A 71,577-nucleotide genomic window follows, 5' to 3' on the forward strand; every position below is an offset into this window, starting at 1 on the left:
AGATGTCACATCTGCCTTTGACAAGACCATCTATCCTGAGCCCAGATGCTAAATGGGGGAATCCAACAAAGATGACTTTTCATCAATTTCAGGTGGTACGAACTATAGTGCTACTAGCTGATAAGTGTTGTGTAGCTGGTGAAACAGACAAACACTAGATGGAGCACAAAGACAAAAATAAGATCACAGTATGATACACAAACCTGAGTGTCCAAGAGGTACTTACTGAAAGCTGCAATGGCCAGGACGATGGTGATACAGATGGACACCCAGGACACATATAGAGCCTTCTTCCGATAACTCTGGGCCTCGTGGGGCTTTAGTCGCATGCTGCTCTCCAGAAGACCTGCCAAGAACAGCCATGACTAGAATATCAGAATATCAGATACAGTGCAGCACAGTACTGTACTGCACAGTAAAGTACAGTAAAGTACAGTACAGTACAGTATGGTACAGTACAGTAAAGCCCAGTACGGCACAGTATAGCACAGTATGTTACGGTAAGGTGTAGTTCAGTTAGACACAGGATTAACCATTAATTTTATTGCAATGCTATTGCATTCAATTTAGCGGTGTGACTCTGCTCCTGCAATACTACAGATTATCAACAGTTTTATTGATTATACAGATTAATACTTATTGCATTAACATTGAACCCTTCATGGGCATAAATTAATTTTAAGATTAACATAGAATCCACAGAAATATAGAACCCACAGAAACAAACATTTACATATCGTCACCTTCCTAAACTAATGGCCTACGTAATTTTTTTAGGAAAATCATATTTTTGCTTAAGTCAGCTCCTCATGACACTGGCCACCTCTGGTAAAATCGCCTATCTCCTAATTGAAAAGGATCATGCTGTTCCCTCCCCTTTTAGTATAGTGGCCTATCTTCCTAGTGTGACGTAGGCCAAAATAGGCATTTTTTGGGGGGTTAAGTCACATGGTTTTGTGACTTAGGTAAATGATTTTGACTTTGGGTGAAATGATTAAGAAATATCATATGGTTTTGTTTTGGATCAGTTTTTAATTTTTTCTGAAAAACTCAAAAAAATTACTTAGGCCATTAGTTTAGGAAGGTGACGATATTGAACCCTTCAAAGGCATAAGTTAAGATACACAGATATAGCATCATTCAATCCACAGAATCATACATTTAACTTAGATGGCAGAGGAGGAGGCTGGGGAGGTGGAGGGAGTTTGATAACAGACAGCTGCAGGAACTGTGACCAATGCTGAACATGAAGAGTGAACAGTGTTCTGCTTAAAAAGACCGCCTAAATGAACTATTAGATTGAGGGCGTATGTGTTAGCTTGTTAGTTAATGAGAATGAAGGGAGACGAGTGAGTTGAATGTGGAGAGACCGTCTGACTGTCATGGGTGTATGTATGTATTAAGTTGTTAGCGGATGAGAATGGGGAGAGAAGAGTGAGGCTGAGTGTGTACACCTCCTGCCTTCCGTGCCACTCGATTACTGTACAGTACAGTATGCCAAGTATAGCACAGTATAGTATAGCAAAATACAGTATCATATAGTATATAGAATACAGTATAATATAGTACAGTATAGTAGAGCACTATTATAGTATATTATAATTCAGTACACTAATAATATACTAGCACTATATATATATATATATATATATATATATATATATATATATATATATATATATATATATATATATATATATGTATATATATATGTATATATATATATATATGTATATATATATGTATATATATATATATATATCCATAAATAAAAAAGAATTAAGAAGTACTGAAAATAGCAGATCTAAGCTCACAAGTCGTATTTTGAGCTGGTAAAATAGTGATCGTGGTCTGTAATCTACAGGCCTTCTCTGGTGGTCTTAATTGATATGCATGACAGCATAAGTCACTCCTGTCTTAGGCTATCTGTTAAATGGCCATAATTCTTAATATCTGTCCAGTGTCCATAATAATAACAATGCATTTTATTTATAATGAGTGTGCCAATATAAACTCACAGTTGACAAAACTGTTGGTCATCCTAACTTCTACCCAGTCAAACTTATTAGATTCTCGTTCCAGTGGTTCTCAACCTGTGGGTCGGGACCCCCAGGGAGTCCCCACATGATTTTTTTAGGGGAGGGCCAGATGACAGTGAAGTGACAATTTGATTACAAAAAAAAAAAAAAAGAATGAAAAGAAAAAAAATCCATTACTGCATCAAAAGTAATCAACAAACTATAGTACAACTGGTCAAACATTGGCTAAATTGTCAAATAATATAAGAAAGAGGCAACATTTGTGAAAATATTCGATCTACAAGCTCACAATGCCTGGCAATGTGACTCACATTGCCAGGCATTGTGAGCTTGTAGATCGGCTATTTTCACAATATTTATCTGTGGAACTGAGTCAAACTAAATGTAATGCCTCAACTCCTATACATTCCAAGTGCTTGTCAGGGTGGTGGGGGGTCCCCGGACCCCAGGTCAAATATGATTATTTTTTTGGGGGAGTCACGCACGGCCTGAAAAGTTTGAGAACCACTGGATTATCAAGTTAGCTTACATTTTCCCATTATTATACAGCCTGTTGATGAGTTAGTTAGTTAGTTCTATGATCTGTCTCCTTGCGTAACGCGCCATGGCATGCAGTGGCGCGCTGGACTCTCCGGCGGTCAGAGCCCAAGCCTTACCTTGGTCTTCTATGCTGTCCGTTATCTTCATCTCCTGGTCCATCTTCAGACCTTCTCCCTGACTCTCCGCTGCTGCTGCCGGGGGCTGATGCTGCTGTTGATGGGGGTCCGCTTGCTCTGTGCACTGTACGTCCACAACTGCAGGGTCCACGACAGAGGAAGGGTCCGGTATGGTGGTGGTGGCAGCAGGGTCTGTGGAAGTGGAATCCGTCATTTTCCCGGTGAGTTACGATAGACCCTCAAAGAAATGTCACACCCGAGTGAGAAGTGCGAGCTGTCACACGCGAATTGGGGCCGAATTGGGGAGGGAGGATAGGGGGGGATAGGGATAGGTCTGCCTCACTGAAGAGAGGAGGAAGATGAGGAGGAAGAGGTGAGCGCGGTCAAGAGAAGCAGTGGCGAGACATGATGGGTCGTGGCGTGCTAGATACTCCTCACAGACTCGTGATATTGCAACAGCTCAGCTCTAATTAGTGATCATCTGGTTGGAGTCTGTTCACCACGAGACCTGTGTGTGTGTTTGTGTGTGTGTGTGTATGTATGTTTGTGTGTGTGCGCGCGCTTCCCTCCTGGAATCTGTGGCGCTGCGCTCCACTGCAGCCAGGGGTCGCTCCACTGCAGCTAGGGGTCCCAGGTGGATGCATGGATCCACGCTCCATGATAGGCTGCACACTCAAGTGGTGGAAAAAGTACTTTTTTTAAAAGTAAAAGTATCAATACTGCAATGTAGAAATACTCTGTTACAACTAAAAGTCCGGAATTCTAAATTTACTTTAGTGAAATTTAAAAAGTATTGGTATCAAAATGTAGGCCTACTTAAGGTACCAAAAGTAGAAAGCGCAGAATGTCCCATTTCACAACTTTTCAAATGTATAAAACTATTTAGAAAATAGCAGATCTACAAGCTCACAATGTATTGCACCACGACGCATTGTGAGCTTGTAAATTGGCTATTTTCAAATGGCCGAAATGTATATAGGGAGTGTTAAATGTATGTTTTGTAATAATCTAAATATGCAAACTACAAAGTAACTAGTAACTAAAGTTTTCAAATAATTGTAATGGACTAAAAAGTACAATATTTGCCTCTGAGATGTAGTGGAGTAGAAGTAAAAGTACTGAAAACTGGAAATACTCCAGTAAAGTAAAAAAAATACCTCACAATTGTACTTAAGTAAATGTACTTAGTTACTTTACACCACTGTCTGCCCTCCTAGCTGCGCTCCACTGTAGTCTATCTGGCTGGCATCAGTATTGGCTCGGCATAGCCTATCAGTGGGACATTTTATTAAAATGTAGGTTTGTGTCTTCTCCTCCGCGTCATCAGTGCCCATACCCTAGGTGGGGTTGGCGAAAGGGCCTACTCTGTGTGGAATTTGCATGTTCTCCCCGTGTCTCTCAGGGTAGTTAATACCCTCACAAAAACATGTAGTAATCCTGGTCGCTATACCGCCTGATGGAGGAGAAGGGAACCGGTTGGAATAACGTGTTCCTCCCACGCGCTACTGTACGTCCAACCAGGGAAACTCCCCCCTGTGAGGTGACAAGAAGGTCAGTTGGCTCTCATGCATTGAAGGAGGCATGAGCTCGGCCCTGGCCTCCCTAGGCTGGTGAGGGGAGTGTAGCGCCCAGGATCACTTAGAAAATTGGCACCGGGTGAAAGATGAGGGTTACAAAATCGTGGGATAAATATATATATATTTTTTAATGTAGGTTTCATGTTTGTTTGTTTTTTTGGGCTATGTAAACGTTTAGGACCAACATAAGAACTCCCTGAAGCAGCACTATAACTTTCTCTTCTACCCTGGAAATTGTGCCATTGAGCTACTAGACTAGAGCCTGCCTGCTTGCTCAGGGGATGTATTGAATCTTGACCATCAGGTCAAGATTCGTGTCAGATCCTGTGTCTAGGTGAGACATGACCTTTGACACGATCTAAATGTCTCAATAGAAGAGCAGGGAGACCAAATAAACCACCCCAATTGAATAAGTTGTATTACTCTACCATGCAGATTGGACAAAAATACATTTTTATTAATTTAAAAAAAGTTACATAGTGCTGCTTTAAGGCTTCCCACCACCATATGTCCCCATATACACACTCTCGCTCTTCCTATGATACATTTGCTTCAAGCCCACACTCACTTTCCAAGCTAACTGCTAGGAGAGTGGTTTTGTGGGGCAGGCTGCCCTGGCCAGCTGGCCTGCTGTCACTAACATTGGGAACCTGGCCACCTGTGTCATCTAACTAAAGGAAGTGTATCTTGCTTGTGAAGCCGATGTAGGCTGTATTAGTTTAGGTGTGTGTGTGTGTGTGTGTGTGTGTGTGTGTGTGTGTGTGTGTGTGTGTGTGTGTGTGTGTGTGTGTGTGTGTGTGTGTGTGTGTGTGTGTGTGTGTGTGTGTGTGTGTGTGTGTGTGTGTGGCATTGATGCTTTGCTTGTCTCTCGGGTTATAGATCGTTCGGCTTGATTTTGAACTACAAAGTTAGAAAAACAGTCTCTAAAAACATTACCGATGGGTTCTTTGCAAGATGGAAGCAGGCTGAGATCATCATCAAAATTTCATTGCCAGTCAGGAAACCCACACTATTTCAAATCAGGGCAAATAATAAATAAGTTAAGTATACTACTATATATGGCCACCATTATGATCACTAACCTTATGCACACATTTATTTTTCTGTAGGCATAATTGTGCTTACTGATATATTATAACTATGGCTTTATCTCGCAATTGAATCTTTGATGTGGGTGCAATGCATTTCACACGTAGGGTCAGTAAAGGCTTGCGCTCCCATTGCGGTCTTTACTGCCACTCAGTGGAAGAAAGTGAAACTACAAGCCAAAAGCCGCAATGTATTAGTTCAGGGCAGCGTTGCCATGTCTGCCACAAATGAATATGTTAGGCCTGTTTGTCCACGGACCCCCCTCTGAAAATATAGATACCAGATTTGTGTTATTAAAAATCAGGCCTATATCTCAATTCAGTTTAGTTCAAAGGGGCATGGGACAAACGTACACAATCACATCATGTGACATTGCCAAACCAAGTCAAAACAATATAGGCCTACTAGAATAAATAAATGTGTAAACAGATCTGTGTAGCATTGCAAACCAATATGAAATAGAAATAAAACATTAATCTGCTTATAACACTGTATAATTATTGTTACTAGAAACACTCATTATTATTAGGCTATTTTGTTGTTGTTGTTATACCTTTATTTGACCAGGCAGATAAAAGAGCAAATTCTACATCTGTCACCTGGCAAAAGGCAAGGCCTCTTCAGGGAGAGGGGGAGGGGCTTTGATTGATTGAATACTTTATTAACAATTTGCAAATAGTAGTGGTAGGTTACAATGGTGCTAAAAGGATAACACAAAAAGCCCTGAGGGCTTGTTTCCATTGTGGTCCAAAAAAAGCTGTGGAGATGCCGGGGATTGAACCCAGGGCCTCATACAAATTCATTGAGTCTGCCTGCTTGCTCAAGGGATGAATTGAATCTTGAACGTCAGGTCAAAATTCATGTCCTGCAGGTGAGACATGACCTTTGACACGATCTAAATGTCTCAAAAGACGAGCAGGAAGACAACATGTAACCATCCCTATTGCATACGTTCTATTTTATTAACATACTCTACCATACAGATAGGACCAAATTAAATGTATTCATTAAAAAACGTTACATAGTGCAGCTTTAAATACATTCAGTGGACTTAATACAAAACATACATTTACTAGCATCTGTTCTGTTTATATGTACTGTGCAGTATGATTGACAGTCTTTATGGTGGTTGTATTCCATTGGACATCCTTCTCCTGTCTCAGCAGCTCACAAATATTGCTGTTGTTTTTGCACATTGCTGTATCCTACTTCACTCAGCAGATGAGTTTTTTGTTATTATTCATGTTTTCAAATGCTCTTTTGGGTGTTTTGTAATCTGTGGGAAGTATGGGTCTGTCTCTGATGTCTAGGTACAGTTGACAGGTAGTGTAAGGTTAATTCCACCTCATATGTGCAGTGGGTGTACTAAGTCTGTCCTCTATTGGGAGCCAGGTTTATCTGGGCCGGCCTTTATGTGTTGTTCACTGAGTCTGTACATGGATTTCCTTAGTTTTGGATCAGTCATAATGCTCAGGTATTCTGCCACTGTGTGTTCTCTGTTTAGGGCCAAGTAGTATTCGCTCTGTCTGACAATGTGTAAGACAGTTTTACCCAGTGGGGTTTCTGTTTGTGAGCAGAGTCCCAGAACCCTCTGGCTGAGGCGGTACGTCTTTATACCTATCTGCAGGTGAGGCTTTTCTTTTGTTATGGAGTGTGTCTGGGGCACTTTCTTTTAGCCCCCCCCTCCCCCATGAACAAAAGGACAGAGTGAGAAATAGGAGGTGTGGCTTGAGAGCGTGTGAAGAGGGTCATTGGCGTAGGTTTCACGGTCGGTTCCTGAGAGTTGGCAGCTCCTTATGCAAGAATGTTTGACTTGAGTCATTTACAAAGTTCCTCCATGATTAATCACGTCATGCATAATTAGTTTGCTGTAGGCTCCATGCCAACCTTGATCACTTGCAATACACTTCCCCCCACATTCACTTGAAAGATGCATAATGCTTACTGGCCATGTGCTTTGTTTGTAGCCTACTATTGTTTTTGTTTTGAAAATCCTTTTTCACAGCACATGTAAAATGCTTAGCTAGTTGTGACCAATCACCGATGTTGAAGGTTTTCATAAGGTTGTTTTAATAATGTTAAATGAGAATTAACCACTATTTATAGTGTAACACTATACATTGGCTATTTTGGTTAAGGTTCCCCTCAGAATATGGATGCTGGGGTTCAAGTGGTTATGTTTTTCATTTTACACACTGACACTTAAAATACTGTAAACCAAGGCGCTCGGCTGGCACAGTGGTAAAGTGCCTGCCCACCACCACGGAGGTTGTGGGTTTGAATCCACCGTGGTGCATCCAGCTTTGTTAAGCTCCGTGTCCGGGGGATGGAACTGGAAGCCGGGTGGGGAGGGTGATATCACTGCATGTAATCCTATGGGCTAGGGTTACAACTATCAACAGGGAGTGCTAGGTACTAGGTAGGAGAAGTGGAATAAAGGCTCTACAACGTCCTGCCAGTGGGGGATCCTCACTGGCAGGTGAGTCAGACTCAAGAAGAAGACATATGATAATGTGAATTCACGTGACCGGGCCTGGTTTACCAGGCTATACAACAGCAGTGATAACACACAAATGTGTGTGGGGATGACTAATTGGCATAACAAGTAAATTGGGGAGAAAAAGGGGTAAAAAGCACAAAAAAATATATAAAACAAAAAATTACTGTAAAACAGTGGTTCTCAAAGTGGGGACCAGGGACCCCCAGGGGTCCTTGAGTGGGTTCCAGCAAACTGAGTTAGTATAGCATAAACCTATATACAGTGACTATTTGAAAATAGCCGATCTACAAGATTACAACGCATCGATTGATGCAATTTTTTTTTTAAACATTTTAACAACACAAATCTTGTATGGGTGTCCCTGGTACAATATATCTTTATTTGGGGGTCCTTGACATGAAAAGGTTTGCGAAGCACATGCTGTCAATTGCCAATGGTAATACTTTCTTGTGTATAATTTTCATCTTGAAGTTGAAATTAAATATTCTACCTGAAAATGCTGTGTGATGCAGTGCTACATTAGTTTCAGGTACTTTTTAGGTGTGGGCAGGTTTAGCATATGAAACTGGTTCAACAGAAAGCTAATTATCAGATGCATGGCCTGATTAATCATAGAGCAACTTTATAAATTAAGCATGAACAAAGTAGTGACATTCTTTTCTGTACAAACTACAATAATTCGCAGTTACAAAAAATTGCATAGCCATAAAAATTATGGAAGAAACAACGGAAAAAGTCAAATATCCCCATTTATCCCCAAGTATCAACAGTAAAATTGTAATTAACACATTTTCATTCTTTGCTCTTCTTTGCCAGAAAAAGGTGTCAACATTTGTTCTGAACGGCTTCTTTCTTTAATTTTGAGACAACTTTCCGACCTGAACACACAAGTTAGTGTACGTTGTTGTCACTTTCTGAAGCCAATTTGCTATCCCTATATCACTATTGACTGTTTGTTTAATACTATTCAAACAAGAACAGTGGCAGGCAGACTGTGACAGATCATTCAGTCAGTCAGCCGCACTGCCTGGTCTGCACAGTTTCTTCCTCTTCTGCAGTGGTTGGTAGTGGTGGGGCTCACAAACAAGCCCTCTGCCCTGCAATGACCCCTGGGAATAGATCACATACAGACCCCCACCCCTTACAAACAAAACCCCTACCCCCCACTGACCTCTCACACTCACACTCACACACACACTCACACACACACACACACACACACACACACACACACACACACACACACACACACACACACACACACACACACACACACACACACACACACACACACACACACACACACACACACACACACACACACACGTATGCTGCTTCTATCATAATACAAACATGTTCAATAATTCATGTTTATTTACCCACATCCATATGTATGTCTGTCATTGAATATAGTTGTTCAACCATGTGGCACTGTAGTAGGCAGTAAAAGGCTTGCAGCCTCAATAAAACAAGCAAACAATATATATAAAATATAAAATAACATCTGCTCATAGTGCTCAACTGCAGATTTGTGAGGTTGTAAACCTGTACAGTGAGTGTGTGACCTGTACTTTACTTTGCAAATGTTGTGTAATAAACACACACACACACACACACACACACACACACACGCACACGCACCCACACACACACACACACTGTGTAAATGTTTTCGATATTGTTACTATTGACTGTAAAGCACCAACGTCAATGAGATGAAATTCCTCGCAAGTGCAAATATACCTGGTATTATAAAATAATCTTTTAGATGAATTGCACGTCATACATTCTTCTTTTCAATGTTTGTTTATGTTGTGTTTTGGTCTTTTTATGTTTCTTAGATAGGCTTAATGTTTTATGTAGAACTGCAAGTGACTGGGGGGGAACGGTATTTCATATTCTTTATGTATGTAAGCACATGGGGAAAGTGACAAATAAAGTGATTCTGATAATCTGAATAAAAATAATAAACTGATTCTACAGTACACCAACCGAGCACTGGTGGCGCTGTTCGGGAAAGTCAACAAAGAACTGAGCCGACGCCATTGGCTTAACGCATGCGTCCTGTGGCGCTTCCGCTCCCCCTCCTCCCAAGCCCGCAGAACCACAGAGAATGATTGAAGCCGCAGAAGTCTGGTGGCAAAATCTGGTATTGCAGGACTCCAGCACTCGGGACGCTACTGCGCATGCTTCTATCGTCTGAAACGCTAGTGCGCCCTCTCTATTGGCTCCAACGTTGGAGCCAATCAGGAAGTAGAGGTACTTCTGGGTGCTTCATGCACTTGTGAGCAACTTTCATTGAAATTAATTTGTGGGGTCGAGGCCGTCCTTTCTCCAGACATACTGTTACTCCATGCCTCCTCCCGTCACCTCCTCGCCAGCAGCAGCACCGTCCGTCCGTGGGCTCCTCTCTGTGGATGTGGGAGGCAGCAGCGTAATGGCGGCGCACCGGGGACCCTCCACGAAATGGCTCTTTTCCCGGGAGCAGCTGGAGAACACGCCGTCGCGACGCACCGGAGTGGAGTCCGACCGGGAGCTGTCGTACCGGCAGCACGCCGCCAACCTGATCCAGGACATGGGCCAGAGACTCAACGTGTATCCTTGTTTTATTACCGTCTTTACCGTTAAGAAAAGCTCCCCGACGCGTAGTGTTGCCATGTCTGCTTATTATAAGCGACTTTGGGCTTGTTTTTCTGTAAAGTAGCGTGTAAATATTGGTGTTTGCGGTTTTTAGGGCTTGTTACTTAGGTATAGTTGCTTATTTGGGCTTCCTAATGTTGTCGTGTAAACCAGTGGTTCTTGTCAAGGACCCCACATTTATATGTATTTGTCCACAGACCCCCATCTGAAAATATTTTGTGCCAGAGAGTCCCGTACCAGATTTGTGTTGGAATGTTTTCAAACATCTTTTCAAAGATTTGAAAGCTTGTAGATTGGCTATTTACAAATAGCCGGTATACAGTGCTTCATGTGGCCTAGTTGCTGCCTTTGGGCTTGTTTTCACAGACCCGCTTGCGTATTTCTCTCGCAAAATTTGGCAACACTGCAGAGCAGGCCTACAGGGTTCTGTTATAACATGGTTATATCGTTTTATTGTGTTGTTATCATGCAGAAACAAACACTGTTTTGTTGTTATCTCTTGGTAAACAATCACAGTTTTGGTCAGCGTCGATGTTCAGGGCAGTTAACGGTCATAATATTATGCTCTGTTGTTCGCCATAGAATCCTGAAGGGCCTGCTAGCATAACGCTGCTATTGTTTCGTCTTCTCCTATTGTTAGCTTGGGTTGTGTTTTCCAGCAAGGAGCCGGGTTGTTACTTCTGTTCTTGCCGTTTAAAAGTGTCCCCCGTTCAAGCTGCGTCTTTAATAAGTGTATAATACGATGTAATATACAATATATGTAGGTTTATTTGTCCTTTTTTTTGGTTCACATGACGCACGTTTTCGCTAGCTCGCCTGTTAGCAAACCAATGCTACCTGGCTTAGGGGGCCAAACCCGACAGACGAAGATCGATATTTGTTAGAATCAATTGTAATGTATCTGATCTGATTCTGAACAACAGCCCGTGATTTCCTTAACGTTTGCTTTCCAGCTCTCAACTGATCATCAACACTGCTATTGTATATATGCATAGGTTTTATATGATTCACTCATTCGCCAAGTTCCATAGGAATGTAAGTATCACCCCTCCATTGTCTTATCTTAACCCTGTTGTTACCGGTGTGATTGTACACCAGTGGGTCTCAAAGTGGGGTCCAGGGACCATCTGGGTTCCTTGAGGGGGTTCCAAATGCCCCCTTTTAGGTCTGTAACTCTGAGAGTGTACAAATGGGTCCATTTGGTTCCATTTGTACACTCTCAGTGTTATGGGGGTCCTTGAAATTAAAAGGTTTGAGAACCACTGCTGCACAGAATGAGACAGAGCTGTTTGTGTCTTCCAGATCATCTCCCAAACCACTTTGTTCCTGGCAGCTAAAGTGGAAGAACAGCCCAGGAAGTTGGAACACGTCATAAAAGTGGCACATGCGTGCATCAACCCCCAAGATGCTCCCCTAGACACTAAGAGCAATGTAAGTATATCATGCGCGTGGGCGACGTGGTCCTTTTGATATGGTATCTATCTACACGTTTACTTCTAGAAGGACTTCTAGGGATTCCCCAAAGTTTCCTTTTAGTTGGGGAGACAAATTCCGAGACATTTTTGTGCGTACGCATGCAGTAGATGCAAATGGGAACAGGCCAAATACTTTAATTTGTCTAATTTACACAGTTTTTAGCAGAATGGTTGGAGATGCCGCCTGGGAATCTGTTGGGTCGCTGGTTCGCTCAGGGTCAAGTGTCCCTGAGCAAGACACTTGACCAGAATCAGTGAAGCTGTGAAAACGGTTTCCCCTCAGCCCAGGGACTGGGATGTTTTCCTTTCTTTACCCTTTTTAATAGATCCAAAAAAACAATTCTCTTTTTTTTTTAACGCATCAATATTATTCTGGTTGTTAAACTATTGCGTGAGCCTGAGCAGATAACAATAAACATCCAACAATGCACTATGGAATGTATAAAAATGCTGAGCAGTTTAAGTTCACCTCGATTTTGGCTCAAGATGACTGATTGTCTTCTATAAGGTCACTTTTTCATTGCCAAGTATCAGGCATTAGACTAAAGTACCGGGTACTTTTTCTAGTAGTAGACTACTGACTGATTGGTCTTATGACAGACAGACACACAAAAAAAGAATCCATGGACAGACTCCATGGAAGCTTGTAAATAGAAAGAATACTGTGGTTGCAGCCAATGGTTGTTTTATATATTGTTGATGTCGGGCAGAAACCTCATATCTCCACATTTTAACATCCCGTATGGGGTTTCCACCTGACAGAAACTATATACATTTTCTCTTTGTTAATGTGATTACAAGTTGTGTATTGGAAATCAGTGAGATTAGACTACATTGTGTTGCTGCTTTGTGAGATAACACTGATTATCTCAGTTAATAGCATTAGCTTCCTACTACATGTACCATTTTTGTATAATTGCACTTAAAATATAGCGCAGTGAGGTGAATCACCAGTGTTATACAAATGTTTTTGTTTAGTGTAGGCAGTTAAGTTTGGTGACTGTCTTCATTTGTTTTTGTTTTCTGGCAGTGTTTTCTGGCAGGGTTTCTCACAGAGCTAGTACTTTGGGGGTTTTTTGTTTATTATTTTGGCCATGGTTCACCCTGATGTTAAACGTCTCTATTCCTGTAATATACATTTTACTATTGTGTAGCAATAAATGGAAAAACATATACAATTTATTTCATTCTCAGTCTCTTTTGTGTTTTGCTCAGATCCATAGAATAGGGCGTTCAGCTGTTTAAAATATGTTAAATGAATCCATGTTGAGCAACTGCATGGCCCATTTCTTGCATTCATGTCACCAGAAACTATTTTCTTTGGACTGTAAAGGACTTTATAGGTTGGAATATAGTTTCCAGACAGCAATAGCATTAGCGTTAGCATTGTTTATATGATGAGCAAGCTACCGGGGAGGGACTACTGTCTGCAGTGGAAACCAAGGAAAGTGAGCAGAGTAGGGAATAAACCCCTCATTACACAGGCACATGCACATTTCAGAGTTTAGTGATGCAGACCATAGACAGATGTGGAGAAAAGTGATGTGGTCAAATGAGTCATCCTTCACCTTTTATTCTCCAGAAGTGGGCGAGTGCTCCCATGTACACCAAGAGAACGTTGCCATTCTGAATGCTTGACCCCTTCAGTGAGAGGGAGCATTTTCCTGGCATGGCTTGGGGACCACTTAGTCTCACATAGGCAGAGGGTCGGAGATCCCCGCCTACTGATACTTCTGGTGACATCTAAATTAAATGTATGGGTACATTACATTTAATTGTAGCCGTTACAACTGGATGTAAAGAAGACATTAGAGAAATACTTTATCTTGGAATGGTGATATGATTTGTTTTCAAAGCAGTGGGCGTAGGTTTATCAACAGAGGATGACTGTGTAATCCCCCCCCCCCCAATGTATCTGAATTTACATTTGACATGTTAAACCCCATCCCCCATCAAAACACCAAATGACGGAATATCTTTTGTTAGAATTGTGTTCCATCCCTCCAGTTTCAGTTGAGACTTGAAACTGCATCATGTAGTTGTATGCCACGCAACTGACATCGGCACAGCATTCAAAATGTAATTGTTTCGTTTGCTGCGTGGAGTCTGACAAACTTGACCTTATCTCCTTGTCCCCTTTTTTGTTGGCTGTTTGTGTCTGCTGTTTTCTTGAACAAGATTGACAAATTTAAATTATGACACTGCCTCAGCCATAAATGTCTAATTTAATATCTAGTTATTTGGCATACATAAGGGGCATAAGCATATGCTCTTTTTATGAGGGTTTTCTATGTCATTGATTGATTTTATTGATTAAAATAATATATACATCATTGGTACAGACAATGGTGGGTGGATAGTAAATCCATGATTGATTTTGTATTTCAGGCTTACCTCCAGCAAGCCCAAGAACTTGTGGTGTTAGAAACTATGGTGCTGCAAACGCTGGGTAAGTGCTCCAAAAAACCGCTTCAGTGTTGGCCACAGTGTTTTAACTGTGTTTATGCAGTACACATAGTGATATTTTCCATGTAAGGATACTGTGCTATCATAATTTGATGGCATAAAGTGATGCCAGTCTGGTCATGCATGCATGTATAAATGGCTGAACTGCTTCATTCAATTCTTACAGGTTTTGAAATAACAGTTGAACATCCGCACACAGATGTTGTCAGGTGTTCCCAGCTAGTGCGAGGTATAGGCTTCCTCCTTCTTTAACCATTTTTATTTGATTTACAGTTGATACATACCTGTGATTGTGAAGAGTTCATTTTTTGTTTAATAGATTACTTAATTCATTTAAAACCCACAAAACATTTGACATACCATATTCATGATTTTCAAAATGCAAAATTCATGATCGCAAATTGCTTCTCCATTGTGATTTTTAATTTGGAACAACTCTTCACATGTACACATGATATGATTTCCTTTGATTTCAATGTATAACATTCAATTAATGCTAACGGTATACGATGAAATGTATTCCCAAGTAATACCCTTAGAGAATGCTCTAATGTTGATTTCTCCGTTCTCCCTTCTCTTGCAGCAAGCAAGGATTTGGCACAGACTTCCTATTTCATGGCTACCAACAGGTTGTTATCCTGTTACCCTTATTGCACTGTGATGGCACACTATAGCTTCCTGTGAAATGCAGGGTCCCCCTTCCTGTGTCCAACGCCCTTATGGCGCCACAGCCTTGGGAACCCCCTCTCGGGGAAGTACCAGCTGGGCGACTCTGTGCGGTGTATTGTACAAGGGCTCTGTGTTGGCACATAGGGGTCGAATGCACAATGTGGAGTGTAGTGGTGCTGTGTACCTCAAGTTTGGCTATGTGCATATGTCTAAAAAGAAACGCACAATTGGTAGCCTGAATATACATTGCCGCTAAAGATTGAAAAGGGTGTAAACTTAGACGTTCTCCTGGTAAGTATCACTAACACTACTTTTTAGTTTTTTTTTATTAGTTTTATTTTATTTATACATTTTTTTAGGTTCTTGCTAACAGTGAAACCCCAAACTATACTGCAAACTATATGTCTGTGTTTTTGCGGTAGTTTCTTCCACAGGAGCATTGTAGCTCAAGTCTAAAACGGGTAGAACTTGCAATTGGTGGTGGTCACTAGTTTGGACTTAATCATCATCCTTGGTATCCAGGGGTATGAGTTGGAGCTGTTGGTAGTGATTGATATATTTTTTATTGAATATTATTTATTTATTTTTGTTAAAGAGCTGCAAGGCTAGTGATAAAGTCTGCCAAATTGCCAATGTATAATCCCTTGGTAATCCCTTAAATAATTTGTGAGCATCTCACTTTACAATGCCCCTCCACCTCTTTTTATTTTATTTATGGTGACCAGGCGATTACCTATGAACTATTTTGTTCTTTGATGTTTGTTTCAGTGAGACTACTTGCATGGTTTCATGTTAGATTGGTTTTTAGCTTTACAGTATTCTTGAAATGTTGAAACTTTAATGCCATCTATGACGTGCCTGTCCAAAAATGGCTGGTTCAGCTGTGACTCACTCACACTAGATTTGTGCATTGGTTCGGAGTCGGACTGAATTGTTTTTTAGGGTCTTAACCACCGTTGTGCAGGCCATGTCAGCACAGACTCGTGTAAATGTTTAAGGGTTGTGGTTCCATTAGTGGAACGGGAATTATGACTTGGAGGTCCCTTTGGGAAAGTATAGTTAATGACAAATGATAACAAATGAAGCAATGCCACATTTTGATGCTGATTCAGGCATAACAAGCCAAAACTCACTGGATGGGACGTGATTCACGTGCATGTAATACCAGTAGTTGAATACCTACTGTACGTCAATATGCCCCCCACACTGGCCAAAACCAAGCCCGAAAATCCAGGGCCTGCAATAATTCAACATCAAACCGTGCACAATTTGCTTTATTGATTGTATCATAGACTGATGATTAGTCAGTGTTTCTCAGAGGTGTTCTGTTCCCATGCCCGCTGACAGGAAAACTATAAATGGATTATGAGGATGTTATTTCAAAACATCTTGTCTATGGTTGGAATATCAGTCAGATTGTTAGCAATGTGGACATTAGTGTTATTTTCGGTCCTGAGTCTACAGTTATTGTTGATTTGCAGTGTAGTTTGGGATTTGGGTGTAGAGCATTATTAGCCTTTAGAAATGTACAGCAGTAAACTAATCGTATGTTTTGGTTGACATTCTCAGTGTTTCTCAATCTTTATTATTCATATAAATCTGTATTCCATTAGACCAATGGAGTTCTTCCTTTCTTCCTCAATCTGATTTGGTTTAAATTCAGTTGTGTTTGACTTAAAGGGCGACCCGCGACAGGGAGTTAAGTTTGAGTACTGCAATTTTAACCAAAATAAAAGCCTTTTGGGGCTTCATTTTCTTTCATTGTGATATATTAAATGTCCCAAATCTTAATTATTTAAATGGTCTAAAAGTATAAACATTTTCTATTTTGAGCAAGAGCGATTGAGAAACACTGTTTTAGTATTAATAATTTAACCGCAAACTTTTAGTATGATCAACCCCAAAAACTGTTAAAGCAATAACTGAACAATATCTGGAGATAATATAACGCTTGCCATGCACACACAACATATTTTAGTAACATCCTTTAGTTTAATAGTTTGAAGCAACATATTTAATTGATAATGCCTAACAAATTAGATGTCAGGAAATGTGCTCCTTTGTGGGGCCATATTACATTTCAAAGGGTGCAGCAGAATTAAAGTAAAAACATAGTTTAACCAAATGGTGTTTATTTTTTAACCAATTACTTTGATGTACATGTTGGTGGAAGCATTCTGCCCGATTAATTGGATTGATTCTTACCTCTAATTCAATCCTCATTCATGTGTGTATCATCTCTTAGGGAAAAAAAGCCACGTGAAATTTCCCAAACACTGAAACGTGTGAAAATGTAGTTTTCTACACGTGACTTTTTTTGTAAGGGAGGGCAGGTTGATTCACATTCAGTTTATTTGATTCAGCAAATTCACTTGACTATTCATCAAAAAAACCTGAAAATGTACATGGAAATCAGTAAATACTTTGATATTAAGTTTACACCATGAATTGAAAGTGAATGAACCCCTTACCCAGGTGTGTGTGATAACGTCTTAGTATGAAGCTTGCATCTTATGTATATAACCGTACCTTAATGAAACATAGCTGTTGTCTTGTAAGCTGCATAACATTACATTTGCTGTCTACACCTCCGAACCCTGTAGTTAACGTTTTTATCTCCCCCTTGTGTTTCTTGTCTCCGCTTTTGGCAGCCTGCACCTCACCACCTTCTGCCTGCAGCACAAGCCCACTGTCATAGCCTGCGTGTGCATCCACCTGGCCTGCAAATGGTCCAACTGGGAGATCCCTGTCTCCACAGACAGCAAACACTGGTGGGAGTACCTGGACCGCACAGTCACGCTGCAACTGCTGGACGGTAAAGAGAATATCTCCCAAGAAGATATTTAACCATTTGAAACTGAGCATGCTTGTTCTGGGGGCAATATTTGCAGAAAATTGGCAGTCTACAAGCTACATAACGTGTCGCAGTGACAGGCTGAGAGCTTGTAGATCAGCTATTTTCAGCTAAACAAGCGGATAGTACAAAACCGACCCAGATCAACTATTATTGTACTATGTATAAGTGGTTAATGTGTGGGTCTGGTATCGGTATACCAACCATGTAATGTAATAGACCATATTCTTTGATTTTGCTTTGTTATTGTTGATTGTTCATGTTCAGATAAGTCGTTCTTGGATATGACTACTGGTATTTGCAGTTCTTTTTAAGTTCCACTTATTGTAAGTTATTGCAGTATGTGTGAGTCACTGTTCATAAAGAATAACTTATTAATGTGTTTAAATGTTCCGTCCCTGTGTTTTAGAGCTAACCCATGAGTTTCTTCAGATCCTGGAGAAGACGCCCAGCAGGTTGAAACGGATACGAAACTGGAGGGTAGGTTCCTTAAGCAAGACTTTAAATGCCTAACTGCTCCTGACGAGCTGGTTGGTGCCTTGAATGGTTGCCGCTGCCGGCGGTGTGAATGTAAAATTAAAGGTGCGAAACAAATAAAAAAGAATTCGTAACTTAAAAATACCTTGTGTTTGCAGGCAACACAAGCCGCTAAGAAGCCAAAGACTGATGGTCAGGCGGTGGAGAGTCCCTTTACGAGTGCATCATCATTAGATGGTTTACCTGGCGTCAACAACTCCTTCTTCCCCTCCACATCGGACGCTGCTGAGATGCCGTCCCTGGACAACATGACAGCCGCCTACGCCTCCTATCAGCCCTTGGATGACCAGGCGAAGGCGTGTGGCTTCGAGCCGTTCCAACCCCAAACCTCCCACTCGGACTACACACTGGGCAAACACGAACACAAAGCCGCGGCCGGCAGTGGCGGTAAGAACCAGCCGCTTGGCGGCAACCCCATGCCTTTTGCCCGGCCGCAGAAAGTCTTATCCCTGGACAAGTACAGAGAGAAACACGCGGCGGAGCTGGCCTTGCACAACGGCAAGCCGGAGGAGCAGGGAGCGGAATTGTTCGTACCCCCTCTGGCTCTCTCTTCCTCCCACCACCATAAGAAACGCTCTCAGTTGCAGGCTGCCTCCCAGCCAGGGGACGGCCGCAGAGACAAATCCAGCTCTAAAAAGTCCCGCATGCCGCCCTCCTTCATGGAGAACGGCTCCGCCAGCAGCAGCGAGGAGCTCAAGATGAGGATCAAAGTGTCGTCCTCAGAGCGCCACGGTGGCTCAGAGCAAGCCGGTCCGCCGGCCACTAAAGACAAGCACAAAGAACACTCTGGCCACCGCCACGCTAAGCACGGCCACTCGCACCCGTACTCCGTGAGCGGAAATGGCAGGGGGGTGACGGACCCCGCCTTGGCCCTCCGAGGCACCGGGGGCCACAGCAGTGACACTGGCTCCTCCGGCTCGTCTCGGAAGAGGGCTCACCCCGACGGCCACCACCACCACCACTCTGCCAAGAGCGGCCGCAGCTCCAAGGGCGTGGCCGCCTCCGCCCACTACTCATCCGAGGGCGGCCAGAGGATGGTGGTGGAGCGTCACCACGACGGGACCAACGGAGTGGTGAATTCCAACGGTCAACACACAGACTATAAAGACACCTTTGACATGCTGGACTCTTTACTAAGTGCCCAAGGAATGAACCTGTAATCCTTCGAAAGGTCCAGGATGTCGTCTTAGATTTTTTTAAAAATTAGGTATTACCATGGTTTAATAGAATTTAAAAAAATAAAGATTTTATTTCTTTTTAAGTTATCTTAAATTCTGCATCACCCTAAAGTCGTGTCTGTACAAACCCTGGTTATTGATAATCCTCATAAGGCTGTCATGAAATGTAAAAAAAAAAAAAAAAAGTATATATATAGATATATATATGCATAGAGCTCTGTGCTACTAGCTTGCAATGGGGGAAAAAACAAACCAACCATGTTGACATTTTTTCTTGTTTCAGTGATTGGGGAAAAATTAGATTTTAAATCTGTTAAATGCGAGCTGTCTTTTTTTATGTTTTTAAATTGTGCATGTTTTCAATCACAAAAGGGAAGACATAGCTAGTGTTCGCAGCCATGGTGACAGTTTACAGACAGGTGACATTAATGTATTTACACACTTTTTTGGGGTATGTTTTAGACAGTTTATTCCATAAAAAAAAAACCTCAGGTCTTGAAAAAAATTTTGATATAAGAAAGAAATCTTCCTCTCTCTGGGTTTTGTTACCTGTTATCTGTGGAGATGTATGACTTTGTTTTTTTTTTCGTTGGTGATGACGGTATGGTATACGTCTTAGGAGGCAGTGTGCTTACTTCTTTTAAAACGGCACATTGTACGAGTTAGTCTAATTAACAGAAGTACGAGCCAGAGGCACGGGTTGTTCTAACGGACGCTGAAGCGCGTGCCTCGTTTAAAAAAAGAAAAGAGAAAAAAAAAAAAGATCATTGCAAACCCGTTTTAGAGCTACAAAATAAAAGTTTACTTTACGTCTGCTGTGAAGTGCATTTAAAGATATCTCGGCAAAAAAGGCCTTGTGATTGTAAATTGTCAATCGCTATTCAGTATGATAAATGTCTTATTAATCACCAGAAAAATCTGAGAAAAAGAAAAGACCTAAAAATAAGATTGTGTATATATAGAACTCAGTAGTCAGAGTTCAAACTGTTGGCTTGTTGCATCAGTCCAAACCTTCCATTCAGTCAGTGTATTATGAGACCTTAAAGCAGACTCTGTATTGAACATATCCTTGATTTGTGTATTGGGAGCCCAAATAAAGGTGTAAAAGTGATCTTTACACAACACGACCATTGTCCTTGTGTCGTGATTAAAGGACCATACTGGAAGGGTCTGGCATGGAATGTTTAGCCCTAAATAGAATAGATGTCTTTTATTGTCATTCAACATAATCATGAAATGCATAAATTAACTTTAAGGGATATTTCACTTTAAAAAAAAAAAAGGGAAGTTGCTCGATTCAGTATTTAGATATTTGATATTCATTTTATCAGACACGCCCCCTTCTTATACAAACCCATTGTAACTTCAAACTCTATTTTAGCCATGTTAGATTCATGGTGACTCACCCTGCCCTCCTAATGCGTGAGGGGGGCCGTGTTTTTCCGAGATTTTTTTTCATTTATTTTATTTAATTTTTTTATTGTATTTTCATTTTTCATTTTCCCAAAAAAAATATAAAAAATAAATGAAAAAAGTAATTGAAAAAACGCGGCCCCCTCGCGTATTAGGGGGGGGCGGTATGAGTCACCAGAACCAAGGACGGTGTTTTTGATGAATCTAACATGTTAAAAATGTTTGAAGTTACAATGGGTTTATATAGGAAGGGGGCGTGTCTGATAAAATGAATATCTAAATATTGAATCAAGCAACTTAAAAACTGTCAGGGGTGCTCACAAAAGCCTGAGTAGACCATAAAATCACCAAAAGTTTTTTTGAAAGTGAAATATCCCTTTAAGACCATTTGTTAATGCTGATAATTTTCTAAAGCATAATGAGGTTTGTTTGGTTTTCAAGGAAGCCAATGGATTCCTTTCATTTCAATACGGTATGAAAATACTTGAAACTTGCTTAATAGCTAATCCTAATCCACACAATTTTTCTTTGGTGCCTGTGTTTTGTCAAAGTTATGTTATTGTTGCATTTTAATACATTTACAAATATATTGGGCTGCACCCCAAATCACATAAAACACTTATGTATGGCAAGTTGCTATTTAGGCCAGTATGTCTGAAAGCTTAGTGGCTACTAAATTGTGCATGAGTAAATACTAAATTCAGGTAATTACGGTTGTCTGAAATCACATACTAACATACTTTTTAGTATGCCAAATTCCAAAAGCATAGTTCTACATGGTATATGAGATGCATACAACATTCTGACAATGTTATAGCATTCAACAGTGGACACACCGTAGATGACAGTGAAGAACCATAGGAAGCACCATAGATGACCTGGGGCCTATTACACGAAAGGAGAATTAAATAAGCCTGGATTTAAGTCAAATCCAGGTTTGACAAAGTCTGGTCCGTCTTATTCCGTTCCATGAACGCCAAGCCAGGCTGAAAAGGAGCGACTTTGTCGAGCTAGACCTTGTCAAGCCAGGCTGTGTCGAGCCAGGATGGTAAAGCCAGGCTTCACGTATTCCTATAAAAGACCATGAAAGTCATAGCAGAATCCTTGAACTTGACCAATCATGGAGCCCAAAACCAGAGCGGCGTTCTTCTCTGTGGCTGAACAGCAGCTCATGGAACAGTGGCGTTCCCAGGAATTACATTTAGGGCAGGCGAGATTACCCCTTAAATTTAGCTTAAATTTAGCTCAAGAGTCTTTAGGCTTGGGTCCCGGCTCCCGGGGAGACATCAAATGTCTCTTTTGGGTCTTGAGTCCCAAGACCCAAAAGAGTCTTGAGTGAAGACCCAGGCTCCTGGGGAGACATCAAATTTCTCTTTTGGGTCTTGAGTCTGGGACTCAAGACCCAAAAGAGAAATTTGATGTCTCCCCGGAATCATACGAGGAAGTAAAATGTATAATAAGCAAGAGAGGAAACACGGCTGCAATAAATGGATCCAGGGAGAAAGCGTGGCAAAGTATTGCCGACAAATTAAATGCACAAGTCGTCCAAAAATATATACAATTTATATACAAGTCCATGAATATTCAGTTAGGCGTAGGAGTGTATAGTGAATATTGGAATTATCGCCTACTAATCTACAATGCGCCATGCATCCAACCAATATGTCTGAGTCTGTGCTCAGGAATGTGTCAAAAACTAAAAAATCTCCATGAATTCAAGGCTTCATGGAGTGTGTAATTGATAGAAAATAAGTAGTTTTTGGGTGAACTATTCTTTTAAGTGTCTTGTTCAGGGACACTTTGACACATTCTGAGGCCTGGGACCGAACTTGGGATTTATGGCTTGCCAGGCAGGCTTTCTAACCATTCAGCTATGGCCACATCATCAGCAGTTCTACTCTGTAACAGTAAAGGGGTTTCAGGGGAAACCAGCAAAATGAGGAATAATATAATAAAAGACTGTCTTGCTAATAAAGCGTCACGTCTATCATTTTTTACAATGTATTTGATATTACCTTTATATTATTTAATAAATTATGCATTTCATCCTCTATATATTGTCCAGCAACCTTTATGATGAAGGCGAAAATAGATAGTAGACCCGTAGTAGCCAGATTGCTCAGATGCCGGGGTTTCTGTGCTGGGGTTCGATCTCATGTTTTTAGTTCTTGTTGGTCTGAAGTCAAGAGCTCTTCCGACTGAGCTGAAGCTTCCGACTCACCCTCACCAGGGTCAAAAACTTTATATTTGAAATCCGAACGTTTATGTTCGGATTTCAAAGAAAAGTACCAAAGTAGAAGATTTAATGACCCCAGGGGTCCTGGGGGGGGGGGGTTCCAGGGGGTCCCCAGCAAAATGTTATTATTAAATATGGCTCTTATTGCTCTTTTTTTAATGGATCATATGTAAGTAAAGCCTGATAAAAGTTTCAAACTCTGTTAAAAAAATCCTGGGGGGGGGACCCCCAGCGTGGTCAAGAGCCCCCCCATGGGAAAAAAATCTCCTGTTATTATCGAACGGACTGAGGTTGGCAGGTATGCCAGAGAGTGAGGTTCCATTAACTACCATAAAGAACTTAAAGTAAAGCAGGCTAAAATGATTATGTCAACCATAGAATTAAAAAAATAAGGATGTCAACCGGGGCAGGGACATTAGCTGGTTATTATTTTTACATAAATGCATTTGACTACAAAAGGCAAAAAGTCACGTGACTATCAAGTATTTTGGTCTCATGTTGTTGCTGCGACACCTGCTGGCTGAAAAAAGTCAATGCAGGATTTTATAAATGGCACTGACAACATAATTATTCATAGCATATTTTTATTGTGTATATACATTATGTAGATAAATTACTGATAGCATTCTTTCTATGTTGGTGGGGAAATGTAATTAAGGTTTGTGTGTGATGAATCTAAAACTTGCCTTACATTTATAGGAAGGGGGGAAACAATAATTGACAATTATGAATTATGAATTCCACTTAATAAACTTACAATATCACTGGTGTTCACCGTTCACTTAGGCTACGTGGTTGGGGAAAGCCATCTAAAACTTAAAATGCAATCAAAAATCCATAATTCAAGTTGCACAAAGACTTGTCTTTTCAACAGACGTCTCTACCCACTGGGCACACAATACAACAACGCCCAAACGCCGTGCATACGCCGTCCATACGACGTCCGACTCAGACGCGAGTCGACGTCGATTCAAGGTATTTTTTGCAAAACAGCTGCTGACTGAGGTCTGACTCGGACGTCGTATGGACGGCGTATGCACGGCGTATGGGCGTTGTATTGTGTGTGCCCAGTGGGTAAAGAGATATCTGTTGATAAGACATGTCAAAGTGGGGTCCGGGGGCTCTTTTATTGCTACTTTTAACTTTTTAATGGATCCTATGTAAGTAAAGCCTGATAAAAGTGTCAAACTCCCCAAATCCACCAGAATATTGGAAATGACATCTGTTAAAAATGTCCTGGGGGGGACCCCCAGCGTGGTCAAGAGCCCCCCCCGCCCCCCCCTGGGAAAAAAATCTCCTGTTATCGGACGGTCTGAGGTTGGCAGGTATGGGCTTTTGTGTTATTAGGCTATACATTTTGCACAAAGAATCTAACATGTATGGTGGCTCACTGGGTTAAGAGCCAGTCTGAGAACTAAGAGGTCACAGGTTTGATTCCCAATTGTTTCAAGTTATCCATGATATTTAAAGAATCTTGACAAATTTTGAATTAAGTTTTAAATACAAATCTTTCTTATGGGAGCCCTTAGGCACTATATTTCAGATTGGGGTATGCGGCCAAATTCATATCAATTTGCGGGTCCTTCACATGAAAATCTTTGAGAACCACCATATTGCTTGGAGTGCCAGCCATAGCTCAATGGATAGAGCAGCTGCATAACAAGCATAAAATTATAGGTTCAACTCTCACCCTTGCGGCCTTGCCAGAGTCAAAAACTTGTCCGAACGTTTATGTAGATGAACGGGTCAAAAATGGAGAAAGTGCAAACACCAGGTTGAAGTTCATCCATGACGTCATGACAGATCCAGATTGCACTAGCGGTTTGTTTACATTCGACCGCATCCGCATGGCTCATTTGCATAAGACGTTAACATATTGATTTTATCCCACTGTTGAGGGTTAGGGTTATGTTTTATATATTTTGTTTAAGACTTACAGTAGGCTGCCTTGCCCCACTGGAATACAGTGACTGATATGAATAATTAAAATAATATACGTTTTCGTATAGCAGCAATTTTGCATGTACACTATAAATATAAATATATCGTCTGTCGGGCGGAAACCTCGTTATGGCCAAAACTGTTACTTTTCAGCATAAAAATTCTAAAATAGCAAAAGTAGCAAATCTACAAACAAGACTCGCGCAACTGAAATAGGCAAGACACACCATCTAAATGTGCAAACATTGTTTTATGGTTAATATTTTCCAAAAATCTAAAATGAATACCATTTATTCTAAACAGTCCTTACCTGCTGTACCTGGTAATGGAAGCCTTTCACATAATGATAAATATACATTAAAATGTCTTTGGTGTCTTACTGGATATTTAAATATAAGTTAGTTAAACAGTAAGTTTTCCATTGTACCACTGCATAGAAATGACACATTTTCTTACTATACCTTATTACCTTTTTTAATTGTTCTGCAAAATTCTACTTAATTCACAATACCATTTTCCCTGTCATTTCAACAAAGAAACATTAAGCAAAGCTTTGTACAAAACCTTTTTCTTTATGTAGTCTGTTATTTTCAGTGCAAATATAATCGTATACAGAGCAGTATACACAAATAAAACAAGTCCAAAAAGTGCAGTGTCACAACACCAGTGGTGAAAGAGTACTCACATTTTTTATTATAAGTAAAATTATCAATACTGCGATATAGTACTCTGTTACAAGTAAAAGTCCTGGAATTCAAAATGTACTTGAGTAAAAGTACAAAAGTATTGGCATCAAAATGTACTTAAAGTACCAAAAGTAAAAGTACTCATTATGCAGAATGTCCCATTTCACGTTTTCAAATGTATAAAAATCTTTTGAAAATAGCCGATCTACAAGCTCACAATGTGACGCATTGTGAGCTTGTAGATCGGCTATTTTCAAATGCCCGAAATGTATATAGGGCTGAAGTGGTTAATGTATGTTTTGTAATAATCTAAATCTACAAAGTGACTAGTAACTTAAGTTTTCAAATAATTTTAGTCGAGTAAAAGTATAAATTTGCCTCTGAGATGTAGTGGAGTAGAAGTAAAAGTACTGAAAACTGGAAATAACTCAGGTAAAGTAATAATACCTCAAAATTGTACTTAAGTACAACACTTGAGTACATGTACTTAGTTACTTTACACCACTGCACAACACGCAAGTATTCAAATTACAATACCAGGTCCAGCCAAACAACGTGCACTCTTATTGAGTGGATGTAGGATTATTCCTAATTTTTTGGTTGAAACTATAGCCTTTTATACGTTACTGTCTTGCAGAAATCTTGTCTCTGAATATTTAAACATGTGTTTTTAGTCAATTAATACAAGACTACTGGAGGGTAGGTGCATCCTGCAGGACCAACAAAAATCACAGGCAATTTTAAAATAGTCTGCACACTGTGGCTTGCAGGGAACCCAGTCAAAAGCTTTATTGTATGATATACACCAGGGGTCTTCAACAGGGGCTCCAGGACCCCTAGGGGTTCCTCAGAGATATTAACTCCCTATTCTGGGGGGAACATTAGCCAAAAATAGCAGATACGAGCTTGTAGATCTGCTATTTTCGGTAAAGAGATTTTGTGTACAGGGAAAAAAACAGCAGGTCAAAGCTCAAGTTTACAAAGTATTGAGGATTTTAAGTGGTTAAATGTCTGAAAACACACATCAGCTTTTAACTGGGTGCCCTGCAAGCCATAGTGTGCAGACTATCATTTTAGAATATTTAGTAAATTAATGCCCTACTTTGACATACAAGAGGAAGGAAGCTGGCTAAGTATCATCTAAGTGTCCTTGAGCAAGACACTGAACCCCTACTGCTTCTGATGAGCAGGTTGGTGCCTTGCATGGTTTCTTCCGCCATCGGTGTGTGACTGGGTGAATGTGAAGTACATCGTAGAGCGATTTGAAGGGCCGGAAAGACTAGAAGGGCGTTAAACGCATAAATGCAGTCCATTTACCTGTGCACAAGATGTAACAATATAAAACAACCTTGAAACTTGAACCATGAGTTTGATGAACCATGAACCACAAGACAAGAAGACCACTTCATTCTGTTGTTGATTGCAGTCTGTTTCTTTAGCCCCCACCACCACTTTCGACCTGAAGCCTGTTTGAAGTGATCGGTCATGGCGCTGTTGACTTGCTGCTTTGTAGCATGTACATGTAGTCCCAATGGCTTCTGCAATGAAAAAACTAAACAAACAAAAATCAACAGCAAATACAGATGTTGCGTAGTACAGACGAGACAATTTTTCATTCCTGACTATACTTCTTGTCAATCACATGTGTACACTGTGAAGAAGCAATCAGATAACTCTTGCACTGACAGAATGGATGGCTGTCTTTCTTAAGGCGCTCTTCTCATGTTGTAAAACAAAAAAGGTTTGCACACTGTGGGCTCCTGTTGCAAAGTGCTTCATTGCACCCGAGTGCTGCTGTGATGTTTCAGGCTTTTGCCATTCTCCCGTTTAAGGAGAACTGCAGATTAATATCACCACCTCGTTGTGGAAGCCTCCCAATATGGTGTTATATATGTTACAGGGAAAATGGCATTCCAGGGAAATTTAAAGGGGTACGCTTGTTTTCATGCCCCTCATGCAATTCTGTAGAATCAACGCTAGAGGGCAATGCAAGCCAGACATGAGCCCCACACCACACACGCACGCATGCACAAACCAGCACGCACACACGCATGCGCACACGCGCGCGTGTACACACACACACACATACACACACACACACACACACACACACACACACACACACACACACACACACACACACACACACACACACACACACACACACACACACACACACACACTCCAGGGGGCGGGCCTGGCGGGCTATGTTAGTGCAGTGAGTGGCACTTGGGGCAAACGCAGTCCCCACACAACATCATTTACGATTCTGTGCCTATCGGTACATAACTCGGACGGCGCTTAAGTCGACTAGCAGACCATCGGCCGGTCGTCGCGGGCACTCGCGCGCGACTCCTCGGCCTCAAGGTCTGCTAAGTCGGAGCGCCTTCCGTCATGGTCCAAAACTATACTTTATCAGCGAAAAAAAAGTAGTCCGCGGTTGTTTGAAAAAGTAATGTCCCAAGCTGGAGTCAAACCCCGGCTCCCAGTGGTAGTGGGTGGGGAGTCCAATGATTATCGAAGTGCGCCACTGAGGCTTGTACTAGTGGTGCAAAGCATAGATATATATAAAGGCTAGATGACTCACCCGCGCTGCTGGCCAATACAGACCGACGTTGCCACTTGGCGGCCATCTTGAAACAGGCAGTTCGCTCATTCATAACATTATGTCTATGGGGCATGTACTATTGAAATAACCATAGCGTGCTCAATTTTCATCCGATTTTCAAACGGTTTGGTTTTTTATAAACATCAAAGATGTAGTTATGATACTGCAAATTTAAAAAAATATATAGATAGATAGAAAAAAGAAAAAAGATAGATAAAGCAATAGCTATACACACACACACAGGGTATTTATATTAAATATTTACCAGTGTATATGTGTGTATGTATGTATATATATATATATATATATATATATATATATATATATGCATATATGCATATATATATAAATATATATATATATGCATATATATATATATATATATATATATATATATATATATATATAAATATATATATACACACATATGTATATATATATATATATATGTATATATATATATAAATATATACATACAGTATACAGTATATATATATGTATGTATATACATACAGTATACAGTATACATACAGTATATATATATATATATATATATATATATATACAGTATACATACAGTATATATATATATATATATATATACAGTATATATATATATATATATATATATATATATATATAAAATAATTCCATTTATTTTTATTATATTGTTAATATTTATAATATATAACTTTAAAATATATTTTATATATACATATCTCTCGTGTTGCCACAATTTAGCAATGCCTTAGCTTGAAGAACAGGGACACAACTAATGACAATAGCATATGGTGGTATATTATTTAGATATTCACACCTTTATCAGAACAATCAAACCAACATAAAATTATCTCACAGACAGTAGGCCAGTTCTGTCTCATTTATCACATTTTTTTTTTACATGAAATCTTCATATCGTCCCAGTCCTAACCAAGACATATCCTGAAAACTTCTACAGAAACCCATGAAGGTCTGCGATTTGGAAACAAATCCAGAACCTCTGAAATACGTTACCACTACATAGCACGGTGCGCTGAGTTCTTGTAGTCGAAAAAAGCCCAAGAAGAACTTGGTGTGGTGTGGAAGCAGGGGCAGGAGGGGAGAGATGGGGCTTCAAGGTTCAAGGTCATTTTATTGTTTTAAATGTCTTGGAGACATGTGCACACAATACAATACAGTACAACACAAAACCAATAAGACACAGTGACACATCACATTCAACAAGCACCCAAAATGGCCAAATCCAATTAACCACTTAAACCAGGGATATTCTATGGCATTGGTTCTCTAAGTGGGGTCCTTGGGGAGGTTCCAGGGGGATCCAAGAAAAATGTGTTAATATAGCAATAATAATTTTAACCACTTTATCCATTTTATCTGCTATTCAAAAATAGCAGTTATACAAGCTCACAGCAGTCACTTTTTTGCTGCGCTTTAAGCTTAACAATATTATCTCGATAATCATCACAATATGCTGATAAGATTGCAATAATACTGGAATCACTTGAACTTTCATGTTGCTAAGAAATATCTATTGCATAGGACATAAATTGTAGCTAAATTCTTGTTTTTATGATCATTTTTAACACACATGCGCGACAACAGATTCAGGCACTGATGTTGACTTTAGTCGCCTCAGCCTGACAGAGAGTGATTGGCAGTGGTGGATAAAGGACTCAAATGTTTACTTAAGTAAAAGTATCTACAAAGTAACTACAATGTAAAGTTTTCAAATAATTGTAGAGGAGTAAAAGTACAATATTTGTAAAGTAAAAGTATTGAAAATTGGAAATACTCCAGTAAAGTAACAATACCTCAAAATTGTTCTTAAGTACAGTACTAGAGTAAAGCTGGAGCTAATGGCCTTTGAAAAGGACCGTTTTTGTGAGCTTCTGTCTCACGTTGCCACTCTGTAAGCTCAGAGTAGTAATTTTTGCAATGTGGTGGAGCCTAAGCTTGAAAAACAGGGACACAACTAATGTCAACAGTGTATGGTGGTGACTGTCAATGCCATACTGTGTGTCGACAATGTGCTCCCCGAGCAAAAACACATCCTCTGAACCCATCCTCTTCCGAACAATGTAGAGGATCTCTAGCAGTTTGATGGGCTGTGAACGTCTGGAATCTGCCGATGACTGGCGAATGACCCACTCTGCTGCCCTGACGACCTTCACCGTGCCTTCAGACGGAATCACCAGGCCTCCATTGTTTCTTAGAGTCAGCAGGTGGTAGCTCTTGTCCTTACTGGCAGATGCAGCGTCCGTCACCAGGCTGTCACGGCAGACATCACAGGACAGTTTCTTCAACGTCCGTCGCACAACAAATCCTGAAATTAGAGGTAGACCGATTAATAATATAATAATTAATAAGCATGGGGATAGAACTTACGACTGTGAATATTTCTTTTTGTGGACTATCGTTGATTAATTGGCCATCGTTCTCACCCCAGATTTTGACTATTGGCACAATCGGTTATAAGCTATATCAACTATCGGTCAACCTCTACCTGAAATGTACACGAGAGCGTTGTCCACAAGACCATCGAAGCGGGTGGGAAGGTAGCTGTGATCATGTACAAGGGCAGGAATGTCAGCAAACGGGGATGGAAGATCTTCTCCTTCTACAGAGGACATATCTACAGCTGACAGGTTTGTAGACGTGTCGATGTGGTAGGACTGGGCAGCAGAGGACATGGCTCCAGCTGGTAGGGACTCTGTGTCATCCTGTGCCGTCACATTGCCTTTGCTGCTTGGTTTCACAACCCCACACCGGGCCATCAGCTTCCGGAAGATGTATTTGAACTGGCTGGCATTAGGGTTGTTATTCCAGCCACCTTAAAATAAACACGATATATGAGTATATGACACAGATATTTCAATATAGTTTTTTGCTTAAAAAGAAAAGTAAAGTTTGAAATAGCCACGCCTGAATTATATTTTTTTCCACATAATTAAGTTGAATGACATCATCATACAGTTCGGAGTCAGACTGTATCACAGTGGTGACAAATTCTGCAAACAGATAGACAAACAAACAGACTTTTTTCATAATACTCTAAATGGTTTCTGTGACACTTCTAGATACTGTATCTAGAAGTGCATTTAACCACATTTTAACACAAAGAAAATAAAAAACATTTGGACCAACAAATTGAAAAGAATACGAGCATTTGCTGACACTTTGTGTCACTTAGTGTTGCGGCTGGTAAATATGAACCCTACCCGATGCTCTGATGGAGTTGAAGAGGAGCTCCAGGTGGTCCTGGCTGAACCTGTAGGTCAGGACATACCGCTGTCCTTCAAGCAGCACAGGAACCAACAACATCAACGTGTCGATGTTGATGATGAAGCCCAGGATAGAGAGGAACCTTCAAAAGCAAATATTGTATTACTATGATGATCCCACCAAAACAGGAGACAAGAAAGCAGGGATGCAAACGCATACGGTATAGGGTGAAAATAGATCCCAGTGCAGCACTTCTCAGGGAGCTGCCAGGGCACACACAAATCCAAATTTCACACAATTCACTTCATTGCCACATTTTTTGGGGAAAAGGGGGACCGTAACCTAAAGCTGACTAGTTTGCATCCCTGATCTTAAAATTATAATCGGTGTGGGGTTTAGGATCCTTAAAATTACTTTTGGGACACTAAACCTGCTTGAATCAATTCACCACCAACATGCAGACCATGCAATACATACCATTTTGACACCTGCATCTGGGGGGGGGGGGACTGAACACAAGAGAATTGGAACAGAGACACATTCACTGACAGCAAACACTTTGGAGCAAGATAGTATAATATGAATAATACGTACCACTTTATGATCTCGATGCAGAACAGTAGAGCATCTCATGAACTCGATGCAGACACAACAGATCATCTTACAGGACAGAGCATCTTATGAACTCGATGCAGAACAGTAGAGCATCTCATGAACTCGATGCAGACACGACAGATCATCTTACAGGACAGAGCATCTTATGAACTCGATGCAGACAGGAGGACAGGGCATCTCAACTCGATGCAGAAGATAGTAGAGAACCACAAACTTGATGATAAACATCATCTCATGAACTTAGGGATGCACTGAAACCGGTAGAGTTGAGCTATTGGTAATCTCTATTGGTAAAACTCTTAGATACTCAGTCTGAGCACCAAAGCAGTACTACTTAGTTTTACCTTAGATAATTTAATGATTGGTAAATTGAATACTTGTATACATACTGTATAACAAAGAATAAAATAAACCCTTATTTTCTAAATCAGCACTCCAATTCTGATCATTTCATTATAATAAAGAATTTGTACTGGGTATTGGCGACTACTAAAAAGTTTAGTTGTACTTTTACTTGTGTGGGGCGAAATGGTATCAGTGCATCACTAACAGAACATTCACTATTTTGTAAGACCTCTTTGTTCGGTAAAGGGGTGTGCCATCTTCCGTCTTCAAAGTGAGCAAGTACCCCCTGGCTCTTGACAAGAACTCCCTGGTACTTGTCCAATTTCTTGAACCAAGAGGGGCTTTGGGCCCTCTGGCTCTAGGATTGCGGCTGTTCAGGATGTCAAACAGCCTGTCCGTTATCTATAAACAAATATCTAAATTAACTGGAAGCACTGAAATCATCACCATAACTGGGTGTCAACAGGTATCAAATAGTAAACATCTAAGTATGAGGTATAGCTTGATAGAACTCTATTTCCTATGTGGCTGTGTTAAATTGCTGCACTGCTTTAAACCTGTAAATCTGATATGTGACAATAAGGGTGCTTCTGAGATAAGTATGAGGTAAGTATAAACAGTTTTATCCAAGTGCTTGCATATTGTTGAATTTGAAGATGGTCTAATCGTTCTGATGCCCAAATTCAAATGTTAATGTATTACTGTTGTGCTATATAACAAACAAGAAAAACAGAAGATCTACAAGCGGTGTGTTGTGAACTTTCACATCTGGTATTTTCACGTTTTTGTGAAAACTTAAAATCTGAAATCTCTCACCTGTGATGACATGACAAAATGGGAATGCCAACAGGATTAAATGGGTTAAAGCAATTAAACACTCAAATGTTGTCATTACCTCAATGAATTCTGTAGTAGCCTCACAGTCTTTGAACTCTGCATAGCCCATCTCCCGCAAGGTGCGGAGCGCTACTGCCACAGAGTTACTCAAAGTCTGAGCAGCCAGGGAGACCTTGAATGAGTTTATAAGGAGATAGTTCAAATGAAGAGTACATTAGCGCTACAAGATACAAGAGCAAATTAGCGCTACAAGATACAAACATCATCACCACAGATAAAAACACAATAAAGCCTTAGAGCCTATTTCTATTGCGGCCCTCTATATATAAATCATCATAAAAACATACCTTCATCTTCTGATTAGCAAAGTTCACATGCTTATCTGTGACTCTGTTGGCAGCATGTAGTCCACTTTTCTTTTGGACATTGTTCAGATGAACTATGTAGCTCCAATTGATGCTGCCAGTGATGCTTCTAATTGGGCTGTATGCCTGCAGAATCAGAGTATTTTCTCACTGCTAGCACACGTCAAATGTAAAGCATCATATTGTCCACAATTATGTAAATACAAAATATCAAAATGTATAAAAAGCAGAATAGAGTCAACCAGAGCAAATAGACAATTATCAGCATGTACCTGCAACATATTGCGTGTCAACTTCAGCATGTGGCAAGCGTCCATCATAACAAAAACCTTGTCATGGGTTACTGGATGTGGGAAATGGGTCTTCAAGGGCTCACAGGGGTTTCCTTTTAGATCACACCCAAGCTGGGTGCACATACTGACATTGGATGCATGGCCATCCATTGTCATGCACACCACCCTTATCTGACGATGATGTAGCTCTTCTAATGCATGCTCTACCAAGACTTTCTGTGTTTCTGGTGTGAGGGACCTGGTCAAATAATAAGCAATTGGAGCTTTCCAATAACCTTGAAGCCCAACTACCATAAACACAAGAGCCTCAGAGGCAATGTCAGTCTCATTCAGTCGATCCCCCATGTCCACAAATCCAGACATTGTTTGTGTCTGAGGATCATATGTGACGTGCTTTTTGATGGACATGGCATCCAGCATCAGAGTGACACACCCGTACTTGGCCTCATCTTCCTGACGCCGTCTTTCCAGCATGTCCAACATCATTTTGTTGAGACCAGGTTTGGCATCAAGAGAGCTCAGCCACCTTTAAAATTAAAAAGTAGCCATTTAACCACTTACCCAATTAACCACATAGCCATTTAACCACTAACCCAAGCATCCCTATTGTAGACACTGGACATACTAAAAATAGCTACAATATCAAAATGTATCAGCATGAGACATGAGCTGTTAGATCAGTAAGTTTAACCATGATAACACAGTATGTAGTGCTTACTGCTTAATGTAGTTTAAAATTAGACATCATGAAGAATACCTTTGCAATGAACTGGGATGTGGGAGGTGAATATGCAGAGTGTCTCTCAGGTAGTGATATGCCTTTGGACCATGCAGATGGAGGGTAAGAGCAAAATCTCTCTGGGCCTTGGTGTACTCTGCACCCTGCCTCGACAGGAGGTGAACTGGAAGATCTGAAATTCAATTAGCAAAAGTGATTTAGTATGTCTCCTTTTAATAGTAACTAGGAACTGGAAGTCTAACAAAGAACATAAAATACACAAAATATTCAATGTAATATTTGTATTGTACCTGAGTAGCATTCAAGCTTGTCTTTCAGCTCTTCGTTGATGAGATTTTTCTGCTTCAGTTCCTCCAGAAGAGCGCGCATGTTTTTCTTGGCCCTCCTTTCTCTCGCCAAGGCATTCGTCTTCTCCCGCTGCAGTTTCCTCACCCTCGCTGAGGCTCTGTCGAGTTTGGCCTTTATAGCATTGGGGCAAGCAGGCAATGGATATGGATGGTCGTCAGTGGCCTGCCGCTTGCGGCTCTTTCGCCTCTCTCCAGTGGCTCCCTGTTGCTTTGGCAAAATATACAAATATATAAATAATAGTAATCTGGAAATTAATAACAGTTGCTTTTTTAACAATTCAATGTTCACTTATCAATGCTGTGAGCCTACTTTTTTTTAAGTTCTCCAATTTCCAACGGAAAACACAACTCAGTGTACTTTTAAGAAATTGATCTTAATTATAAGGCAAAAATGTGTTTTTAGGCTCTTTTGATTGTAAAGGTTGCCTACCCCTGGGTGTAGTTTCAATCTTTGCACATGTTTATTCATTAAAGTGTATGAGTGACAGAGCAAGTGACATAGCCAGTGGTTCTCAAACTTTTTACACAAAGTACCACCTCAAATAATATTAGGCTCTTCTAGTAACCTTCCTGTGTATCACCAAGATAAAGGATGTAATAAGCCATATGATGCTCTTATTTGTTAGTGACATTCCACGTGCAAATACTCACAACATAAGGCTGAGGTTCATCGTGCGACAAGTCCATTGGCAGGTTCTCCTCCACTCTTCTAGAAGTGGTTGTGCTTCTTGTTGCTACCGGCTAAAATAAAACATAATTAAAAGGCATATTGAGTGTCTAAAAGGTGCTGTAATGCACGATACATTATCTATTCATAAACTTTCAGAAAGAAAAACTAAAGTGTGACATTTAATCACAGATTTATATATTGATATATCAATCACACACATACCCTTTGAAATTGAGCTGGGAAGTTGAAAATTGTTGGCACAACACCATCTTTAAGCCGAACAATCTGGCCCGTCCTGTCAAAGTCCTCACCCTTGAAGTGTTCACTGCAGAGCAGTGTCCTGGGAGAGGACACAAAACCGTCCCTTCTCAGGGCAATTTCCCACTGCCTCCTCCTCTCTCTGGTATTGGGAAACCTTAGAAAAATGAGAAGGTAGCCAGATATATAAATTATTGTCAACATTTTCCACCCTTCTTTCCTTTTAAGGGTAAGGACAAAAATACACACCTAAATCATCATATTTTTGGGGTACTTTTATGCATGCATGCATACATGAAAGTCACAATGTATGTATGTATGTATGTATGTATGTATGTATGCATGCATGCATGCATGCATGCATGCATGCATGCATGCATGTATGCATGTCAACTTTAAGAATAAGACAACCACACTAAGAGTTATAAAAAAGGTGTCCAAAAGAAACATTCAATAATTGTGTAAACAAATGGTAGCAACATATTCTAAAAAGCCTGGGTCAACAAGTCTATTATCTCACATACCCCCGCTGTTTCTGTAGCAGGACTTGTATTGTACATACATCCACTAAGTAACTAAATAATATCCTAATATTGTCATATCTTACTTGTGAAAGGTGATCCCATGGGTTCTTGCATCCAGATTACGACGATTAGAGCATCCGTAGGCTGCACAAAAATCAGGCATCTTCACTGGTAGGCGTACTTCTGTAAACACAAAGCCAGCAATTTCCTGTATCATAATGTATCTAAATGTAAAACGTTTTTAATAAGCCAAACCACTTGGAAGAAATCATGTGCAACTTAAGTTATGTTGAAAAGATACACTGGTGTAAAGTTGCTGGGTCAACTTTGTAATACTAGGTCTGACTATCCCTCTGCAGCCTCTTGTTATTAGCCAGCTAATAAATAAAACAATCCACAAAGATTGTCATTTATACCAAAGATTAGGTCGTCATAAAACCAATATAATAATTGAATATCTCGACTGTGGTCTCAGCCTAGATAACTTGCGCAAGTAGCCCTGACACACAACTATGCTGCACGATTACGTCGTTTTTCGAAAGGAAAAGCTGCAATTTCAACATGTACAATCATCCTGTATCATAGCCATGCTAATAACGTTTATAATAAACCAAACCGTTTGTAAATCGGTCAAGATTTCAGCGAGTTAAGAGTATTTTTCTTGCGCAAGTAGCCCTGACACACAACTATGCTGCACGATTACGTCGTTTTTCGAAAGGAAAAGCTGCAATTTCAACATGTCCAATCATCCTGTATCATAGCCATGCTAATAACGTTTATAATAAACCAAACCGTTTGTAAATCGGTCAATATTTCAGCGAGTTAAGAGTAATTTTGTTTGTGCAGATCACTCACCTTGCACCGGCTTCCATTGAGCGGACTAGAGCTGTTGACTGTTTCAAGATGGCCGCGGTGTAGCTACGCTTGAGAATCTCCCATGAGCCATCTAGCCTTTATATATATCTATGGTGCAAAGTAACAAAGTAGATTTACTCAAGTACAATTTTGAGGTATTCGTACTTTACTTGAGTATTTCTCTCATATTATCCATTTTATTTTCAGCGTTCCCCTAGCGTAGCTTCCTTCTTAGTATGTTGTTGTTGTGGTCGTCGTCCTCGCATCAAAGCCCCGCCTCGCAGCACCGCCCCGTGCCTATAAAACAAGCGCTCCCCTGTCAATTTCCCTGGAATGCCATTTTCCCTGTGACATATACACCAATATGGTGTTAAAGCCTTGCATCTCTTTGATGCCGTCACGGCAACACCAAATCCGTTGTGCCGAAAATAGCTCATCTACAAGCTCACAACGCGTTGCAACGCAACATGTTGTGAGCTTGTAGATCGGCTACTTTCACAGATGGTTTGTCTATTATGACGTGTCCAGAATAGGGACTATAGGGTTCATGTGGCTAACATTTACCTTGTGCAGTCTTCACTCTTTGCTGTAAAGGAATATGGCCCCAATGTTGAATACAAAATACAGTTTAACACTTTCCAGCTCTACAGATTGTTAGCCCTGTGCCGTTTTCTTCAAGAGGACCTAGAGCATATTTAGTTTTTGGCCTGATAATGCATGCGAGCACACTAATGAACAAAAACAGTGAACATAAACAATATTTGAATGTCTACATGTATAGAGAAACCTTGTGCTTGTTCTGGCTCTTGATGTGCAGTAGAGAATACTTTCAAGATCTACTTCAGAAAACACAATGAAATAAATGCAATGTTATGTGGGTTTGGTTTGACATTTATACTTATAGCTGCTGTAAAGATTGACATTAACGTATCAAGCTATTTTGATTGATTGAATACATTTCTGGTATCAAGCTTAGAAGACTTGTCTAGGACCAGTTGCAAATTGTAGACAGGTGCTCTTTATGGCGGTTTTGAAGGAGGGTAAGGAGTCACCCACTTTTTGATGGGTGTTGGTAGGGCATTCCACATTTTGGTGGCATAACAGAACAAATTTAACCCCAAGTTGGTGCCGAATCTGGGTTGAACAAGTTCAGTGTAGCTCCTTCTGGTGTTGTAACCTGCGTGTGTCTCTCATGTTGTTGAAGCAGTTAGACAGGTACATGGGCTCACTGATCCCTTGAGTATCTTGAGGACCAGGCTCATAATTAGCTACAATGAGGACATGTTGAATAAAAAAGGATACAAATTGAAAACTCACATTTAGGTGTTGGGTGATCACTGACAAGTCTCAGAAGTGTCTGGTGTTGGCTGAGCTGCTTAAATCCCCTCATGCCGTGGTCGCCTGCCGCTGGCTGCACATCCTTGGTCTTCTCTGGTCATGTGTCTCGTTCACAGAATCAGTACCAACAGCCAAAAATCTAAAGGGCACCAAGCATGACACACAATAACAGATAAATGTCAGTATTAACAGACAAAATGAACATATGGTACTGGTTGCTGTGTTTCTCTGTACCTTTAAATATGTTTATGATTTTATGATTAAAAAATTTTATGATTCAATTAGTTCTTTTTTGTCAAGAAAGAAAGAGTTTTTTTGGTTAGTCACACACACACACACACACACACACACACACACACACACACACACACACACACACACACACACACACACACACACACACACACACACACACACACACACACACACACACACACACACACACACACACGTTTATTAAAACGGCTTAGGTGGTAGGGATCATAAGTCAATCAAGACAGCCTTAGTATACCTGGTGTGGAGAGGGGCTGTCAACAGCACAACAGTGACATGTTACCCAGAGACGAGAGGATAACTATTACAAATGTACAGTGGAAAAGATAGTCTTCAGCTACAAAGAGGACACCATTGAATAAAAAAAGCAGGTTGTTGGGATACAAGTCTCAGAAATGTCTGGTGTTGGCTGAGCTGCTTAAAAAGAAGATGGGAAGCCTCGAGTCCCGTTCCGAACGATCTTTACTGCATGCCTCTCCCCTTTTCTCCTGTCCTTCTCCACTATACCTATAAATAAAGTCAGAAAAGCCCCAAAAAAATATTTATAAAAAGATGGGAAAAGAAAAATGGAACACTTGGCAATACAACAAAAGTTTATTATTGAACAAAGTTTGCATTTTGATGTGTGTTCATGAGTAGTCAGTGTAGTCGCTGGTGAAGTCTAGGGTGGTGAAGTCTGGTGTAATGAAAGACACAAGAATGTACAATTATTATCAAGGACAAGAGATACAGTCACTTTGAACGTACCATATGCACAGCATACTTTCTCAGCCTGGTTCCCTCGTGCCCTGTGGTCACCGGTCACTGGCGGCATGTCCGTGGTCTTGTCTGGTCATGTGTCTCATTCGTAGTTCATAGGTCACAGAATCAGTCCCAGCAGCCATCAGCCAAAAATCTAAAGGCACCAAGCATGACACCCAATCACTCACACACACACACACACACACACACACACACACACACACACACACACACACACACACACACACACACACACACACACACACACACACACACACACACACACACACACACACACACACACACACCTCTCTCAAGGCCAAATATATACACACAGCGACCCTCACTCTCCACGATAGCTCATACAGAGTGAGGTTCCAAATGGGGCCAAGAGCATAGTATAAAGCAAAGCACTCTTTTCCTCATGTGTACAGTACAATGTGTCATTTTGAACCATTATCTTAAAAAATAAGCTGTCAATGAGTGGAATATTAACTAGAAAAACATATGTGTAGCCATAAACCGGTACCCCTGTGTAGTATCTAGCGTGATGTACTTTAACAGAACAATTTAAGTTTTCAGCTCGATATAACTTTAAAAATAAAAAAATATTTGACATGTCATCAATGAAATTATGAAGTTTAGAACATATCCTAACCATTTCTAGTGCATAACTGTGATGTTTTACACTACAAATCTGTTTTAAACAGCTGAAATGAGGAGACACGATGGTCGGCCGAAGGAAGTACTGTTGTTGTTAATATCACCAGCTGGGCTCTGAGCAGCTGAGTAGTGGCGTGGCAGGCATTTTTTATAATATAAAAAAAAAAAAAAATCTAACAACAATATGAACTATAGTGTTAACAGAGTGACAATGACATATCACATGAGTCATTGTGAAACAATTATGATTCATGGTCACACTCTATTTCAGTAATATAATTAAATTGATTATATCTTATTGTATTTATTTAATTTTATTTGAATGCAGGGTCATTAAAATGAGTCCATATACAAACACATGTGTTGAATTAATTGTGGAAAAACTTGAAGAACAAGGCACTGGATTAAGTAAACTTGGCTGTTAGCCTGGTCCCTACCAGGCTAACTTCACATTTCCATGGTTCAACATTGGTTCTCAAAGTGGGGTCCGGGGACACCCAGGGGTCCTTGGGGGGGTTCCCCAGCAAAATGTTATTATTAAATATGGCTCTTTTATTGCTACTTTTAACTTTTTAATGGATCCTATGTAAGTAAAGCCTGATAAAAGTGTCAAACTCCCCAAATCCACCAGAATACTGGAAATTACATCTACTCTGTTAAAAATGACCCCCAGCGTGGTCAAGAGCCCCCCCCCCCTGGGAAAAAAAACGGTCTGACGGTCTGAGGTTGGCAGGTCTTTGATCCATGGCTAGGGACCCCCCCACCCCACCCAGACAAGCTCTTTGAATTGTAGGAGTTGAGGCATTCAGTTTTACACACACACACACACACACACACACACACACACACACACACACACACACACACACACACACACACACACACACACACACACACACACACACACACACACACACACACACACACACACGCACATTACTCGGCTGTACATATACTGCTTTACCACAAGATGGGGTACTTTACTAGCTGTTTAGTATGTCAGAAGGGGGAATGAAACCTCTCTGTTTAGTATAGTTTCCTCACCGTCACCGGGGTGTCAGGCCCTGTCACATCAGGCCCCTCTCACAGCACTGTGTGACAGGGACTTACTGGTCATTGTGTCTATATGTCACTGGTCATTGTGTCTCCATGATACTGGTCATTGTGTCTATAAGGTACTGGTCATTGTGTCTCCAAATCACGGTCAGCATTATCAGTATCATGTCAGATACTGACCATGATACTAACCTTGATACTGACATGATACTGACCATGATACTGACATGATACATTGCTTTAGTTCAATGTATTGTTGGCCTCATTAAAAGACTTGGTTGAAATCCTTAAAATATTTACTTGGAAAGTCAGTCCTTCATGTAGTTGTCATGACAAGGAGTAGATCATATACACACATCAACACATGGATTTATCTTTAAAGTGTTTAGTCATACAGCATCATTCAACGCAATCAGTCAAGCCTTTTAACCCTGCCAGACCCAAATATTGGAAAAAAAATAAGAATTGTTGTTGTCGGAGGCCTCTGAGAAAGAAAGAAATAACACAAAATAACGGTTCAACTGTACAAAGAGACTTAATGTGAGTTGTTGAGAGATGGTATTGTGGTCCAAAGATCAGACTCTCAGCACAGAGGTTCGATGTTCAAATCCCAGTTCTCCCATTCTTCAATATTGTAGTACTTTGACGTTTTCACGGCCAAAATACAAAAAAGCAAGTCAAAACCACTAGAAGAGACTTGCTGAGGGCCTAAAGGTGCGTTGGCGCAGTGGTGTGGTGTGCTTGATCAGTTGCCTCTGCTACAGATAGTTCGCAGGTTCAAGTCCCATGCCATCAATGTTTCCTGATAGTTAAAGGTGGGGGTTTATGTCTGAAAGAACTCTTTCCAGCTAAAGTTTTACAGGAAGAAATTCCAAGTGAATATGATGCCAATGCCCTCTTGCAAAATTCAATGTCACCCTCTCGGGTATCCAGCAATATAGCAATAGGACAAGACTCGGAGTCCAGAGACGGCAACAATGATCACTTAAAATGTCTTTCTGTAAAACTTCAGCTGGGAGTATGAAGGAACTGTGAGGTGCCAAAGTTTTCAGATGTACGTTTTAAAAGTTAAATATCTCAAAAACTACAAAACATTTCAAAGTAAAACGTTCAAGCATGTGTGTCCACAGTAAGCTGAATTATAAAAAAGTGTGAACAGAGTTTCTAGGTGAAAGTGTTTTTTTGAGGTCCCAAAATCTTCCATCTGCCTCCATTATAAATCTCTGAACTTTTAAAGGAGTACAATTCTAAAACTATGAAACATTTCAAAGATTCCTTTTCAGGCAAACATGTCCACATTAAGATGAACATTTTAAAGTTTGAATGGGGGTTTTAGGTGTAAGTATGTAGGACTAGTAGCCTGACAAAGTTTGTACTTTTCTCCCTTTAAATGTCCATTGCCACCCCCACCCCGGCTTGTGACATTTGAATCTCCTGGCTACCATAGATATAGAAACCTAGATACCTCATTGGCCTCTGCAGTTCGTTGGAGCGACCTGTTTGGTATGGTGGCCGCCATATTTACGGGGGGAACGGGCACTGGCCAATCACAGCGTGTTGACTACTGGCCAACCACAGCGCGTCTTTTCCAGGACTTTGTCAGAATCTAGTTGTCCCGCCCCCACCTGCCTCTGATTGGCCTACTGAACGCCCCCTTCTGTGACGCACGCGGAAATTTCCAGCTGCCCCCCCAGAGCCAGAGGAGGCATCTACCTTTATATGTCTATGCTGGCTACAGCTACACACACACACACACACACACACACACACACACACACACACACACACACACACACACACACACACACACACACACACACACACACACACACACACACACACACACAGAGTGTGGATCTCCGCGTCTAACTATGATGTCATGTCATATGATTTCATATGCAGGGGTGCACATAACCGGTGCGCAGGTGCGCGTGCGCATGCGCACGCGCACCCAAAATAAATAATGCGCGGCACATCAGACGACGCGGAGCGCTTTTGCGTACCAACAGCTGTGACAGGAATTTCCAAGCTTTTATTTTTTAGCAAAACTAAAAAATAAAAGCCTGGAGATCGAGGCTAGGAATTTACTTCCTGAAGCCACACTCACACAATCACGCTAAAGCACGTGTCGGCCCCATTTACAGCCATTAGGCGCAGGGGGAGGGGACGCATGCTACACGTGATTGTGTGAGTGTTGCCTCGCATCCTGACACACAGACACGCAAAATATGTCGTGAACGTCCCAATCTGGCGGATAAATGCAGCGCAGCACAGGGCACCAAACGGCGTGAAAAGAAAAACGTCGAAAAGCGGCGGAATTTGGAAGCAGAGCGCCCCCCCCCCCCCCGTTGACAAAACTGTCCCGGGGGGCACCGTGCTGAATCCCCCCCCCGTTGACAAAACGGCAGGGGGACGGGACGGGACGGGACCATTTATTTGGTGCGCACCAAGTCACATCTCCAGGTGCTCTTTTGAGTACTAGACCTAAAAAGTTATGTGCACCCCTGGTCATATGATGTCAAAACTAACTATGATGTCATGCTGCCAATATAAGCTTGTGCAGCTGATTCAATTTCACTCTTCCAGTTGCCTAGTGGATGTACACACACATTAACGCAATCACCTAGAATTTATCTACCCCAGTAGGATAGCTTTTTTATTATTCATTATGGCTGAAGAAGACTGTATCTTTTTTGCAGACAAAATTAGTGAATTTCATGTAGATGAGAGCAAAAAGGTTGGAGGTGGTAAAGATAGAGGCAAGAGGAAGGCCAAAGATGCTGCAGGAGGTGTCCGGGCTGAGTTGACGCCACCACCTCAGTATATTGGGGAGCGCATGTCTCTCTACACAAAGCTGAAAGCGGAACATGATGCCCTGTTGGCCGAGAGGGCTGAGAACGCCGCTCTCCCCATCAAGGTGACCCTGCCTGATGGGAAGGTGGTGGACGCTGAATCCTGGAAGACCACACCATACCAGGTGGCATGCGGAATCAGCCAAGGTCTTGCTGATGACACAGTGATTGCTAAAGTGGACAACTCTCTGTGGGACTTGGACAGACCGCTGGAGAATGACTGTAGCCTGGAGCTGCTCAAGTTTGACGACGAGGAAGCCAAAGCAGTGTACTGGCACTCCAGTGCCCATATCATGGGTGAAGCCATGGAGCGGGTATACGGAGGTTGCCTCTGCGATGGTCCACCCATCGACACTGGTTTCTACTATGACATGTACCTCGAGAACAACAAGCATATATCAAGCAGTGACTTTCCCTGTTTGGAGACCTTGTGCAAGAAGATCATCAAGGAGAAGCAGCCCTTTGAGAGGCTGGAGATTAAGAAGGAAACCCTCCTGGAAATGTTCAAGTACAACAAGTTTAAGTGTCGGATTCTGAACGAGAAAATCACTACCCCCACTACTACGGTTTACAGGTGTGGTCCATTGATTGACCTGTGCTTAGGACCTCATGTGAGACACACCGGAAAGATCAAGGCCATGAAGATTCACAAGAATTCATCCAGTTATTGGGAGGGAAAGGCTGACATGGAAAGCCTCCAGAGAATCTATGGAATCTCTTTCCCTGACCACAAGATGCTCAAAGACTGGGAGACGTTCCAGGAGGATGCAAAGAACAGAGACCATCGCAAAATAGGCCAGGAGCAGGACCTGTTCTTCTTCCATGACCTGAGCCCAGGGAGCCCCTTCTTCCTGCCTAAAGGGTCCTTCATCTACAACACCCTGTTGGACTTCATCAGAAGTGAATACAGGAAGAGAGGCTTCCAGGAGGTGCAAACGCCCAGCATCTACAACAACAAGTTATGGCAGATCTCTGGCCACAGCGAGAACTACAGCGAGAACATGTTCTCCTTTGAGGTGGAGAAGGAGAATTTTGCCCTCAAACCCATGAACTGCCCTGGTCACTGTCTGATGTTTGGGCATCAGTCCCGCTCCTGGAGAGAGTTACCCATCCGTTTTGCCGACTTCAGCGTCCTACACAGGAATGAGCTGGGTGGAGCCCTGACCGGCCTCACCCGGGTTCGCCGCTTCCAGCAGGATGATGCTCACATCTTCTGCTCCATGGACCAGATTGAGGGCGAGATCAAAGGTTGCCTGGACTTCCTACAAACCGTGTACAATGTGTTTGGATTGACGTTCAAACTCAACTTGTCCACACGGCCGGAAAAATTCCTCGGAGAGCCTCAGAAATGGGACCAGGCCGAGGAGAAACTGAGAAACAGTCTAAATGAATTTGGGGAGAAGTGGGTTGAAAACAAGGGGGATGGAGCTTTCTATGGACCAAAGATTGATGTTCAGATTAAAGATGCCATTGGTCGATACCACCAGTGTGGCACTATCCAACTTGACTTCCAGCTCCCCAAACGCTTCCGTCTCCAATTCGTCGGTGACGATGGGAAGAGCACGGAGCCGGTGATCATTCACAGAGCAATCCTGGGATCAGTGGAAAGGATGTTCGCCACCCTGACTGAATACTATGGAGGCAAATGGCCTCTCTGGCTCTCCCCACGTCAAGTGATGGTCGTGCCTGTGGGACGCACATGTGACGAGTATGCCCAGAAGGTCCATCAGGAATTCCACAACAGCGGTTTCATGACAGATGTAGATCTGGACCCTGGATGCATTCTCAAGAAAAAGATCCGAAATGCAGAGCTAGCCCAGTACAACTTCATCCTAGTGGTGGGAGAGAAGGAGAAAACAAGTGACACTGTTAATGTGCGCACACGGGACAACAAAGTCCACGGTGAGTGCAACGTTAAGGAGTGCATTGAGCGTCTGCAGAAGCTGAAGTCCTGCAGGAGTCCAAACGCTGAAAAGGAGTTCCACGCTAGCTTTCCCTCACCTTGTCCTTCCCCCAATCAAAATTGTTGTAATACTGTTCTAGACATTTTTAAATGTGACTTTGCAGAGATAATCCTAGCTCACCCCTTGGACAAGATGCCGGACCACAGTGCCCTGATGATGTTGGAGCAAAGGACAAATAAGCTGATGGTGGAAAATGCCAAACTGAAGAAAGATATTGAGGAACTGGAAGAACTGAGAGAGAGACGTGGCCAAGATGAGAGGCATGGTGTCCCAGGTGGTACAAGCTCCCCTGACAAAGAGATCCTGGACCCGGCCAGTGGAGCGGTGCCTGGGGAAAGTGTGGCCTCCCAGGACCTCCCCACTTGAACCAGACAAAAAAAAAAGCTGAACCCCAAGAAAAAGGTGTGGTAATAGGTGCAGAGAGAGAGAGAGAAAGTGAAAGTTGATGTTGATTCCTATATTAATAATACAATTCAAAATAATAATAAAATACTAGATTTGATTTAGGGGAGGTTTTAATTAAGGGATGGTTTTAACCACTTCAGCCCCAGCATCCATATTTAGGGGGGATCCTTAGTCCTCTACCAGCTCACAACATTGTGAGCTGGTAGATCTGCTATTTTTGGTGAAGAGATTATGTGTAAGAGGGGAAACAAGGGGTTCAAGTACAGAGCCAACTCAGGTCCAAGTCTAGAGGGGTTAGGGAAGGTTTGCAGATGATTTGGATGGCACAGTCAAGGCCTGTAGTGATGAAGCAATGGCACTGACAACAACACAAGCCTCCAGACACACACAGAGCAGCAGCTGTCTGGGTTGTTAAAGCAAATCACCACAGCAAGGAAAACTGGTCATCTACATCAGGAAGGGTAATGCCTTCAGCCAAAGAAATTTTTGATTTCCCTTTTTTTGTTTGTTTTACATTTCTGCTCAACTGTATTTCGACAGTGACAGTGAGAAAGAGACACAGGAAAGGTGGACGGAGAACAGGTCACAGCAAAATGTCCGGGTGGCTGGGAGTCGAACCAGAGACAAACTGAAGAAGCCATTTTGTCTCCATGTGCCCTAACTTTTCAGCTATTGCAACACCCTAACCAAAAAAAATTAAAGATTGTCCCTTCTGACCATCAGCGTTGATGCTGTCAACAAGTGAAAGGCACTTGTTGAAGAAATTACAATTGCTCTCCATAGTGGACAGAAAGTACCTTTGCATCCCACTGGGATAAGTGTCTAGCTACTAGCTAGACACTTAACCCCTAACTGCTCCCCGGAGCTGTATTAAAGCGCTCTCTGCTCCTGATAGTTAGGATGGGTTAAATGCAGAGGGCTCTTATGAGCAAATGTTCAGTGACAAAAATACCCCAAAGTGGAGACTAAATTGTAAAAAATGTAATTATTACAAGCGTGCTTTCAGAAAGAGTCTTCAGTGTGGCCATATCCTGCCTCCTCATGATCAAGATTGATTTAAAATGTTAGCATGGTCACAGACAATTTTGTGGGGAAAATACAAAAAACCCTCACGCTCACGATTGACGTTGTGTGTAATAATCATAACCAAAAAGCAGACCGTGTTTCCTGTCTCTCTACACTGTACCTGTCAATAAAGGACCAAAAAACGACTAAAATGGTCAAACTGGATGTTCCTCAGACTAATTGTACCATCAAAATCTATGATCGGTGCATCCCTAATAAAGAAGTCACTGATTCACATTTAAAAACAAGACCAGGAGACCTGGTTCTGCCAGACCCTAAATGAAGTCCTAGTATGTAACACACCTACAAATGATGTCATGAATAGTTCATGACGAAAGAGGGACAGACTTTTTTGGCTGGGGCCGGGTGACAAAGTGACATACCATGTATGGAGAAAACAGATACAAAGCCTCATGTAAGCCCGACCCCTTGGGTCTGGCAAAAATATATTCTGCAACACCAAATTAATTTGAGATCTATAGGGAATTGAACAAAGGATATGTTTCTAGTAATGGCTGAAGATGTAATGAAATCTGTCCATGCAAAAGTGACTTCAGTAGTGTGACAGCCAGGCTACCTGCAGCAAAGACATGCTGCTTTTCAACCTTCTGAGACCAGAACTCACAAATCATTAAGCTTTAACTACACCTTTGTAAGACATTTTCCATAGAAACATGCATCCTTGTTTGTTTGTTTGTTTTTTTGCACCATGAGTTGTTGTCCTAAATAATTCCCAGCTTTACAAGCTAAGAACAAAGTGTTCAAAAGCACAGTCTGCAGTAAGAATGAACACTGGCTCGATTTGGAAACTGTGTTTCACTGTTTCACTGTGTTATGGTATCCTGCAGTAAATCTTGTCAGTAACAACACTGTTTAAAGAATTATGCCACAATTGCCATGTGTTATGTTTAAAACGCTGGAATGGAAACACTATGATTAAACTATAGTATAGTGAATTTACCAACTTGCTTTGTGTAATTTTGATGTCTGGTTTTAAAACCTTTAATGTCCTTGCTTACTGTAAATCACTCTGGATTAAGAGCGTCTGCTAAATGTGTAAACTGTAAACTGTAAAACCATATCCAGTCTATGTTGGTGGCCAATTTGTTGATTAATCATTAATTAATTCTCTCAACAACCCCAAACATCTGACCAAAGGACTTCAGTGATAGAGGACGTCTTGGTCACTAAAGGGCACAGATACACAAACTGTGTGACTTTACTTGTTTTTTGCCCAAATATGGAGATGACTGAGTCGATGTTACAGTACTGATGTCACAGCTGACTGATGTCATAATCTGGCCTACACATACTCACAATGTAGCATTTGTTGCATACATGTGAGATATACAGTATCTAATCGATACACAAAATTGCATCTTTATATGTTCCATAGCAGTCTTGGTATGTAAGTGTGGCGTGCATGTCAACCGTATGCGTTGTGTGTGATGTCAGATCAGAGCTCTGGTTAGCCTATTTAAGGTGTGAATAGGCCTTAAGAGCGTCCAGTCTTTTTTACCTCACTTTCTTTATAACATAGGGAAAAAGGGAAGTTCAGAAGAAATTCAATAGAGTAAATGAATTCAAGCTAAAAACTAACACAAACACAATACCATCACAGTTGTGACATTGTCAAAATACTCTTGTCAAGGGTATAAGCAAAAACAAGTCTTATATAATATCTGTATTACTCTCATCAGAGGGGGAAATAGCAAGAAGTATGTACCATTCCCTGTCTCTAATGAGACATCTTTAAGAATTGCCCTTTGTTTTGCTCTCAGTTTAGAATGTTGGATAAACAGCAGAGCTGGGACGTTGTGTCTGTAGCAGCATACTTGGTTGCTTGGTGTGACTGAAGTTGTTGTTATTATGGCTCACTTTGCCTCCTACCGTGACTCCCCACCAGGAGACGAGAATTTGCTGTTGCATGTGCCTGAACGCAAATCCCAATGGCATCATATAGAAAACCTAGACTTGTTCTTCCAGAGGGTCTATAACCTGCACCAGAAGAATGGATTTACCTGTATGCTGCTGGGGGATATCTTTGAGCTGGTTCAGCTGCCGTTTGTGGTGGGCTTCACAGTGTTCCTGGTCAACTGTGTGGACTATGACATCCTCTTCGCTAATAAGCGAGACTCCTCTAAAGTCACCTTGCCCGATACCTTCCTCCCCATTGACGTTTGCAACGCTCGTATCCGTGACAACCAGTTTGTGATCTTTGTACTGGTGATCTCTGCCGTGTTCTGGCTGCACCGACTGGCCAAGTTCATCTACAATGTCTGTTGCTACTGGGAGATCAGATCCTTCTACACCGGTGCCCTCAAGATGACCATGTCAGAGTTGACCTCTACAACATGGCAGGAGGTTCAAGCCAGAATAATGGAGGTTCAGAAGGAACACCAGATCTGCATTTACAAGAAGGAACTGATGGAACTGGACATCTACCACCGTATCCTCCGCTTCAAAAACTACATGGTTGCCATGGTGAATAAGTCTCTCCTTCCTGTACGTTTCCGACCTCCTTTACTTGGAGAGAGTGTGTTCTACACGTGGGGTCTCAAGTACAACTTTGAGCTCATCTTCTTTTGGGGGCCAGGCTCTCTGTTTGAGAGTGAATGGTGTCTGAAGCAAGAGTATAAGAGAGGAGGCGACAGGCTGGAGCTGGCAGATAAACTGGCATCTCGTATATTGTGGATTGGCATTGCCAATCTCTTGCTTTGTCCAGTCATTCTGGTGTGGCAGATCCTCTATGCCTTTTTTAGTTACACTGGGGTGATCATGCGGCAGCCTGATTTTCTGGGAGCCAGGAGCTGGTCTCTCTATGGTCGATGTTACTTGCGTCACTTCAACGAGCTGGACCATGAGCTCATGTCACGTCTCAGCAAGGCATACAAGGCTTCGTCTAAGTATATGAACTGTTTTCAGTCCCCACTGCTGACTGTGGTGGCTAAGAATGTAGCATTCTTTGCTGGCTCTCTCCTGGCTGTTCTTGTCATCTTGACCATCTATGACGAGGATGTTCTACAAGTAGAACATGTCCTCTCCTCCATCACACTGTTCGGAGTGTGTGTCAGAGTCTGCAGGTCAATCATTCTGGACAAGGACGAGGTGTTTTGCCCCGAGCAGCTGTTGAGGGTGATCCTGGCAAATATTCATTATGCGCCGGACCACTGGCAGGGAAATGCGCACAGACATGAGACCCGTCGCCAGTTCTGTCAGCTCTTCCAGAACAAGGCTGTTATTATCCTGGAGGAGCTGGTCAGTCCAGTAGTGACCCCCTTCATCCTGATCTTCTCCCTGAGGAGGAAGTCTCTGGAGATCATTGACTTCTTCAGGAACTTCACTCTGGAGGTGGTTGGGTTGGGAGACATTTGCTCTTTCGCTCAGATGGACATTAGGCAGCATGGACACCCTGCGTGGATGTCAGAAGGGAAGACGGAGGCTTCCTTTTACCAGCAGGTGGAGGGTGGGAAGACAGAGCTGTCTCTGATGTACTTTGCCATTAACAATCCCCAGTGGCAGCCTCCCCATGAGTCCAAACGATTCATTAGTCAGCTCAAGGAACGGGTCCAGAGAGAGGTGACCAAGGCCCCGGCAGACCCACACACAGTCACCTTACTGTCCCAGTCTGAGCCAAGGCGTTTCATTGCCAACCTCTTGGCAGGCCCGCCCACATTAGCCTCTGTTCATTTTGGCTGGGAAAGCTCTTTGGCCAATCACGCTGCAGTCGGCATTGGTGAGAGGGCGCTGGCCCTGAGCTCCCTCTCACCAGTCAGCAGCAATCTTCTAACGAGAGGCAGCTTCAATGCTGCTCATAGGGCCGTTGGCCACACCCGAGACACCGGCAGGCCAATGGCAGACTCTGGGACTGATGCACATATGATCAGCTCAGGTAGCAGTGCGTGGGAGGGACAGATGACCGGTTTGGTTCTATCAGAGTACGCCTCCTCCACCGAGATGAGCATGCACGCGCTCTACATGCATGAGTTTCACAAGCAGCAGTCTCGCGGCGAGCAGACTCGTTACACATGGCACAAACAGGAGAGCGGCGACAGCGCCCCCGTTGAGGTCAGAAGTGACCCCAGCCCTCAACCCAGACACTCCCCCCAGTCACACACCCTCCACACCTCAGTCCCCAGTCCCTCTGACATTCCCAGCTTGGCTTCAGCCATCTGCAGTGCCAACACAGGCCAGGAGGAGTGGGTCCCGCTTCAGAGCAGCAGCCAGCGTCAATATGGAGGAACAGATTCTTTAGGTGCAGGGGCCATGGGAGGGGGGTGGGCATCAGGCAGCCCCATGGAACCATGACACCATTCCAGAGGAGGGCTGTGAGGATGAGATACCTCTACACCAGTGGTGGACAAAGTAAACAACCCTGTTACTTGAGTCAGGTATACTCCTGGGCAAATATTGCTCCACTGCACGTGAAAGTCAAATTTTCACATTATTACTGGAGTAGGCTACTTGCTTTAAAAAATATATAAAATACGCATCACATTGTTATGCATTGTGAGCTTGTAGATCCGGTACTTTCACAGAATGTTTGCCTATTATGATATGGCCAGAATAGGGACACTACGGTTCATGTAGTACATCTTCTTTTTAATATCACTGCATTACTGTATTTTTTGCACAATACATTTACAGAACCTTATAACTCGCTGAAACCACCATAATGAATGCACTCGCTTTGTAGAAAAAGTCATAATGTTGTCAAAACATAAAAATGACCATAGAATACTACAGCATCAGAATACAATACTGTCATTCAAAAAGCCAAAAAGCAATCATACTATTCTATGACAAGAAAGAAATGCAGTCCTCAGAAATAGTCATAATATACCATGTCATAAAAAAAACAAGTTATACAATACTATGTTGTCAAAAACAAAAGCATTTAGTATGTCATTGAAGACAAAATTAATAATGTCAACATGAAAATTACATACTATGCATAGCAGCAAAAGAGTCCAAAAAATGTCCTATGACACTCTTACTATACCAGTTGTTCTCAAAGTGCCAAGCCCAGGGACCCTCAGGGTTCCTTGAGGGGGTTCCAAAAGGACCCTTACATTTCTGTAATGCCCTGACTTATGGGAGTCTTTGAAATGTTAAACATTTGAGAAACACTGTACCATTCAGTCATCAACACACACACACACACACACACACACACACACACACACACACACACACACACACACACACACACACACACACACACACACACACACACACACACACACACACACACACACACACACACACACACACACACACACTTCTAGACGGCTTGCCCCCAAGCAGCCATGGTGTAAAAATAAGTCATAGTATAGCGTACACCAAAAAAGAAAGAGTCATATTACTACCATGACATCAAAAAACAAATAACCTACACCATGGTAGCAAAAGAACAACATACTTCATGTCTTATGTCATCCTAAAAGCAACAAATATGTCGTACTATACTTTCGTTAAAAAGGTTACAAAGTTACAAAGTATAAAAGTCTACAGTAAAGTATACTGTCATAACAAAGTCATATTATGTCGACACAAATGTAATACTATTACTGTCATTATCAACATCAAAGTCAAAATATCACTAACATCAGGCCCTGGAGCCACTCTTCACATTCATAGAACTGTCATACATAGCCTACACTGTATAGTATATGTGGTGTGGGTGCCACTGCCAGTGGTTGTTTTAATCTTCCAATGTCACTAGATGGTAGTATTGTCACACTAATTTGATAAGCTGACAAATTTGGTGGATATATTGGCAAAGGTACTGTACATGGCATTTTCACCGGTTTCAGTGGTTTGAGCACATTTTCAAATAAGATGGGTTCAGCCTCAACATTTTTACATAATAATTTTTTGTTATATATCAAATGTAAAATCTCTGTTACGAGCAGTTATGTAACCAGGATACATGGACGCAAACAGCTCCTCAATTTTCTTCCATCCAGTTAAGTGCAAGGTCTTGAAGAACATGACACATCATGAAGTGCACTTGACCTGTAATTGAGTCTTAAAAGCAAAAGTACAGAGAGTACCTCTATTAAGAGCCCCTGGATTCCATTGTGCTTCAGCTTCCTGTAAAAGCCGGAACCCATAGAAAGCCTTATGGCCCTTATACTGTAAGTACCTGAGATGGAGGTGGAAAATTACTGGGCTGCCATTATCCCATATTAGTGCAATCATTTGACATGATTGGCAGATGTATGAATTCTCTGACTTTCTCGTACTGTATACAATTTAGCACACATTTGAATTAAACTCAATAGAAGGCAAAGAGCTCACTTATGTTGAGGCAACCCCATAGCGGAGTGTTTAGGGTTCATACTACAATGGCTCTAATACCTGACAGTGGGTCCCCGGTTTGATTCCCAGCCGGCTGAGCCAGTTGGTGCATTTGCTATACTGTATTGTAATATTATCACTAGAGAACTGACCTGACACACTTTAGTGTTATGAATTGTATTATTATTATTATTATTATTATTATTATTATTAGTTTAATGTAATGAATATCCTTTTTCACATTCATCTTGACCCCACCCCTGTGACGCCGGGCCTGGCGGCATGTCAATCCCCTACTGTTTCCTCTTTTTCTCTCCACTGTATACCTATCAAATAAAGGCTCAGAAAAATCCCCCCAAAAATATCTAAAAAGAAATAAAGAAAGCCTCAGCCAGTATTTCATGACCATATGAGCCAATTGCACTTAAGAAGAATTTTGTTTTGAACACTAATCATAAACATTCACCTACAGGTATGTGTATCAAGTTTATTAACCCAGTTAACTTTTTAATGCTCAGCGCACACACCCTCTGGTGGCATCAACAGCAGAGATGGGTGTTTGCAGTGAGACTCAGAGCACCAGCTGTCTTTTAAAAAGCAACGGATGAAAGCCAGTTGATTGGAGATGTGCTTCTCCCTAATCATCAATAATTCACAGCTTTCGACATTTTGAACTAATTATGGTACATCGATGGCCTATTTGAAACAAGCCTGTCAGAGGAGAGCAAATAACTGCATTGCATTGGGATTGATGAGCTCGACCGGCTACATTATTTTTACTACACCAGTAGGGCAATGACCACACCCCCCTCCGACACCTCCCAGGAAGTTTTCATTTGATAGAGACATTTCTGATCCAAATAACAGCAACTTTGGTAGTTTACTGTGCTAAGATGCTTAGTTCATGTCCCAAAGATCATGGGTTCAAATCCCAATGTGAGTGAACAGATTGTTTTGGGACTCCAAAGCATGTCCTGACAAATGTTATGTTAGTGTGAGGTTAGGTTAGGCATAGTTCTTTGTGAGGTTATGGTTAGGGTTAAGGTTAGGTTTAGGCAGTTTTTGTGAGGTTAAGAACAAGGAAGAACTGCCAATCACAGCGACTACTGGCCAATCACAGCGGGTCTTGGCTGAAGTGGTGTAGTAAGAAAAATGACACAGTGGACCATAGAGGCAGAGGCAAGACCCAGCCAAACACTTACTGGAGTGATGGGTGATGATCTGACTGTCAACCTTATGATCCACTACCTTCACACAAACACACAGGTGTGCATGCACACAAACATGTACACACATACAAAGCTTCGTACAAACACAGTAACATGGTTTACTATACACTGAGTGTTAAACAATGCCAGGGACATTGGCATGCATGTTGATAACTTAACAGTACAATCTTGCACACAGTACCTTCAAGCATTTTAAACGCTAGGACAAACTGTCTTGAGACTACTGCCATTCACACACTCACCCAAATTTGTATTACTGTCTTTGTGGGGACATCAAACGCAATACCAAAGATGGTTAATTTATGAAGATACACCATCCCAATTGGAGTCACTAGGTACACAAACGCCTGACGGCAAATCTCGCGAACATCCAATGTTTACTGGTGCTAGAGTGTTGCTGGGACGGAGAAAGGTCGATAATAAAGTAGATTTTCTCTAGATTTGTCTCTGAAAAAAAAACATTTTAGTATGAAAATCTTGGGAATATTGTGTAGCTTGTGACGATGGGGTCCAATATTTAGTTCAGTGACAATGGGGCTAAAGAATGGTTCAGAAGCTGTCTTCACGTTCAGTCTTCCATTGAAATGAATAGATTCCATTCTGCCTGTCTACTAAAAAGGTGTCCGCCTACTTTATGGAGATACGGGAAGTAAACCAGAGATGGCATGTCTTTTTCGTCTTGGGCAATACTTAACACTTATGTGTTTCCGGTTCAAATCTGATGCTGAGCCAATCAAACAAAGTTATGAGAAACTGACCCAGAACAGGAAATGTGTGTGCCCCCTTCTGGAAAAGGGAACTACAGTTAACTACAGTTAATAGGCACAGAGCATATTAAAGCTGGAATCCATAACTGTCCTAACTTTATGACCTACATCACAGAAAGACCAAACTACCGCTCATACAAGAGGGAGTTCCTGCTTGGTCAGGGGACATAATGTGCTTATGAGCTTCAGACTACTTGTCAACCAGTAGGTGTACACCAGAGTCTCAATTTCTCAATGAAAGAGTTGGGAGACCACCTCCAACCACTGCAGATGTGCTAGTTATATTGTATTAACACAGTCAAAACAAATCAGCATCATTACTCTAGTTTCAGCTGCTTTGTAAAATACTGTATTTTGGTGATTGATCCAACACTGAGGAGGAAAGTCCACAGATGTTTCACATAACCCTTAATTGGATCATATTTGAGTGTGAATTGAGATGAATGAATATAACTGTTATCGTAATATCTTGTTTATCTCTAGCCTACATTTATCACTCACTAGGGGACACTAATGCGTACTTTGTGCCTAGACAGACTGCCAGAATGCACAAGTAACATATCACATGGAAGTCCAGCTGAACTACATACAGTACCTTAGTACCTCAAATATTGTCATTCACATGAAGGAAATGTATACCTACATGAAGGAAATCGCATTCCTTTTCTGAGGGTAACATTAGCCGAAAATCTCAGAGCTTGTAGATCGGCTAATTTCAACGAAGAGGTTTGTTGGTGTACAGGGACAAAAGTGCAGACCAAGTACCAAGCCAAAGGTCAAGTTTACAAAGTTAAATGTCTGAAATCACACATTTAACATAAAACCAATATGTTGTGGGGATCCCTGCCATGCTTCATCTCTCTCGCAAGACATTATCACAATGAAACCATGATACAGCCTTCTGCATTGACTCCCAGCAGGACTTTAGGGGCCAATCCTCAACTCTTCTTGGTTAAACAAAGTCTAGACATCTTCTTTTAATGAGTCTGTCTGAAAGGAACACAGTAGCAGTGTCACCAAAATGAACTACTCTGTCTGGGTAAACGTCACCTTTGATCAACGAAAGCGGATCACAAAGACAGCTAAATGCCTGAACGCTCTCATCACTTTGTCTGCTGCAAGAGTGTTGAATGTCTGCACTGTCAATTGGGCCAGGGAAATCATTTTTGTAAAGACCGCAGCGGCGTTGCGGCTACCTTATAACCGTCCCTGTTGTTGATGGAGGAGGAATTCACTTTCGGTTGATGAATCTAAAAAAGAAAACACGGCAACATGAAGGAAAATTGAATTGTCAACTGGATTGTTAAACAGAATAATTATGCAGTCATGTTTTTCTTCCTCTTCTTGTTGTTTGTTTGTTAGTAGTTTCTTTCTTTTTTTGAAGAGCCGAGGTCATTAAGCCCCGTCTGATGAAGGAAACAGCCTCTGTTCGTTGAGCTGCAGGGGCCATTATCGGCGCCCTTTTGAGAATACAAATAGGATGTGTTGGGCGGATAACACTCCACCAACAGACTAATTAAAACACAGCAAGGCTTGGAGTCTCGGTCCTCCAACCTCCCGGTTCTAAATAAGAAGGCCATGCCTGGAATCCCAAACAATCCACACAGGTGGTAAACACATCTCTTGTGTGTATGTGGTTTACATACTACTGTCCTTGTGGGGACCAAAAATCCCTACAAGGATAATGGTACCAGTAAAAATTGACAGTATATGTGAAAAATGTTCTGGTCCTCGAGGGAAAGTGTATTTTTTATGAATAAGAACATTTTGGAGTTAAGGGATACAGTTCATAAAACATTCAGGCTACGGTTTAGGCAAACCTGCTACTATTTTCTAATGCATTTGTATATGTACTTTCCTCTCTATTCGATTCTCTTTTCCCTATTTTGACTCTTAATTTAACTGCAACGCTGAAAACTCGCACAAAGAATTTCACCCACTCTAAAGGCAGGTACAGACTGCAGGACCTTAACGTGGTCGGGGGGTCATCTGATCGTTAAGCATTACTTAGGGCATTACTTAGGGCCCGTACACACTGCAGGAGATTGGGTCCGATATTGCTGTCGCCGACATTTTTTGGCGCTCGCCGACAAAACCTCCCGATCTGACACAGATCGGCCTTTGATCGGCGAGCTAATGCTCGCTGTGTGTGAAAGGCTCCGCGAGACGATATGGCCGCGATTATCCGCTCTGCGACGGCTTTCCGACCGTTTTCAGATAACTAGCGTGTTAGATATTCATCTCTGTCTGGGACAGGACAGCAGACAATATCATACAATATGAACGGGGCTGCGACCACCTTGCGAGGAGATGCACGCTACAGCCAATGAGAGCACATTACAGCCACCGTGGCTAGGGGGGCGTCGCTGGATCTGACCACAACAAACAGTCCCTACCGCAATATTACCGTCCAGTCCTGTATTAAGTTAACATTATAAAACAAAATGAGAGAGTGAGCGAGCCTGGTGGGCTGTTTATTTTAGAGGAATTGTACAGAGAGAGAGAGAGAGAGAGAGACAGAGACAGAGAGCGAGAGCGAGAGCGAGCTCTGTGTGTGTGTGTGTGTGTGTGTGGGTACATACACACAGTTCAGTGTGTATGTACGGGCGTGTGTATGCACGGGCGGAAGTCCCATTCACTCCCATGTTAAGTTTAAAACCGGACGCGGATCGTGACCGTTCTTCCGGTTTTAAACTTAACATGGGAGTGTATGGGACTTCCGCCCGTGCATACACACGCCCGTACATACACACTGAACTGTGTGTATGTACCCTGAGTGTATGCAGCATGTGCACGCTGTCTGAACAGCGTTGCCAGATGTTGCGAGAGAAATAAGCAACCAGGTCTATGAAAACAAGCCCAAGAAAAGGCCACTTGAGCACTTTAAACCTATTTACAAATACATTGGATAGTTGAAAATAGCCGATCTACAAGCTCACAACGCGTCGCAGCTATTTTCAAAGAAAAATCTTGAGAAAATTGTGGAATATTTTCCAAATCCACACAAATCTTGTATGGGGGTCTATGATGGCACAACATATTTACAGAAGGGGGGTCTGCGGACAAATACATATTATGTGTTGTTTAAACCACTGGTTTAAACAACATTAGGAAACAAGGCCAAATAAGCGACTACACAAATAAGCCCAAAAAATGCACCCCGCAACAACCAATATTTACAAGCAACTCTACAGAAAAACAAGCCCAAAGTCGCTTATAATAAGCGGACATGGCAACGCTGTCACTGACCGCTTCTGCGCACTGATCGAGGCTACTGCGCACTTGACGTGCGAGAGAGAGAGAGAGAGAGAGAAAGAGCGAGAGAGGGGGGAGAGGGAGAGGGAGAGGGAGAGAGGCATATCACGGGATACGTCGATTAAAATGGATTGGAATAAACTCAAATGTATGTATTGGGTCTGACTCTGGAGATAGCATCCTAGTGAACTATCCTACAGTGTGTCAGCCCTTGTCGGGGATCAATCCTGTTGTGAAGACCACAACGATATTATGACAGCCGATTTCAAGAAATAAACTCCTGCAGTGTGTAATGCTTAACGATCAGATGACCCCCCGACCACGTTAAGGTCCTGCAGTCTGTACCTGCCTTTACTTGATGTGATGTGACAATGAAGACTGATTGATTGGTTGATCGGTTGTGGTTAAGATTGGGGTTAGGTGTGGTTATGATTATGGTTATGGTTAGGGATAGGTTAGGCCAGCAGGTGAAGTAAAAATGTCAAAATTCTGAAGAAACTGCAATCCGTAACTTTTGTATGTCCTACCTCGGAGTCGAACCCAGGTTTCCCACACGAGAGACCAAACATCTACTACTCAGTCAGGAATCCCTGCTTGGTCATTGAATATTTTGTGCTTCTGAGCTTCGGGCAGTACCTACTTGTCAGCCTGACTTACTTAAACCTATTACCCCTCCTTGGGCCAACGCCGTCAACAGGGGTTCTCAAGGCATCATGTTCCTGAGCCAACGTATTCATTAAAATAGTTCCAGATTATAGATTTTTGACCTTTGGGATCACTTTTAAATACTTTTACCTGTACAATATGTACTTAGTTCCCCTCTTTTCTCTGCCCGAGGTCTCTTGAAAAAGGAAACTGTTCAACTCACACACTTAAAAGGGATAGTTCACCCAAAAAATTGCTTTTTTTCTATCAACTAGTCACCCCATGGAGACTTGAATGCATGGATATTTTTTTGTTTTTGTCGCATTCCTAAGCCAATAATTTGATGACCAGCGGACCGGTAGGCAGTGGTTCCGGTAGGAGACACAAAGGAGACTCTTTGTGTCTCCTACAGGAACCGCTGCCAGTCATCAAATTATTGGCTTAGGAATGCGACTGCAGGGAACTCCATGGGGTGACTAATCGATTGAAAAAAAGTCATTTTGTGGGTGAACTATCCCTTTTAAGTTGAAAGTTACATGGACATTAACACCAACAAGACCGCAGACAGATGTCCTTTTGGCTGCACCTTACTGCACCTTCACATTTAACCACATTACTTAAGCATAACCGATAATCCCAATTTACATATTTATCTAAAGAGTCTACCTATCAAGATACATACACTAGACAGACAGACAGACAGACAGACAGACAGACAGACAGACAGACAGACAGCAATGATGTTGTCCTTACTCCAATTAAGAATCTCCTGCCCAGTTAGCTGCTTGCCTGCTGCTTATGACAGCTTGATGCAGCCATTCTTTGGATTTTATCAAGACACTTGAAAAGACTCACAATCACCACATGGCAGAGGCTGTGAGACATTCCTTGAAAAGGCAGAATACTCAACATTTTCAGTTTGTGGGATTTGATGAAAGGCCTTTGTCCCACAGCTTGTGAAACATGCAACAAAACAAATCTCTCTCTCCGATCTCAGTGTGAGGTCCGGCTTGGCTCTAAGTCACTCTGAGGCGGTACTGAGTAAATGACAGTAATACAAAGAAATTAACCAGATATGTGCATGCACTTAGGGGAGTGCACATCTCCATCAGGAAGTGTAGCCAGTCTGTGACAGCAGTTCTATGACAGCAGTACTGATGCAATTCAATCTGACCTCCATTGACTTCCAGAATAAAATTAAAGTTAAAAAACACACACATACATATATATATATGTGTATGGGCGCGCTTTCTTCATTAGCCACGGACAAACAGACGGACACACAGAGAGAGACACACACACAGGTTCCGAAAGCAACTCCCACGTGGAGATAATTACTGTCAAATTGGCTTTAAAGTGCCATGCTCCAGATATTGCGGTTTAAATGGCTCAATAAATGCCACAATGACAATTTACTGTACACATAGTGTCAGACTGGCGTGGACGATGAACAGCTTGGATTTGGAAATTCCAACGAATAATGTCTAGAAACATTATGTTTTAGTTTTCATGGATAAATTGATTTATTTTTTATTTAATTTGGAAGTGGTTCTGAGGTTTTATTAGATCTGGCATGAGTGAGACTGGACTAGAGGTGGCATGCATAATTCATGTTTTTTTCCCCCCACACATGCATGTCAAAGGTGTAAACACTTGTTTGAGCACTTGTCTCTGGAATGACGCATACTGTACCACTAGAAGAGATAAAAAAGAAAAATACTGGCATAGAATGAGACTCTGTCAGAGCCTGCTTCCTGTGGCTGCCTTTGTTTATCACAATAAAGAAAATATTATGAATAGAACTGGACTGCCGATCCCCTTCATCTTTCAGTTTTCAATGTGGTGTTCCAGACCAAATCCCTGGACAAACCAGTCAAAGACAAGTACCAACAATATGTACAATTATAACTCAGTGATATGTCAAATTAAAGTGGAATAGAAACTGTAGAGCCTATTCAGATTAGTTACATTTTGGACTCTTGCCTGTTAACATGACATGCTGCCAACACAGATGGACCATACTTGGTGTAGAAGAGCAGAGGAATGGGTAGAGAGGCCACTTGGGAAACAAAATGTCCCAGGTTCGATTACCGGCAATGTGTCGAGGTGCCCCTGAGTAAGACACTTAGCCCCTAACTGCTCCCCCACTGCGCTTAAGTCTGACCACTTGGGCAGCAATTAGCTGGGTGAGGCTGAAAACTGAATTTCCCCAGCAGGATCAAATAGGTCTAATTATTATTATTATTATGACACGTGGCACCTTGCCGGTGACATCATGAGGTTGGTACTCCAGGTCCAACTCTACAGTATTGCATGCGGGGGCAGTAGGCATAATTTGGTTATATTATTTGGTTGCTTGTGTTATCCTTTTAGACCATGGGGATCTTTGAAAACATTGTAAAATAGCCGATCTACATCAACACGTTGTGAGCTTGTAGATTGGATATTTGAACAATTTGAAAATGTTTTTCAAAATAGTAAAAGATGACAAAGAAGTTTAGGGATGATGGGTAAGGTGCCGCCCAAGATAGGGCCCCAAGTGTATGAGTCAGTGAGCTGTATTTACAAGAGAATTTAAAGGTATAACCGGTCTTCTTCAGGCTCTACACCACCTCATAGAAAGGAATACCAGCACTCACTTAAGTCCTTTTAGGCTCTTATTTATTTAGGTCATAGCTCCCCAGCAGCAGCGTCAAACCGGACGTTTCGGCCCAGGGGCCTTCTTCAGCGTATAATGACATCACACTGTTTTTGTGTCACTTATAAAGGGACCTTGATGCCACGCACAGAGCGGTCCGGGTAACAACAAAATAAGACTGTCACTTTTTTAACAAGAGGGGTCACCATAAAACAGAAAATGCATATACAGAAACATATACATATACGAAAATTACATAGAACACCACCATTTTTTAGCAGTAAAGCACCAGTTTTAAAACCTTCGTCTGTGCGAGTCCCTCAGTACTCCTTCATAAAGACACCTTCATAAAGACAGACTCAGATTTCATTCAAGACTTCCACATTTGTAAAAACTGCAAAACACATTTTTAAATACCGAAGTATACACAGTGTCACTCGAAAAATAGGTATTAATCACTCATTGTCACATCATCAATTCATTGCTCTAAAAAATAAACTCATTTCACTCAAGTGGTATACTCTGTCTGTTTTAAACACAATAAATACTATAAGAAACAACCTAGTAAAAGTTCTTCATTTAGACCTTTAGGGTGTTCTGTTTGGAGAGAGTGTATCCACCATGCCTCTCGTTGCAATAGAAGTTTTTCACGTTCCCCACCTCTTTTTAAGGGCAGTACTGCCTCAAACCTTAAAGCACAGACTTCATGTCCCACCGCATTAAAATGTCTAGCCACAGGCGATTTTTCATCCTTGTTTCTAATATTACTTTTATGTTCTGAAATTCTAACTTTAAGTTCTCTTTTGGTTTTACCCACATAACAAAGGCCACAAGGGCATTTTAGCAGATAGACCACAAACTTAGTTTTACAGGTGATGATGCTTTTAACATCAATCTTTTTTCCTGAATGTGGATGTAATGCATGATTCCCTCTGATCATTGCATTGCAATGAACACAGTTGTAACACGGAAAGTTGCCCGTAGGCAAATCGGACATAAAATGTTGTGGTGGAACATGACAGTCTGCCCTCACTAGAGAGTCCCTCACATTTTTGGCACGCTTGTGTGCAAAGATGGGGGGCAGCACGAGCACCTTTTGGAGTTCTCCACCACCTCAGCCAACATGGTGTTTTTCTTCAGAACAGGTCTTGGGATGAAGGTGTGTCTGCACTGTGGACAGCTGAACCTCCCTCTCTGATCATCCTGGTTCCAGTAATCCTCGATACACCTGCTGCAGTAGTTGTGTCCACATGGAACAGTCACTGGATCCTTCAGTAGATCCAGACAGATAGAACAACACAACTGTTCCTGATCCAGTTGAACTCCCTGCTGCGCCATTTTAGTACAACTGACTGTATGACTGTCTGTCTGTACAATTTATTTAGCCAGTCACACAAGTAATACAACTAATTATATATCTCCCCTTGTAAAGGTATTGGAGCAACCGAGTTAGCGGACACAACTCAGACCTGTGTCTTTGATGATTTTATTATACTAACATTACAATACAAACATACTCTAACACTTCTAGGCCAATAGTTTATAAACCTAGAAAAGGAAACATAAACAACAACACAACAACACATTATTGACATGAAATATACACACAAACTGTAAAACATATCAGAAATACATACATTTATCGTCATGTAAACACTCTCAATTCTTACCGTCAGTCTCTCGGAGCTCGCAATGGAAAATGACGAACACAGCAATAACGCCCTGTCAACTAGTAACACTGATGCCTGCAGGACACTTTGTTCTGACCAGTGAGCATCCACCTTATTTATTATGGGTTTGGTCTACCCATGTGGGTGTAACATTCTGTTGATTAATCTTGTTAATCAACAGAATCTGTTGACTTGGTACTGTCTTAGATGACGCAACTCAGGCTCCATTACTGTTCTTTAACAGTGGCTACTGTCCTTATCTGATCTAATCAATCAACTCTCTCAACACTCTCATACGACATGTACAAAGTCCCCTGGTTTCAATAGTGTAGTCACAGCTGTAGCTTCTTAGAATTTCATATATTTGTACTTATTATGGCTAAATATCCTCTGCTTTGGATCCACTTTAGTGTATGTCCTCTTTTTCTCTTCTGTTTGTATTGTAGTTCTATTATACATAATGTTGAGAAAGATAGACGGGGAAAGTTTCAGTGTGTTTTGTCTTTAAAAGTTCATCAAAGTTTTAATGGAGGTGTTATTCTATAGAAGAAAACTACTGACTCATATTTCAACAGGGTGGAAACATTTTCTACCAGTGAATCACTGTGAATCAACACACACACACACACACACACACACACACACACACACACACACACACACACACACACACACACACACACACAGTCAGTTTGAAAGAAAAGCTGAGAGAGAGCAGAGCTCACAACACCAGCAGACTCAGAGAGAGTAGAGGCACAGCAGCACAGCTCACAACAAATACATTACACACTGAACAAACACCAACACTATCTCATTGCAACCATGTGTACTAGTCAAAAGGTATATAATATAATAATACATGATGTGTCACCATAAGTAACATAGTTACTAAAGGTATATAATATAATAAGTTATGTCTCACATTAAGTAACATAGTTACTAGTACACTAGTAACACTACCCTTCCTCTTTGCCTGGCCTACTTGTTGTTAACTAGTTGTACGAACGCTTGTTTTATTGTTGTATTGTTTTATTGGATCTTGTTTAGTCGATACACTTATTTGTTTTAGCTCTTGCTCATTTGATTTAGCTATTTTGTCTCATCTGTTTAAGGAAAATAGGTAGCTGATATATTGCACTTTTACCTTAGCGCTAGGTATACTCTTGGTTGCTTGTTTTTGCAGAGAATGCACTTAAGACTTCTGGTGATTAGTAGTTTTCGTTCCCTACCTATGTTGAATGCACTTATTGTAAGTCGCTTTGGATAAAAGCGTCTAATAAATGACTGTAATGTAATGTAATGTTATTAGGACTGAAATTACTTACACATCAATTCATGAAGAGTTGATATGGTAGGCTATTGATCCGTTACATAGTGCTTTCAATCCACAGTATCCACATTCACAACTACCTATGATTGATGACTCTGCAACTCACCACAGCGTGATTTCCAAGATGAATAAAAGACTAGACTTCAGCTTCAGCCAACAAGACAGTTGCACATCCCTGGTTTCTTTAAAAATAAAATATATATATAAAAATATTAACTAAAATACAATATGTAATATGCAATGTTCTAAATTTCATATATTTGAATTGTATATTGAATATACTGTATGTATATATATATATATATATATATATTTCAAGGTTGATCAAACAGAATGATGCATACTTTGTCGTTAGCTTCTATCCATTACATAAGGAGCAGAATGTCACTGCAGTTCAATGTATTGTAGGTCACTGGCCATGCAGGCAATAAACACTGAACTGAGCCAATATCATAATATCACATGCCATGAATTACGCAGTGGTAGATCTTCTACAATTGAACTCATTTATGACAGTTCATCATCACTCCGGTTGAAGTTTATTACTTTTCAAGGCATGGCACCGAGGGCCAGCCGTCTAGAAGAGCGTTTGCCTGTACTGTATGTCCCGGTCCCCGTTATGTGCGTATGTAATGTACTGTATGTCCCCCAAATATTTGTGTCCGTCCGTCCATCCGTGGCCTACCACTACACCAATCAGTACCAGATGTCTTGTGCATGCTGCCAGTAGGCCAAGGAAGTCAATCCCTCGATATTCCTCACATTTTGCCAACAATAAATCAATAAAATAAATTGTGAGAATATTTGAGTAACAGAACATTGTCATTATAAAAACACTTTGTGAATTATTATGGTCAGATCCACCGTCGCGCCGAACTCAATATTTGGACAAAACTGACATCGATATGATCAATATATTATTAGACCCCGTCTTGTTTAAGTATGTTCTTGTTCCCCCCAAACCCTATGTCGTCACCAGGAGGGGTTCATGTGTCATGTCTGTGCCTTACTTTCACTACTTTAAGTATTTTACATCTGCTGGCAGTATGTCATGTTATCAAGCAAGAGTCAGAGATACATGACTATGTAAACATGCCCTGCCATTTTAGTTCCACTTTAAAATAGCCCGTGAAAACAATCTAGGCCATGTTGCGCACAACTAGAAGACAGAAAGCACTCCAGGTGTGGACATCCTTGAAGGGGTCGTTTGCCACCCAGTCTGCAACACATCTTCTACTGTTTGCTCATACTACCCGCCACCCCCGTATGAACAAGCAGTTAAGTGCTGTTATACTGACGGAGGGCTGATGGAACACACACGTAATCACCCTCTCCTCATTAGACTCGGGACCCGCTGGAACCGCTCATTAAAGCCTATGACAGGGTGATCGGGGGCCCCGGCATCTCCAGAGGTGAGGAAAGGTGCTTAGGCTGACCCGCCGCGTTCCCGGTAATGACGCCCAGGACCTGTCACTCCTGTCACAAGACTGACATGACCTTTATCTTGGTGCCGCTCAGGCACAGCAAACCGGAGCGCCTAATTTCACCATGTGAGGCAAAAAGCACCCTGTTGTGCTCCAAACCACAAAACCGTGTGCAATATTTGTCGGTGTGCGGGTACTGCCAACGTCTGCAAGTTCAAGTTGTCAACATGTCTCTGCTCCTGCTTTTTTTTTTGTCAGTCTAGGTGGCGTTAATGATACTGGTGGCTCTAATTGAAAACTAAATTGATTATTAATATCAGTAATAAGCCTGCCCTGTACAAATATAATTAGATATTTGAAAGCCAACCATGACAGATGGCGTTTAGGCCCAGGCTTTTTTTTGGGCTGTTGAAATTACTTTTGTCTCGAGTGTTGCTTTTGCTCTCCATTTTTAATCTTAATCACCTGAATAAAGGACAAGCTGAAATAACAAAAGAACAATGTAATGCATCATCTTGCAGCTGTTCTGCAACTCATGAAATAATGTCATACACAGTGACGATAAGGGCAAAGCTTCATCGTAGTGGGACACAAAATAAGGCTATTTACACCCACACAAGATGAGAGAGAGCTACAGATATATACATTAATCCTGGCCAGATTGGGAGACTGTATGAATTATACTAAGAGCCTTATCTTTCATTTCCCCCTGCTTTCCCACTGAGTGAATTGATTGCATTTTTGGGCCTAATCCGCCGCATGCTATGCATCTTGGGAGAAAACCAGGGAGCCATCTTGAACAAATAGAATTTGAGCTTGACAAAAGCCACCTCCAGCTGAGCAGTGAGAAACTACAGCAGACGACATTATACATAATAGTGGGCTGTTGATTTTGCACAAAACTATTTAATGGCACTTGTGTACTTCATCAGTTGACGCGCCCAAAACCCCCATATATACAATTCCTGTGTTCGTAAACCACTACTACTGCTCAGCTGTGCTCATATAGCCAAGGAATGAGACTGTATCTTAACGAGATTATTTAGGTGGCGTATGACTGATGGTCCTCTACCAATTACCTGGGTGATGATAATACAGTTTTCCACCACCCAGGATGCCTTGCTCCGTGAAGCTGTGCCAACCTTCTGCTTGGCGGCGAGGTTGCTGTAAGGAGATGATTGATCGCCCCGTCCCCATCCCACAAGATAAAAGGCACAATGAAGACAAAAGCCTTGCATTCATTGGCAGCGGGTGTTTAACCCTTTCAGACCGGGAACGCATCTGTGTGTCATTTTTTTTATTTCTTTGGCTATTCAAAAATAGCAGATCTACAAGCTCATAGCGAGCTTGTAGATCTAGAAAATAATCGTGAAAATGTGTGCAAATCTTCTCAAATCAATCAATCAAAGTATTTTTTTCTGTAGCGCACATTTTTAACTCTGTTACAACTTCTGGGGGGGTCCCTGGAACAAAATACTTTGAGATGGGGGTCCGCGGCCAAAATTCATATAATTTTGGGTGGTCCTTGACATGAAAAAGTTTGAGAACCACTGATTATAGCAGCATGTTTTTGTTTTTTTTTACTAGGATTTAGAAGACATTTGTAGAATCCACCCAGAAGCAAAGATTTGAGTTAAAAATGTTTGCTTTAAAAATATATATATATTCAAAGATTTGCACACATTTTCACGATAAAAAAAAAAAATCAGATCTACAAGCTCATAGCGCGGCACTCGTGCCACGCTATGAGCTTGTATATCTGCTATTTGTGAATAGCCCAAAGAAATCTTAAAATGACAGACACCCGGTCTTAATGGGTTAAACCAAGGATAATTTCCTAAAAGACTGACGATATGCAATTCAGACAAGCGACATTCACGACGTGCACGGGTTTTGCAAATCTCAAAGCGCGCCACAGGGGACGCAGGCTTTATTGGTATCTTACAGCGGGTGGAGGGATTGATTAATTTAGTATGTGTTCAGTATTTCCCCATGCCCCAAAATGACAGCAATGTACATTGATGGTACAAGAAGGTAATGTCTTTCTCCCCATTTTAAAATGGGATGCTCAGCATCCTCCATTATGTATTTTGTATGTATTTGGACTGTATTTGGAAGTGATGAGCAGAGGGAGTGATCGCTTGCCGACTGTGGACAGAGTACTGTAGCCAACCATTGCACGCACGCACGCACGCACGCACGCACGCACGCACGCACGCACGCACACACACACACACACACACACACACACACACACACACACACACACACACACACACACACACACACACACACACACACACACACACACACACACACACACACACACACACACACACACACACACACACACACAGTAGGTCTCCTGCATTCGTGTGAAGACTTGGCTGTTGCATAGCATGCGCCAGAGTTTTTTTGTATTGGCTTTTGTCCATCAGCACCTGTCACAAACAATCAGGGTGAGTGGAATCATGTCCACAGCAGATGATGCATGGATGCTACCTAAGGCTGAAAACAGAACAGCCGTTTGAATTAGGGGCACCAAGCAGGGTTTTTTAGCAGGTAACAAATGGCTATGATTGAAATGCAGACTGAATACTTAATGTGTACCCACCAAGTTACTGTATATGCATCTTCTGTCCACCTTGCATGGTGATGATGTACTGATTCTGCCATGCGTGAACTGCATATGGTTACTGTTGCCATGCAAGCTGTTACGTCTCTGCACCGAAAAAAAAGAGGTAAATAAACAGTACAGAAACAAGCTACAACAACACAAGAATGTTCTTTCAAGGCATGCTATCACGTCACGCTGGAGCTAGGAAAAGCCGTTGTCTGATGGAGAGATAGTGAACAGGCGCTGCTGATGGCTGAAGGCTTTTGGGGATGACAAGACTGCAGAGAATTTCGAGTCATGCCGAACAGTGACTTACAGGATTTTTGACATAAACAATCATGTGGCTGGGAAGCTTAAAGCTGAAATAAGCAATATTTTTCATATCAACACTGAATGCAATGACTCCCTGTTAATGCTAATGTACCGAGAAGCGCTGATGATCCCAGAAAGTTTCAGCATTGCGGTTTACTGCTGTAAACATCTAGCCTACCAGCCCATTGTTGACTTTTCGACGGTCCGTCAGACAGCTTGTGTACTAGGCGCAATTAAGTGAAACTAATGTGAAAGTTGCATTGTGGCTATGCATGCAATTTATGCATGTAAAAAAATGTTTTCCCCCATAGCGAATCTCAACCACTTGATCCCTATGTTGAGCATGTCAAAACAGGGCTATGTTGTGAGATACTGTAGATCGTCAATTTTCAGCGAAGAGATTTGGTGCAAAGCGAGAAAATGAGGGGGTCAAGTTCAGACCCCTGGGGGACCTCGGTCAATGTAGTATATAGGGTTGAAGTGGTTAATTACACCAACACAGATCTTGTTTCATATTTTCAAAGACCACCATTTGGCCAAAGGAGATCACATTAGTTGACGTGGACATGACCACAGCCGGTTTGTCTATGCAGTTAATATGATGCCATCCTCATAATCTCAGCACAGAGGAGCTTCCCCACTGAACACTAAATTGCGATTTATGCAGCATTGATCAAAAACAGCATGGCTAGTGACTTGCTATCCTAATATCTTAACAGCCTACACAGTATACACTGTTACTCGCTGAGCCTCGGAGGCACCCTGCAAAAGCATGTTTGAATGGTGCCTATGCTGTTAATATTGGATTTTAACATTTGTTTTGCTCAGGATAAACATTTTACCATTATAGCTGTACTACACACCTCTGTGTGGAGCAGGGGCATACCTTCAAATATGCAATAGATTGGAAAATAGGTCTAAAGTGGCCTTATGAACTATCCCCTCAAGCCAGGAATGGCAATGCTACAGTACTGTGCGACCAAAATATAATATAGTAAAAGACGTTGAAGGAACATTCGGGGCTGCTGGCTGCCTAAGGGTCAGAAAAGCTTATTGCCGCTTTAAAAAAGTGATCAGACTGCTCCCTACTATTCCTTGGCCTTGGGCAAGAGCACAGTTGTGACGGATGCTTGCCAGTTATTGATATGTTCAAGCTATTAATAGTGCAGTCAGGGCCGTTTTTAAGCACAGGCAATGTAGGCAAATGCCTATGTCCTGTCGGAGGGGGGGGGCCAAAAATGCACCCATGAAAAAAAAAAAAAAAAAAAAAACTTTTTCTTTTTTTTTTTTTTGAAAGACAATACTGAAAGACAAACTACAGTACAGAATTAACCGAATTAACCAAATTAATGTAACATAAACACCCAAAGAAGTAATAAACCCGGTATAAAAC

At 41.6% G+C, this 71,577-nt stretch overlaps 4 protein-coding genes across 4 annotated transcripts in view; 3 read left to right on the forward strand and 1 right to left on the reverse strand.

Moving 5' to 3' along the window:
- The window catches only part of LOC308080755 (transmembrane protein 163a-like), a 36,623-nt gene extending 33,445 nt beyond the window's left edge, over positions 1-3,178 (reverse strand). Inside the window, exons 1-2 of the mRNA XM_080422722.1 lie at positions 2,696-3,178; positions 227-346 (exon numbers count right to left, since the gene is read on the reverse strand). Of these exons, the coding sequence (XP_080278848.1) occupies positions 227-346; positions 2,696-2,909 (334 nt within the window). The 5' untranslated portion in view covers positions 2,910-3,178. The remainder of the gene's footprint in view (positions 1-226; positions 347-2,695) is intronic.
- A 7,051-nt stretch (positions 3,179-10,229) lies between these two features.
- ccnt2b (cyclin T2b) lies at positions 10,230-20,807 on the forward strand. Its single transcript, XM_080422191.1, has 9 exons — positions 10,230-10,456; positions 11,455-11,536; positions 11,804-11,932; positions 14,365-14,425; positions 14,609-14,671; positions 15,026-15,071; positions 17,763-17,926; positions 18,375-18,445; positions 18,601-20,807. The coding sequence occupies exons 1-9, from the start codon at positions 10,299-10,301 to the stop codon at positions 19,660-19,662; spliced, it is 1,836 nt and encodes a 611-aa protein (XP_080278317.1). The 5' UTR covers positions 10,230-10,298; the 3' UTR covers positions 19,663-20,807.
- A 23,569-nt stretch (positions 20,808-44,376) lies between these two features.
- On the forward strand, positions 44,377-46,890 carry LOC308080520 (threonine--tRNA ligase 1, cytoplasmic-like; the record flags this gene model as incomplete). Its single annotated transcript, XM_080422416.1, has 1 exon — positions 44,377-46,890. The coding sequence occupies one exon, from the start codon at positions 44,377-44,379 to the stop codon at positions 46,888-46,890; it is 2,514 nt and encodes an 837-aa protein (XP_080278542.1).
- A 2,973-nt stretch (positions 46,891-49,863) lies between these two features.
- LOC308080521 (autophagy-related protein 9A-like) lies at positions 49,864-52,302 on the forward strand (the record flags this gene model as incomplete). The annotated part of the gene is made up of 1 exon (XM_080422417.1): positions 49,864-52,302. One exon carries the CDS (start codon positions 49,864-49,866, stop codon positions 52,300-52,302), a length of 2,439 nt encoding a protein of 812 aa, XP_080278543.1.
- Positions 52,303-71,577: the final 19,275 nt, after the last annotated feature.

Source organism: Gymnoscopelus braueri (assembly GCF_963280865.1).
Source record: "Gymnoscopelus braueri genome assembly, chromosome: 24".
Taxonomy (NCBI): Eukaryota; Metazoa; Chordata; class Actinopteri; order Myctophiformes; family Myctophidae; genus Gymnoscopelus; species Gymnoscopelus braueri.

Excerpts from the sequence above, each read along its gene's own strand:
- ccnt2b (XM_080422191.1), top strand. The coding sequence starts at position 10,299 with ATGGCGGCGCACCGGGGACCCTCCACGAAATGGCTCTTTTCCCGGGAG. Across the intron at positions 14,672-15,025 it reads GTGTTCCCAGCTAGTGCGAG|CAAGCAAGGATTTGGCACAG; the intron begins GTATAGGCTTCC and ends CTTCTCTTGCAG. Across the intron at positions 18,446-18,600 it reads AACGGATACGAAACTGGAGG|GCAACACAAGCCGCTAAGAA; the intron begins GTAGGTTCCTTA and ends TTGTGTTTGCAG.